This window comes from Lichenostomus cassidix, chromosome 2, assembly GCF_008360975.1.
Source record: "Lichenostomus cassidix isolate B80296 chromosome 2, HeHo_3.0, whole genome shotgun sequence".
NCBI lineage: Eukaryota > Metazoa > Chordata > Aves > Passeriformes > Meliphagidae > Lichenostomus > Lichenostomus cassidix.
The window spans coordinates 73,272,381-73,344,469 of record NC_139482.1 but is presented as its reverse complement, the minus strand read 5'-3'; the positions used below and the strand labels follow the sequence as shown (position 1 = coordinate 73,344,469).

Below are 72,089 nucleotides of genomic sequence, written 5' to 3'. Positions count from 1 at the left end.
CACAGTTATTTTTTAAGATATAAGCCTACATGTTACATTAGCTACATTGTAAAGATTTTATTAACTTTTAACTTGTTACCCCAGCTTCACAGAAAGGTGAAGGGTTTCAAGCAGGAAAATAAAATACAAAAATTAGAAGGATCATATAACAGAGAAACTAAAACAAACTGAACATTTTGGAGGATGGCAGAATGAAGGTCTTAAAAAACTTGGTTGGATATGAAGGAAAACTTTTAGGAAAAACACCTTAGAAAAATGGAATATATTACATAAATGCGTATGTGAGAATTTATTTTTATTTTTCTGGGTCATACAGGAAAGAAACTACAACTGTATAAAAGCAGACGTGGGGACAAAAAGGGATTCTGATGATGGCTTTTAAAGTGATTGATGACCCAGATTTCAGATTATGTTATACATGATCCAAAGCTGAGGCCTGACTTTTCTGTGCTCCTCTCAACAAATGTACGTTAGATTCAAGTTCAAGGAGCATTTTTCTAAGGGCATATGCTACTTTTTGCTAAAGATGAGTATTACAGACCTGTGCACAGTGTAAGGTGGGATGAGTTCACATTCTTCAACCCATCAGAAAACCTTCTATGCTCTCTTCATGAGTCTGTAGTTGCTCTGTACTAGTCTAAATTTTGAATTTGAGCTCTATTATATGTAATTGCAGTCACTGTGTGTGATAGCCTAAATTAACTTCTGCTTTAGTCCCTCAAATTTTATTTAGAAGTTTGTAACAGTAAAAGGCTGGTAATTTAGAGGACATTTTCTATGGGAGTTCAAGGTACATGGCAAAATTATGTTGGGATAGGATAATTGCATATATACTTACAGATGCTTAATTTGTTTCACAGTTAAATATTTGGAACAGAAAAATATGAGTTGTGCTATGTCCTATTTGATTTGGGGAAGTTGAGATATGACACTTTTCTGATAGGCAGTGCAGATGTTTAACTTGTATAAGATATGCCCGGCAATAGAGCTTGAATTATGTGCAAGACCTTGGAAAATAAACTAATAATATTTCTGCATGTCCAGAGTGTAATTTTGCCTGCCTGCTATAGCTGGAGAGTGAGAGGCAGTGACAGTTCTGTGCCTCTTTCTGACACTACAAAAGTCACTGGTTCCTGGGAACTAACTTACACTTCAGCTGCAACGTAACACTAGTCTTTGAAACACTTTGTGACTGACTCCAGATTGCCCAAGGAATTTTGCTCTGGAATCCCTTCCTAGTCACATAAAAAGGAAGGTGTTAAGTGGGTGATCTGAGCTTTATACTGCATGTGAGATTTCTCTCACAGCATCTGACCTACAATGGGTACACAGAGCCTTTCATCAAATTATCTGTCAGAGGAGCTTAATGCACCTTATTATGCTTATCTTATTGGTGGCTGTGTTAATGGAAAAAGGAAGCCAAGGAAACCTATCTGACAAAATTCAGAAGCAGAAAGTGAAGTAGAATTTAAGACACTTCTGTTCTGTATTAAACTCTAGACTCTGCTAAAATATAATGCATTTGGGCTTTGAGAATACTGTTATAACTACACACTAGAGACTAAATTCTTTTGTCCTTGTTCAAGCAAATCCTGCCCTCAGACTGAACTGGGAATTTAGATTGAGTGAAGACTGCAGAATTGAGCCCTAAAGGAATATGGCTTACTGCAATAAAAGACACAAGAGAGTTGGAATAAAAATACTGCTAGCAACATGTAGCAATGGAACAACATTACTTAGGGAAACATTCAAATGGGATGAATTAATTAGAAACAAGACTTTGATCTAATGCTTATGACAGTGTTTATGTTCAGTGTAACCTATTATTTGTATTACCTCAACTCTGTCATATATTTTTTCTATTTGCTAAGTAGTGTTTGCCTATCTCTTACTGCTCGTGAAAGAAAATGTTTTGCGCTGTCAACACATTTGTTTGTTGTTAATAAAAGATTATAACTAAAAATAAAATGATGTGTCAAACAGAACTAACCCTCCAGAGAAGCTAAGCAGATGAAAATAGTGCTGTGAAAAAGAATGCATTTAATTCAAATAATTTGCTTTTTCACAACAAATTATCTGTAAGTCCCACCCACAATATAGTCATGATGAAGCAGAACTAGAGCAAGCTTATGGATTGATTCTTCTATGCTTAATGTTAGTATGAAACCTAGATAATATCATATGGCATCAAGAGTGTTGAATCAGATTTATAATAACACAAATTAGGGTTCAACAAGCAGAAAACTGGTGAAGCTAATTGTTTTAAATACATTTTAAAGTCAGTGAAAGGTTTATTATCTCACTGAGGTAGACTATCTGGGTCCAGTTTAAAATCTGCTAGCTCCCAGAGAAATATATGGACTATGACTGCTTTGAAAACAAATCCATATTCATTGATGAGATATTTTTGGTTAATTTTCTTTAATGCATATTTTCATATTTACATTTTTGTATAGTTTATTCTCAGGCAAATATTCAAATAAGGAAATATTTGTGCTCTGTAGCTTTTTTTTTTAAATATTACCTAAAGATTAAGTTGATTTTACAAGAATGACTACACAATTTTCAGTATTAACCTAAAATGAAATGTTTTATATGAAAACTAAATATATTCCCATTATTGTATTTCTTCAGAAAATTAAGAAATCAGTCATGCTAAGTATAATTCCTGAATTAATACAGAAAATCCAACTTCACTTATACCTTTCCTAACCTAAGAAACCTTCATAAATGAAGGCTACTTACTTTGTGTTGTTACTTTTTTTTTTGTCCTGGAAATATAATTCCACCTTTCTTTCCAAAGTCATTTAAAATCCATTTCTGTGTAAGGGTTTTTAAACATTATAAACATTTATGAACTGGTGTTCCTACAGAATTCTAGTGCATAAGGCTCAGGGAATTATACTGGGCACAATTTCTTTCAGGAGCTAGTGAATTCCAGTTTTATTGTTTGATATGTCCCCATTTCTGCTGAAATTTTGCAGTGTTGCAAAGCCAAATATAAATTGTTTTCAAAACTGCTTTTTTTTCCTCTTTCTTCCAGAAACATTTAGCTCTCTCTCCCCATTTTCTGCTCCTCTCCTCTTTCTTTCAATGACTTTTAGTGAAACCCCTGTCCAGGGCGGTGGGGTTGGAACCAGATATCTTGGAGATCCCTCCTAACTCAAAGCATTCTATGTTTCTGTGATTCTATGAAATTTTTAAAAAAGGATTCTGATACTTTCCTCATTAATTTCAAGCAGATGTAGCTACAAGACTTTTTAGGGGAAACTTCAGTGCTTATGATATTACCAAGGGGTGAAGCTTGTCTAAAAGCAATGCTCATGTGAGACCTGTACTGCACCTGCCCCCTATAAAGATTCCTCTAGTTTGCAGAGGAGAGAAACAAAGGAAAAGAAGGAAAGGAGAAGGGCTGTTAGGATCTTTACCTCCCACAGCATCACAGGATTGAGAGGCCAAAGAGTGAGATTAACCCAAGTAGGAACTGCTTATTGGCCTTAGAGATGAGGAAAGACAAAGAAAGAGCTCTGGGGCTTCATGGATAATGCTTATGGCTTATGCTGACAATCTATTTGTGGGGGGAAAAAAAATACAAGAAGCCATAAATGGTTGAAAAATAAGCCTCTTAGGGAAGGTAGAGGCTGGTGGAGAAATGTCCTGAGCCGCCAGAGAGAACTTTGAAATACTAACTGGTCTAAACTAGGTGAGAAGTCCTGGGCTTTTTGTTGATGTTTTGTCCAAGTTTTGATTTTAGAAATGTATAATGCTGCAGAATAAAAATCTTTAAATAAAAATTGCTATCCATTTTTTCAATCTACTCTGCTTAATAAATGAAATTTAGATTAAATGTCATGGAGTGAATTGGTTCTTCTCTTATACCTGCTCCATTCATATTTCCCTGTGTGAGACATTCTGGAGAATTATTAATTAATATGACTTTTCTGATTGGGAATGGATCCTTAGTGAGTGAGTCAGGTTCATACTTGAGAAAGAATCTTTTCCTATTGCCAGCCTACAGGAATAGACTTTTGAAAAATTTAGGTTCTCCAGAGACCTACTAGGATGAAAAGCAAAGTCTACAAATAAGGACTATAACATTAAATGACCTCTATCTTGTTCCAATATGCAGTCACTATGGAAGCAAAATAAGATGAAGTCTTTGTTTACTGGTAAATAAAATCAGACTTGGATAAGGGCTTCTCTGATAAACTAGAGATATTTTTTTCTTTCTCTATCAACATGATAAAGAGAACTAATTTTTTTTTTTAAAATTAAAGATTCTGAGTAGAGTCATAGCAGCTAATTTATCCATTTGGACTAATTAGTTGGTAGACTGCAAGAGCTTTATTTATTTTAATATTTTACAATAAAACTTACTAAAAATTCAAAGTACATGCTTTATTAGCAAAACCAAGTAACTCTGAGTATTTCTTCTGCTTTGCAAGTATTGACATGCAAAAATAAATATTTTTATTTGGTGATTCAGTCATGAAACAACACAAAAGAAAACCTAACCAAACCAAAAAAATAAAAAAATCCACACAATGTTTTTAAGGCTTAAATCACCTTCACTGAGCAAGAAACTACTGCACTTTAAAGCAGTTCCCAAGCATTTGCAAATTCCCTTATTTCAGATGTTACTGTTGTAGTAGTAGAGTCAGCAGAATGGAGTGTGTGTGATTTAGCTTTTCAAGTTTAGTTCAGCAAATTAGCTTCTTTTTTTGGCAGGGGGACTCAGGCCAAGAGTCTGAGCTGAGAACAGGAGTTGCTTCAGGGTTAGCATATGTTGCGTTCTTCTAAAAGATGATAGTTTGTTACAAAGATTCCACAATGTCTTAAACTACTGCAAAAAATCACCAATCTCTTCTGTCAAAGATCTTACATATTGGAGAACAGTGGTTCTATCAAAATAAGCTTTATCAGTTAGGGGTTAGTTACTTTTCATGTTAGCACAGCTCTTTTTGTGCTCCAGCTGTGGTCTGCTGCAAAAATATCGAAAAAGATATTTTTATATATTTTTAGATATAAAAATATCTATTTTTAGATATTTTACTAATAAATATCTAAAAGAGATATTTATTAGTAATAATAAATTACTAATTTATTAGTAATTTATTAATTACTAAATAAATTACTAAAAGAGTCATCTAAAAGAACTCTTGCCTCGTCTGCTGATGCTGCTGCCCACCAAATTTCCTTTAGCCATATGTCCTACCTTCTACAAATGTGGTTATCTTACCATGCTTCAGATGACAAATCAGCAGAAAGAGTGTAAAAAATCATTTTCTGGAGCACTCGGAAATTTTTTAAGTATTGTTATCAATGCCTCATCTCTACTTTGCATTTCAGTATCAGAAGAAAGCAATTTATGGTTGATTTTAGAAGTATGCAAACAATATTTTGCATTGATTTGTATGTCTTCTTTGAGAATTTGGGAACATATTAATGCAGTGGCCATTTAATTCAAAAATTTACAGTTGTTTAACACTGCAATAAAATGGAGGAAATTAGAGCAACCCCAACATGATCTACTCAGGACCTAAAAGTGTATGGCAGCAATTTCAGCCCAGTGTAGGAGAGAGACTGAACCAGCAATAAATGGACAGTGCAAAAAGCTCATAGATTTTTCCACATGGTGTGATTATGGTGGGTCTGGAAATTCTGCTTAATTGCTTGTATAGGCAGCTGGAGCTTAACGGAAGGCTTGGTGGTAGTGGTGATATAGGTCACTATTGGAAATTTATTACAATTTTTCCTGCCCAGATTGCTCAGGTTTAATCATGACTTGAAAACAGCTCCTCATTACAGAGTAATCTGCAGTGAAGTGTATTTATTTTTATTCTAAAGCAATTTCACTAAAATTTTTAATATATATTTTAAAATAATAAATTATTTGGTAATACATTTGCAAATCCATACATGAAGTTTTGTAGGTGTATTTTCAAGAACAAAAGAGGAAGAAGGTGTTCAAAAAATCCTTCTGCCTGTACTGAAATAAACGAATTCAGATAGTATTTCTGGGCATTTCTTACTACAATAGATGCCCATCTCATAAATACTTAGTGAAGGAATTTTTATATAAGAGAATAATCACACTGAATAATTTTATGTATGCTGAAAATATTTTTAATGTATTTAACTTGTTGAAAATTTTAACATAAATTTATATTTTTTCCTTGTATCTGTACCTACCTCAGGCTGTCAAATACAAGTCTTAGCAACAAGCTCATTTTAACAAATTTAAAAGAATATTTGGTAATCACTGGGTTCCCAGTTGATTCCAGTTGGGAGAAAAAGGATCAGGAGATACTCAGTAAACTTTCTTGAAATGTAATTGTATACAGTCCTTAAGGAAAATTAAAAACCTTAATCCATTCATTCTTTATACAGTCATAAGTTACAGGCAGCTCTGGGTCACTTGTAGCTTTAACTATGATCATAGCATTCATAACTAAGCTTTAAATATGCAACTGAACTCTTAATCCATAGCATGGATATTACCATATAACTACCCACCCCCAAGACATGATTCTTACAGTTTGTGCTGATTGGGAAACTGTATCTACAACCTCCACTTTCCCTGACTTATACTTAAGCCAAGGACTTAGCAATAATTTGCAATTAAGTCTGTGAAGCCTCAAAAGGCTGCCTTTGTTACTTCTTTGTGTGTTCTAAAGGCAATATTAACTTGGTATTGCAAGCACGGGGTGCTTGTATTAGAACCATTAACTTGCTGTTTGTGTAGCAACAAGTATTGGGAATGCACTTTAATATCTTGGTTTGTGACTTGCAGCCAAATAGCAGGTGCAATAGTCATCTCAGGCTCTTCTCTCTTTACGCTGAAATAAGCTCCTTCTTGAATTCACTGTAATTTCCTTCTCAGCTTGATCTCTTAGTCTCCATTTGCAGACTGCCAGTGCTGTGGCTCCGCTGCAAGTTCCTAAATGTGTTTTACCAGATTAAGAAATTTGTCCTGCTTGACTCTGAACACAGTTTTTTCATAATGGGAATTTTAAGCTTTGGTACCAATCCAAAGGGCAAAATCTCTTTTATCCAAAGCTAAACTGATATTTCCATGATGTTGAAACTTGATGATACTTTCTGGTTTATAATGCCACTGATCTTTAATTAAATTCTCCAACATACAGTTTAACACCAACACATTTTCTTTGTCCTATTTTTCAAACCCCTCCCCTGCACTTGGTATTTTAAGGGATAGAGAGATGGTTTAGAGTTCTGTCTGGATCTCAGTAAGCAAGGGTGGACAATAAATGGCTTAACAAAGTACCTGCTTAAACGAGGTTGGATAAAAAGAGGACTACAGACAGCAATGAAATCTTACAGCAGTTCAGATGCTGGGCACTCTGCATATATGCATCATCTGACAGATCACTGATGCCTCTCCCAGTAATGTGCTGCACAGATCCTGTCTGGTGAATTGTCTTCCATTTTGGCCACTTGAGCTGTTATATGCAGTTTTCTGAAAGAAACTGAGTCTGTTCAGCAGTGGTACTGTCACACAGAATGGATGTTTGCATCCAAGAAATTTCTTGCTTCATACCTTGGAAAGAGACAAGACTGCACATCATGTACTTGTGTGTACTGAGTGGGTGGGAACTGCCTGCAAGCTCCTCATCTACAACCAACTGGCTGAGTTCTTCCTGTGGCCAAGAATTTCTGCAGCACTATGCAGCCTGTTGCCACACGGCACAGGTGGCCCAGCCCAGCACAGGTCTGCCTGTGCTCAGGTCAGCTGCAGTGTGCATCACCAACACCTTGAGGAACAGCAGCCCCTGGTCAGAACCACCTTGTTGCACCCTTTGATCCAACTTGGCTGTTCCCAAACTTATTCCAAGTTTCCATTAGGAAGCTGTTCAGCTAATTGAGGGTTTCCTGACATGCTGGGGTTTTCCTACTGTTGTACCACTCACCAGAAGCTGGCATGGGGTGCACCATCAGGCTCCCCTGCAGCAGCTGCTCATTCTGTGTGCAGGTTTCTGAAGCCTGGAGTGTGAGCCCCAGGACAGAAATCATGGACTGTTCAAGGTCACCAGCTCCTCAATACAATCTCTTCTGCAAGGCTCCCAGCACAGTTACTGAGAAAGAATCTCTTCTGTAGCATTTCCTCCCACACTGTAGTCTCTGGTAAGTAGATTTGTACTCAAAATATGAGGATTGAAGTCATCCAGTCAGGAAAATATGCCTTTATAAGGGAACAATTATTGCAATATCCCCAACCATATAAAGGAAGAAACAGCAGGGTTAACTGACAAAACAGAATTAGGAAGAACCAGTAAAATATTTCTGTGAAATGTATTTCTGTTGGAAAATGTTACTTCAATGAAATAAATACAGGAACATTTGCAGGAATGTGGGAACGTGTCAACTGCAGTGACATTATTTCTATGGCAGGGAAAAAAAGCAAAACAGGAAATTCAAAGCAGACTGTTTCTACTTGTTTTGCTTGAAGTATATAGATTTCTCAAGGTTGAGAACACTTTTAAAATACTCCTTTGAATATCTAAGGATGAATCCTTTCTATTGTCAAAATTGAAGGGTAACTGTATATGAATTGCTCTTAAATTGTCATTTCAAAGTAGTTTCAAATTTTTTATGTTATGTTGTATTTTGTTTAAGGACAGTTGAGTAGGCATAGATGTTGGTGAGACATGGAACTATGTTAAGTGATGAACACTGTCAGAAGTCAGCACTTTTGATTAAGTTCATATGCCTTATCCAAGACTTGTCATACTTCCTCCCAGACCTGTAAAATAGGCCAAAAAATCCTGGAAGAGCTGGCTCAGAAGAGTAATTCAAAACAAAAAAAACAAATTTTACTTATGGAAAGTAAATAACAAGTGAAGCAGTGACTCAGCAGGAAATAAAAGGGGAAGAAAATAGATAAGTCCAATACTTGATGTACTGAGTATGTCTGTAGAGATCGGCTGATATATACCAAATTAGGTAAGGATCTCAAGAAGCTGGGAAATTTTTAGCCTTAATAAGGAGCATTAATATTAGTGGATTGTTTGCTTGATAGGATAAATGCATGGGTGTTGTAGTCATGTGATTTACATACAGAGAACCTGTAAAATCCGAATTAAACTGTCATGAAAATTCCATAGAAGTCTTCATACACTTGAAGAGAAAATGAAAAGAAATATCTGTAAAAGATATATCTTTGTATTATCCTCTAAAAGAAAGACCTTCTCAAGTTAGGCAAAGGACTGCTTGAGAGGAAAGAAAGTTGCTGTGAAGGAATGTGACAAAGCTATTAAGATGTAGTGTCTCTCACAGAAGTGTAATACTGATGGAAACTTCAACTTTCTGTATGCTAAGGAAGGCACTCAGCAGTTGTCACAGAAAGTCAAGAGTGTAGATATTTCCAGCGGGATGATAGACTTGACACACATGCCTAATACTAAAAAGAGTAGCCATCATCTATAGAGATTGTTAACACCAATAGACTTAACACTGTTGGAGTAATTTTTGTTATCCCTTACAGAATTGAAGCACACATTTCAAAATTTCTGCAAAAGAAGGCTATTATTTTTTTCATAAGTCAACAAGAATCCTGTAGTGGAATATTATGAAAATGACATTCTAAAGGAAGTTCAGAGAAAAGTGTCAATAAGCCGGAGGCCAAACAAAATGGAAGAAAAGATTAAAAGAGGAAACTATAAATGTAATCAGGCATCCCCAAGATACTCTTTGCACTTGCATCCTTATAAAACAATTTTATCTAAAAGCTACTGTTACAATCATGTGTAAAGGAAAGGATTAGCGTACACCTGATCAATGACCCTTTCAAGTGCTTATTTTTGTATCTTGATTTTCTTTTAACCACTTTGATTTGTCTATGGATTTGTGAAACCCAAAAGGAGCCTTTTGTATGATTTCTTCTTTCTTGATATCTTTTATAGGGCCTTAAATGGAAAACATTCTGAGGACAACTCTGAGATGTATGTCCAGCAAATAATGGTAATGTGGCAAATCTTCTTGAAAAGCTGACCTTTCCTTCTTCACTCCATCAGCTACAATATTTTCAATAATGTTCAACATTCATTTAAAGACTGGAGTTATACATAGGTATAGAAATCTTCTACTAAGTATTTCTAGATCAAATATTGATGCTGCATATGTATGTACAAAAAAAAGAGAGGCAAAATGAAGCTTTAAAACTCTATCTGCATTTCTGCAGTACAAGCAGCATGGGAAAAAAAATTACTTATCAGCTTTCTAACATCCCACTAAGTAGCCTCAACATGAGTATCAAGGGTTTTGGAAGGAATGTACAGTCATAAAGGATTCTCAATGGAGAGTCCAAGTAATGTTTCACACCACTTAGAGCCTTGAAAAATCCTGCATAGCATGGATGAACTTTCCGGATTGCTGAAGATATGTTGTCAAGTGAGAAGCAGAGTAGACTGATTAAAAGGTATAAATGTGTCTTCAAATTTTGCTAGTTCTTATTTCCTTATGCATCTTCAGTTCCAATCAAGCCAGTAGAGAGCCTTCCTCACATGTATTTAGAATTTAACATGCATTCAGTATTACATTTGAGGAAACTATTCACAGAATATCTCTGTGGCCTTGCATTGCAAGACCCAATGTCAGACATTGCCTTTCTTAAAAATAATATTATTAGAAAGGGTCATAAATGTTTAGTTACAGATTCTATTAATAATATTATGCATATAACATATAATTGTATAAAAAGTTTCATTAGTAGTTTTATGGTTCTTTCTTTTTCTCCGTGCAAATGAAAGATAGTAGCATCTTTCTTCTTTATTTCATATCCACTTTCCCTTCTTCACTCCAGATCAGGATGTTAATTTCTTTACCAGAGTGAGGACAAAATATCTAGAAAAATGAAGGACATTCAGTCCTTTCTTTTTTTCTTTTCTTTTGCTTTTTTTAATTAAACATGAACATCCATTAGCTGTCTAAAAGTATAATGATTTTTCAAGCAGATAAAGCTTTCAGAATACCACTCCTCCATAGCAGACTTTTACTAATTGTTTGTAACAATTAGTAAAATTGTTACAAAAAATCCACCATGATTTTTATTTTAAGACCTACACAGTTTGTAAGTTATGTATGTTTCTTACCTTTGAAAAATCGATGTAAACACATCAGCTCTGGCAGGTTGTTATCAATGTTTCACAGAACATAAAGTGAACCTAAAAGATAACCTTCCAAAACTCAGAGGAAAAGACACACTTTCAAATTTGCCTGTCAGTCTATCTCAAAGGAGACAAAGCCAGGAAAAATGTCTTTAAATGTGATGGTCTCCTATGATCTGTTTCTAAAATTGTGTTTCCCATTGGATAGATCTTTTATCAGAACAAGAGAAAGCTTTATGCTGTCTTTCCTGACAGTGAAGCACATACTTTATACAACTTGCTGCGAGGGTTATCTCATTTAAGCTACTCTGTGATCAGCAACCTGTTTCTCCCATGGGGCTCTTCAAATGTGGTTAGTACTCAAACATAAGAGGGGAAAATAAATCATTTGAAGCCACTTTTTTTGACACTTTTCTGCATCGCTTCCATCTCTCTTATCTATCTTGTATGTGAAGATCATAATTCCAAAATCACACAGACGGTAGAAGAGGCCAGTCTGTGGTTCAGCACGTTCATGTCTGTGGTACATTTTGTACATAGATATCTTCAGTGTGCATCCAAGGTGAAGCAAGAGAAAGATGCTTTGGGATTACGTTATTCAGAATGTTGGATACTAAAGGAAGTCAAGCTGTAAAGAATCTTTCAAAATGTGTAGGCAATAGGTCCCTGTTCTGTCCCCAGGGAAGCTTCCCTTATATAATATTGAATAATAAGGTTGTTTGTAATTTTAACCATCAGAAGACAGTTGGAAATTAATTGAGAAAAAAAAAGCCAAAAAAAGAAGCAAGATTTTCCTTTGTTCTTAGACCACTTTTGGAGGAGTAGATTTGGCTTATTTAATCTGGAGATGGAGGTACAAGAAAAGGGGCAGAAAGGTTTGTTATACTTCTTGGTGGGAATAATACCAACAGGGTTATGCCACATTTATCTCCGTAACATTAGTGACACAGAAAGCACAGCCTTCTGATCCTTCTGAGGACTCTGACCTAGAGGTGTTACATAGTAACTTCAAAAATCTCAGGGTATTTGTATTAGCAATCACAGGTTTTCTTGGCTGCACTGAAATAAAAATTACATCCACCAGCAACATGCAAGAGAATTCAGAGAATTTCTTTTGCAAAGGATGATACTTTATTGATTTCATCCTCTTTTCAGTCACAGTGTCAGTTGTGGATATTTTCCTTTCTGTATGTCTCTGACTTCTTGGCACCTAGTCATCTGTGCATAGCACCAGGAAAATTTGGAGTCTCTGCAAGAACCCTTTTGCATTCAAAGAGAATCTCTTCCAAGACTTTAGAGGGGGAGCTGATGCAGAGACTATTCTGAGGAGCAATATAGTGAGGAATGATGTGGGAAATCAATGCTTGAGAGCCAAGCTGAGTTGAATGCATTTAGGTAATATACCCTCATGGAACTGAATCTGAAACTAATGTTGACAGAAATAACAAGCTTTAACCGACGATGATCAATCCTGAATAATGGCTGCATAATGAGAAGTCTGTGGAGTCCCAAATAATAGGAGATAATTTACAATGTTCTGGAAGCTTGGGAGAGTCTAAAATGAGTGAGAAATACTCATGTGTTAACATCAGCTTGAAGCTTTCATTCATACTGACTTGCCTTTAGTTCTTTAAAGCCACCTGTGCTATACATTACAGGGATGCATTGTAGGACCTTTTCGCCTTGTTTGGTATTCAATGCACTTTTCAGAGTCTAGACAGAGGGTATGGGAATTTTGCAGTGTACCAGTTGATGCACTGGATAAATATCTCCACAGTTCTTGTTATTGTGAGTACGAAATTTGTTTCTTTACCACAAAAAAAAAAAAAAAAAAGACAAAAATAAGCTTAACTCAGGGGAATCGGAGAATTCTGCCAAAATAAAACTATCTCATTGGCATCATTTTTACAGTACACAAATACATTAATCTCTCCTCTCCTCTCCTCTCCTCTCCTCTCCTCTCCTCTCCTCTCCTCTCCTCTCCTCTCCTCTCCTCTCCTCTCCTCTCCTCTCCTCTCCTCTCCCTCTCCTCTCCTCTCCTCTCCTCTCCTCTCCTCTCCTCTCCTCTCCTCTCCTCTCCTCTCCTCTCTCTCCCCAGTATCTTCAGTTTTCTGCTAATTTTATTTTTTATCGATGTAGCACAAAGTTATCAGATTTAAGTACCCATTAACTCCTAGAATTTGAAGCCAGCTATGGCACAAAGTAAAATAAGGTATTGTCATCGCGGCAAGAGGGAACTCATGGCAGTCTCAATATGAGATATAAAGTAAGCTCCATTTTATTTCACCAAACGAGAAACTTATATACTGTTACAGAAGTTACTATTCATAGATACACACACACCTGCAGTCTGTTCTCACACATGCAGGGATCCTCCCGGTGACTCCCTTTTTCTTTCTCATAACACTTCTGACTCCCTAATCTTTCTCATGACATTCTTCCCACAGAACATTCTCAGGTAAACAAGCCACTGTAGCTTGTTGGAATTTTACTGAGGCCTGAGAATTCAGTTAGCATAAGTTTTGCTGGAAAACTGCGTTTTCCAACAAGGTATCAGAGTCTCAATTTTCTCCTCAGTGCTTGTGCTTCTGGCCCTCCCATGTGAGCTGTTAGTATGATGAATAAACATGCGCTGAATCGGTTCATTAGGGTGGAACCATAGATCTCTCCTGAAGTTTCCTTTATTCTTTGCAGAAGAGTCTTCATTGTTTCTATATATTTGGTTGTTACAGCTGTGATGTTGCAAAGCAAAACAAAGTGCCATACAATAAAATGCTTCTGCATATATAAGATGCATAAATGGGAAGCAGAAAAGATAAATGTGATGCAAATTGAAGGTTTATCTTGCTGATTGTGAGGCATATTTATGTGGAGCGAAATTCTTCCATAAATTGTGGAGTTACAATGACTTGTTGGAAATACGATCTCATCAAAACCACAACTTAATATTTAAAGATTAAACGCTGCTACAGTTTAATACTTGTTCTACCCTGGAATCAGATCTGCAGTATTACTACTCTGTTACATCTATCACTTCTTATATGATTCTGTCTTAAACATTTTAGTTAATTAGGCAATCAACTTTAACAACAAATAAATTGCCAGAAAGAATCCTAATGTTCGGTCTAGTGCCTTATACTGGTTTGTCCTTTTCACCACTATTTTTATAACTTTTACAAACTTTTCCACAGATTGAAATTATGTGCCTGTGATTTTGGCTTATTACTGATTGCTGTTGAGTGTTGGAAACAAGAACAATGTAGAATCCAGTATTTCTGGATATATTAGTATCTATAGTTTCAGTTCTTAAATGCCTCATTCAGTCTTGGATGCTATTCATCTCGGGTCAAGTGACACAGCTTGATTACAGTATTTCAACAATAGATTTATTCAGATGTAGTTGGACATTGTAAGAAACACAAGCATTTTAAAAATACAGATTACAGTTTACTAAACAGCATGCAAAAATGAGCATCATTAATAGCAACAGTGAGGAAAAAGATTTCCAAAAAGTTAAGTACAATCATACTAAGTAAACTTAGTTTACAGCTAACAAAGTAATTTACCATTACCTGCAAACAAAAAATCCTGAGAATCGGAATGTAAAAGCAAAAATATTACTGCTATGACTACTTAATCAGTGCATAGCTTGTGTTCCAATTAAACATGACATTACTGGGCAAAACTTTATGATCATAAATAATAGCATCCCAAGAATATCTAATAAGCACTAAAATAACAACTGAAAAAAATTCCTAACTTCTGCACCTTCTTGATAAAATTCTTTCCTTCCAGGACTTAGGCTTATTTCTGTTTTCCTGACTTTTTAATTTTACTTTGAACACAAAGTAATTCTTGAAACACAGGTAAGGCAATACACTAGGGAACAGAGAATAATCTAATACTTCTTTTTAACTTGCTTTACAAAGTTGCAGCTAGAATGGAATTTATCCCTGTGCCAGAAAATCAAACATTACGCATGTGCCACTTAAGTCTCAATTATCCTGACAAGAGGTACATGGTACATAAGTCTTACTCAGGGCTCATTTTCACTTTGAGTCTGCAGCTTTGGAAAAATTGTTTTCACTTTGCAGATACCATGTCCTCTCATTATCTTCAGGCTAAACAACTATCAGGAAGGAAAGGTCTTGATCTCTGTGTGAATGGAAGGGAATGTGCTGTGAAGAGAGATGCTGGCTGCAATCTTATTCCATAACATAGAAACACCATTCCTGGACAGTGATATATTTCCTGCAAGCAGACAGAGACAACATGGTCCTGCATTGGGACCCACAACACTGGGGAGTGTATGGTTTGAGTGACAGCTAGCAAAAAAGCCTTACACTTTGTTTCACATACCTCGTGGCAGCTTTCCATGTTTGTTGTGGGATTGAGCTGGAGGGAGAAGGGCTAATGGGCAGGGCCTGGAAACATAGTCTTAGTGTTGCAAAATACACCAATGTAAATTTTTTTATGTAACTTTAGTCAGGGCTTGTGTTCACCCTTGTCCCAGTGGAAAGCAGTTTTCTTTCCAGGGCATTGTTCTACCAGGTGAGGTCTGATGAACTCAACATCTCAACAGACTGTGAGAAGCACAGAATATAAGGACCATCAATGGCCATTAATGGAACATCAGCTCCAAACCTTGCCCCTGGCTGGTTGGAGACACCTGATCTGGGAAAAGAGAGATAAGAATGAGGACCTAATTAGCATCAGCAGCAAAGAAATCTGGATCTTATAGGAAACCAGATTCGAAGAACTATGAAACTTGGGACCAATTACCATTGAATCAATGAATTTCTATGGGTTTTGACTGTTTAAATTTTGGGGAAAATCTAGTAAACTTCATGTTTCATGTAATTATTTTCTCTGCGTACCTAGGCTATCTGTGGATGATATGATTTCTGTTGAACATCCTGGCCAGAATAAAGTAATGCCTGATTCTCTATCACTAAAATGTTGTTGGAGGGTTTTTGTTTTTCCTGTAGTTTCAGTGGCATTAGGAGAGAACAATAGAGCATGAAAGAGTATTCCCACTTTATGAATACATAACAATCAGTGTATGTCGCTGTTGAGCCACTAGCAGAGTAAGAAAACCCGGGTTCAAAAGGTGGCATCCAGAAGAAGACTTTATTATTTAATTCCATCTTATATAGACTTTTCACAGGTCACCCGGGTTGGTCAGTTCGAAGCCTCCCCCTAGGCCTGATTGGCCAGGCCTGAACTGTCCATGTCCGAGAAACTGTTTTTAAAAACATCCAAACTTTATCTTTGATTATAAAACACAGAAAGAAGAGAGAAAAAGTTCCCATGGGAAAGGTCTGTGCCAGCCACAAGTGTATAGTTTGGAAGTGTTCATATAGAGAGTTAAATATTGTGTGCTTGTATGCTATCCTGTCCTTGCCATGTTTGTTTTAAATTTAATATGGTATTGTGTTTTAGGAATGCTATTCTCCAGTTCAATAGTTCCACTAAAAATCCACATCACCACTCACTTCCCCTCCCCTTCAGGTGCAAGCTCAAAAGGCAAAGCTCACACCTTGTGATAAGAGCAACTTACCTGAAACAGCAATTAGAGAAGACAATGAACAGTGACAGCAACGATTTTAATAACAAAAGTGCACAAAAGAGAGAGTGCAGAGGCTGACCTGACCAAAGCCACACCACCCAATCCTCTCCCTCTGGTCAGGACCATCAATATTCCATTGCTCCATCCCACACCCCCCCGCCCCTCCCCCGCAGAAATGAGGTCAGATGTCATTGTCTAATATTAGTAAAATAATGCCCACACAACCACAGGCTCCACCCCCTCACAGTGACAGCAAGAAATTAACCCTGCTCTTGACCAAAACAAGGATATATTTTACGGAGTTTCCTTAGGGAAGGCAGAGGGCTGTCTGTTCCTAATAATATAATTTTGGCATTGGCCATAGCCAATTTCTTAAACAAATATCCTACACAAGCCAGGATATGTGGAAATCTCATTATATTTTCACTTACTTCCACGCAGAAACTCTTACTGAAACACCTTTTACTCTTTATTAATGTTGCCAAGCTTTCAGAAAAATTGCAAGAGATCTGCTTTAAAGATTTCTTGTCCTATATTATTGTGCTGTTCTTTCTTTTACACAAATTAGTAGGAAAACATGAGTAAAATTTCAAAGAGAAAAAGTAGTTTAACTTATTTCTAAGCCCTTAGAACATGTTTGAAATGCAGAAAAATCTTCTTGAGGTGTACTAAAACCACTGTTGAATTGTAATGTTTTTTTCCAGGTGTATAGAACTCAGTCATGTCAATAGAAAGGCCATGGCTATTTCAAGTTATTTAATAACAACAAGAAGTACAATATTCCCTCTGCACCCTTCTGTCTGTAGTGCTTTTGTTAAAAGCTAGCCCAGGTAACTACTTTTTGCTTGCAGACGTAAGAGAATAGAAGAGATCATAAGGAAAAGAATCAATAAATGAGAGCAAAAATGACCACAAAAATATGGTAATAATAGTCAGAAAAAATAAATGGGGCATCACTGAGATATAAAGCATTAATAAGTACAAATGAGCACGGATAAGATGTCTTCCTTTCAAAGAAGGGAGGATTTTTTTTTTTATTGTTCTGATGCTGGTTGTGCTGCGGGAGAAATAAGGACAGGGAATCCAAAGAGTTTCATCTTAGCTGCTGCTGTCTAATTCTGGAGCATATATGATTTCAAGACTGCCTTACTGGTAGCTTACATAGCCTTAACTATGTCAGATTTGTCCTTTCTTCTTGAAAACTGCCTGTCTTCTAAAAGGCAGAAAAGGAACTTATCCTGCCTCAAATAATCAAGCCAGAATAAAGGAAAAGAGAAAGGCTGTAATACTGCCTGCACTGCAATGTCATCCTGTGTGCAAATGAAATGATGAAGCACTAGGAAGGCTCTCTTGAAAACAGCAACCACGGTTTTACATGCACCTTTTTGGGAAAACACCTGCCAAAGGACAGGTGAACATCCACATATCCTGCTAGCCTCACTATTCCTGACACAGGCCAGGATGCCATCGGCCTTCTTGGCCACCTGGGCAGAGCTGGCTAGTGTTCAGTAGCTGTTGATCAACAGTCCTTCTCTGCCAGGCAGCTTTCCAGCTGCTCTGCCCCCAACCTGTAGCTCTGCATGGGGTGGTTGTAACTCAAATGCAGGACCCAGCACTTGTCCCTGTAGAACTTCATACAGTTGGTCTTGGTCCATAGATCCAGCCTGCCCAGATGGCTCTGCAGAGACTTCCTGCACCACAGAAGATCAATACCCACACCCAATTTGGTGTTGTCCATGAATTTACTGAGGGTGGACTTGCTCCCCTCATCCAGACCATCAACATAAATATCAATCAATTAGCACCACTCAATAAGCTCAATGCTATTAGGGATATACATGCAACAGATGAGGTAATATGACTCATAATTTTAATACTACTCAAATGACTAGTCCTTGCTGCTCTGCTGTTTGGTGTTTTGTTTTTTTTTTTGATATGTTAACCTTGTCTGAGAGTCATCTACTGATGACTCAAGTGGCCATTGTTAATTTTTTCCCCTTTCATTGTAATACTTGTGCTATTTTAAATAAATTGAGCCATTAAGTAACAGAATATGTGAAACTATTATGTTCACAAAATTAGACTGTCTCAATTTTAGTTTTAGAAAACTAAAATATGGATCTTGAAAAACACTTCAAAAATACACTTTGAGATGTTCTCATTTTGCCAAGAAAGGTTGGATCAGATGATCTTTGAGGTCCCCTCACAAATTTTTATTCTATCATTCCATCATGAAGTAAAGGATTACTAACCCTAACTGTTTATTTGTAAACAATATTGAATTTTACTCATAAATGTTAATTGAGTAATCTGTCAGACTAAAACTCTACCAGTTATTTCAAACACAATGTGCTTCATGCTGTTTGCTCCATAAATCTAAGATTTGGCTTATATTTCAAGCAAAAAACTTTATCCAGATTATGGATTCTTTTCCCTTCAGGAAAAAATCTTTGAATATATATTCGTTGGCAAATTACACACTGCCAACACAATTTTCTCTGGAATCTGTCTATTAGCTCAAAAGGAAGAATTAGCATTGTCCTCCTCTTTGGCAAAAGAAATTAATTAGGAACAGAAACTGTGTTGTCTCAATTATTACAGAGCTTCCACAATTATAGCATAAAAAATCACACACACACACACACACACACAAAGATAAAACCAGAATCCATGCAATTTTTAGGTCTCAAACCCATTGTTTTGCTCAGCCTACTCAGAAAAGAACAGTATGGATGCATTCCATTCCTTTATTAGCTTGTGTTTGACATCTAGATATTTTGGTCAAAAAGGACAGCAAAGCAGAGTGCTGATGATGTAGCTCCCTTCAGACTCCCCACAGGGTGAACATTCAGTCTCAACACATGTAGATGCCCAAAAGAGCAGTGAATAGATTGTGATGCCCACTGTTATCACCCAAAGGTGAAGATTCTTTATTTCACCCAACAGAAGTGGTAAACTGCTGCCCTCTTAAGCAAAGGGCATGAAGGGAATAAATCATGAGCCAGCTGAGCATCCTCTTTGAGTAACCTGCAACAAGTGCTGTCCTTTACTTCAGGCGGTGTATGATCTCCAGCTCTGTGCATTCCTGCAGTTCCTATAATGATGAGCAGAAACTAGCACCTCTGCTAAGGAGAAAACACCTCTGTTTCTGAAAGGTTCTGGCACTCATTGCTTAGCTATATTTAAATTAGACAGGCAGTAAAATATTCGTGGGGATTTCTTTCAAAAAATAAAGTTATGCATTTAGAAAGAAAATATTTGCTGGAATGTCAGTTAAAAATGAGGATGATGATTGCAAACATTATAGAAGGAATAAAAAAAATATACAGTTTATTGAAGAAGTAAAATACATCCTGACAGAGAAATGAAATACAGTATCTGACAGACATTTAAGTATGGGGTGAAAGAGCACAGTAAAATGGGCTGCAATGTCATCAACTTTGAACCGCTGAAAGCAATTAATGTGATACCAGTGTCAGCTGGGTTTATGACAAAATTTAACCTGTCTGACCCAGAGAGATGAAAATAATGACCAGAATTTCTGAGGTCATGGAATAAATCAAGTCCTTAATACTCTGTGAGGAACTGTGAAGGTTCAATTCATATCAAAGTCAGAGAAAACTGAGGTCATTTAGGGCCAGGAACTCAAAGGTACATAAGAGCTTAACTTTCCCTCCCCTCCATCCTCCAGTAGTGCTCATGTTTTTCTGTATCTGATCACCAAAACCCTGTGAGATTAGGTTCTCTACCATTGGTAAGATTTTATTAGCAAGCAGTAAGCAACAGCTTGACTACTGCTGAATAGGTAATGAGAGAACTGTACTTGATTGTTGTTTCATGTATTCATCGAAAAATGAAATGTAAAAAATGACCTGTTGGCCAATGCACTATTGAAACGTCTTATATTTTTTTGACTGTGAAGATTCTGTTACAGATACAACCCCAGTAATGACTAAACTATATCAAGTCCCTGCTCTGGAAATAACTTAGGTTGGGTTTATAATTTGAAAATAACTGGATATATTCTTTAAGATAATGTGTTCATACAGGGACAGCATTTGCTGTTCTACCATTGCAGTGCAGTGTCTTTCCTTTTCTTTCTCTGTCCTTCAACAAAGTCTGTCAAAGCAGAGAGTTGGAAAAAAAGTCTGATCTAAGGAAACCACTGTGTGCTTAGCACCAAGTGCACGACTAGTGGCACTGTGGAGCATCTGTTTCTCTTAAGAAACACAATGCACTTCAGACGCCCTCTAGCTGAACTTTGGTTTGACAGCTTGGTGAAGTGTCTCACTCATTTACAAGAACTTTCTGAATATATTCTGCTTCCAGATTTTTCACTGATAATTTTAAGTCATTATGTCCCTTTGCCTTTTTGTTTCATTCTGTTTTAAAAGAGTAAAAATAGATGCCACAAGGAAGCTTGCAGAGATGATAACATATTTCCAGTTTATTTTGAGACCTTTGTAAATAGAATTTGTTTCTCACATTAATTCACATTCTTTCTCTTTGTGTACTTTCTACTTGAAATATTCACCCACTTCCATACTTTCATTGGAAAAATCCTCATTTAGGTCAATGGAGCAAGAGTTCTTATGAGGCCAAAATTTAAAGGTAATGCCTCAAACCTGGTGGTTTGGGTTCTGCAGTATATTTAATAATCTGGCAAAAAATTGTGTCTGTGGGCAACCTCAGCAAGAAAACCTGACAAAGTTCTAACCTCCTCATTCTTAACCACACACACAAATAAGGTGAAGAGAAAGTGAATGAGAAAGACTAGTCTAATTATTTTTCTTGTGAAATCAGATCCCTGCTGTACAACATCTGAGATTTCAAGTGTTAAAATATCGCTTTCTACTGAGGATAGTCTGATGTCACCAAATTAATTTAAATTCATTTTTTAGCAGAGCTTATGTATAAAACCAAACCAAACAAAAAATCATCTGAAATGTTTTTACATACACACATGCACAATTCTTTCTGTGATAAAAGAGAAATAAACATGCTCACATTAGTGTGTTAATCTTTGAATGAAGCAGGGTAATCACAAATCTGATTTTCTCTAGGCCTCCAGGTCAAAGTTTCTCCCAACAGCTAACTGAGCTTTGGCACACAAATCACTTCTTTGTGGATGTCTGAAGATGGACATGCATGCCACAGTTCTTTTGTTTTAAAAAAGATCTTTTTATTTGTTCCTTTTAGCACTAGAAACATGTTCACCAGTACTTCTCAGTCCAGGAAAGAATTTCTCAGAGCATCAAGAATTCCACCATGGAACTTTTTCATTCTTTGCCTAGACAGCTAGTTCACTTTTCCCTTAACTAGTCTTATAGTTTGGAAAACTAAAGTCAGACAGCAGGTAGTCATGTTTCTCAATATTTATTTTCTGCTGAAAGATAGAAGAATCTATATTCACAAAATAATCAGTGAGAGACCCTTTCCATTGCATTTAATGTTTCTGGCAGGCAATTTTTGAACACTCTCACCACCTCATTGCAACTTCTCTTCACAAAACCAGTTTGAAAGTAGCAGTTTGTTGTAGTAGTTACAGTAGTCATCTCTGAAATTATAGTAGTCATCTCTGAAATATGTTCTGTTTACACACATATACTTCAAAGGTGTCATTCTTAAATTTCTCGTAATCCTCCTCTCCATTCAGTATGGAGTCAAAAGTCAGGAAAGAGGGCAGGGACTGTTGTAGAGTTCACAGGAGCCTACAAGAGTGTCAACACAGAAAACTTAGAGGTAACACAGTAAGAGCTGTTTGAAGAATATCTATGATAACGTACAGAAGTTGGTTATGTTTTGTAAGCAGTCTAAAGTAGAAGCAACTAGTCTAACAACGTTGTTAAAGACTCTTCAGAATGAATATTCTGACTGGTGCAATAAAAATTGTTATCATCATCAAAAGCTATATTTGTGTGACTGTATATATCAAGGTTTAAATTAAATAAAGCCGCACTCGAGTAATTTGTTATATTTTTTTCAATGTAAATGGATAAACATGTGATATATTTTGCTTCTTTTAATGCCACATTAGCCTAGCATAGCTCAGTAACAAGTAAAAACTTTTTTTCTTTTTTTTTTTTTCTAGAAAAAATAGGTGGCATGTCTCATCAGTACACAATACACAATCAGTATTCATCACAATGCACAGATTAGTTTGGACAAAATAAAGTAGTTATTCAGCTGGCAGTAAAGCAAGTATGCTTAGAGAAAAGCAGAAATTAGGAAGATGGTGGGATGTTGATAGTTACAAATATAAGAAATTAGTGTAGTGGAGAAATACAAGAGGTACTTTCTGTTATAAAATAATTTTGACATGGTGTTTTAACCACTTGTGTAAAGCAGCATAAGCCAAAATTCCAGATTTAACTTTTCTTGATTCTGAGTTTTCATTTCTTCCTTTTTTTATTTTTTGCCCATATATTTCAGTGGCAATGATTCAGAGTAAACACAAGAACCTGAAGTTGCATTTCCAGACAGATTACACAACTGACATTAATGTCCATAACTAACTTTATCATCAAAAAGACTCTATAAAGTCATTAAAGAGGATCTATGCACTGGTTCAATATACATTCTTAAAGCTAATCACATTTTACACTTCAAGACTTGTTTCTCTCATTTATTCTTGAAAGTACATTTCTCCTTCAAAATACTTAATCTGACAAACAAGAGGAATGTCCAGTTTTGGACACTATTTAAGGTGCTCATAACTAGACCCAAGGCCACACCCAAAAAGAGGATCAAGAATCAGTTATTAAATTTATTTTCTTTGACTGCTTTTTCTTTTTCTTTATTATATATTGCAATTAGTTTAATTTGGGAGCAGAAGCGTGGCTCAGAATTTAACAGCCTTTCTAAATGGCACAAGATATTTTTAGATTTTCATTCTCAACAAAGGGCTAATCCAAGATTATGTGATGAACTATTGACAAGAATAAATCCTGTCAAAGAGTATTTTTTCTATCTTCAGCTTTCTCATAACTTATCAAGGTCCCATTGCTCTTAGCAGTAGTGCTGTTTACTGATATATTAACGAGTAAGCAAAGTGAAGAAATAATACTGTAAGAAGAGTATGCAGACTTTATATAAAATCTGTTGCATCTATATCATTGAAATTGAGTAATTCTTCCTTTTCATATGGAAGTTTATTATTCTGCTAAATACATGTCTATCTTCAAATGGGAAACAATGGAAATTGCTGGTTCTGTTAAAATATTGACAAAATGAGGTGATGATACAATACTGTAATTGTACTGCCACAACAAAGATCAGCACTATGTGTACTATAAAAGCAGAGGTAATTCTTTACATCCTCTCCTTGAAAGCTCTTTTCATAGCTCTAATTCTCTCATTGAGAAAGCAGAGGTCTGACTTCTGTCAGGAAATTCAGCTGTAATGTTTCCCTTTTTACATGGTATTTTTTCTGTATTTTGTGCTCAGAGGAGATAACTGCCATCCTTTTCAGAATAGGATAGTAGGTAGCAATCAATATTTCCAAAAAAGCTTAGGGAACACACGGCTTTTGTGTGTCTTATGGTGTCTTTTGATACTGCTAAGGAGTTTTTGTTCTCTTCAGTAATCTAGCCAGAGACTTGACCCCATCATTCCTTTAAAATGAATAACTTCTTTAATTCTTCTTTTCTAAGCACTGCTGTGCTTGAGAGCAAACATTTTGGGTCTATGTGTTGACTGAAAATGTTTCTGAAACTCTTAGCAAAGGAACTTCTTATTGTTTGCTTTGTGACATGTTCAAGAAAAAGAACTTTAAATTCTTTGCAAATACATAGAATTGGGTAAAAAATAATGGACAAAAAGAGTTCACAAAACACCTAACTCCTCTTTTGAATTCTTTCTTAATAGAAGTAAACTGCAACCTAATCACAGGTATTTTCAAGAATTCTTCTTCCTCTACTATTGTGCATAGATCCAACTGTGAGATGCTGAAGAAGGGTAAATAAGCACAAGTAAAAAACTGCTGAAGTATAGATATGCTTCTTCTAGCATCAGTTCATCCTGTTTAGAGTTAGCCAACATACTTTCTATTTCTCTGTGTTATGCCTATTAAGAAATCAATTTTTATATTGAAATGTAAAAAAAAAAAAAAAAAAGAAAAGCAAAACAAAACAAAATAAACCCCACCACCTGTATTCTTATGTCAGAACCTTATCTAAATGTGATTTTTATGTTAAAGTTTAAGGTCAAGGGTATCTAGAATATGTTTCTAAAACACCATTTCTCAAAATTGTCTTCCTGAGCTAAGTGGGTGAGGCAAATATTCTGTAACATGGTAGCAGTGTGTCTCTGCACTCTCCTCCCCCTTCTCCCTAGGTGGTTTGAGTTCCAGAGGTTTCTCCTTTGTTCTCCTTAGCTCTGTGTTATTGGTTCTTTTGAATTGTGCATCCTTCCCTATCAGAAGTCTATTGGTGTGTACCCCTGCCCTTCTCCCCTCAGACTTTCCTGGGTTGGCTCTTCAGAGCTAACCCCCTCCCCTTTTCCCTTCCCATATAAACCCCTGCCACAGTGTGCTCGGGGTCGCAGTCTCTGGGCTTCCAGACCCTTCGCCCTTTCCCTGCTTCCCGTCCCCATTCGTCTTCCCCCGTCCCTCACCCGAAGATCCTAATAAATTCCCTGGAAGACCGCAGACTGTGTCCGTACGTTTCTCCATCCCACCTTGTTTCCCGCCGGGCTTCTATCCCCCGAGCTCCGCGCCGCTCCTGCGTGCTCCCCAGACCCGCCGCAGCCCCGCCCGCCGCACGTCTGGTGCAGCCGTTTGCCTTTCCGTGTGGCGTTGGGGCTGCGGCTGCTTATCGAGGACTCAACGCCACATAACATTACAGAATCTGTAGAATCTACAGAATCTACAATAAATCTATCTAAACTTACCTGCGTGTAAATATGCACAGCACATGATCTTCTTCAATTGGTAAAAGGTAGAATTTCTATTAGTTCAGTGTTACAACATTATAAAAAAACTCTCTTCCCTAACATATTGCTTTTAAATATGACAGAAAAAACCAACTATAGATTGAAAATGACTAGATGTTAACTCTTGCTTTTCTTTTCTCTGGGTGGTGTCTTCCTCACTACCAAAACTTCCTAATGCTTAAATGTGATTCTGAAAATCTTCATAAAGGTGGTCAGGTTAACACACATCGTTTTTAGAATTCAACATGGGATTTTTTTCTGTTTGTCAATATGTATAGATTTATTCTGTTATAATGTGTTTAGCAATATAAACCCCAAACAATTTTTTTTTTTTATGCATGTCTTATATTGGTTCAGGGAAAAGTTTATGAGTTTCCACTTTTCATAAATATTGTCTAAGAAAGTCCTATCCTGTATGTAAAGCAGTTCTAAAAATCCATAAAGGCTGCAAAAACAATGTCTTATAAGGTAAAACGGCTTTGAAATGCATCTGCTTTGGATGAAGAAAAGTTTTTACAGAAGAATGCTTTTTCAACAAATATGCCTTTGAGAGATTTTGAACAAATCTTGTCCAACTTTCTGTTGAACCCTCCTGAGGGTAGGGTTGATGAACCATGAGTTCTGGACCCAAAGCTGTGTCTTTTTTCCCCCGGGGGCAAATGTCCTCAATGGATCCTGTAGGGTGCCTGCAGCCACTCACTAGAGTGGGTGCACCTGGTAGATGCTATCAAATGGTGTTTGCTCATACAGAACTTCTGCAGTTCTGCGGTGGCCACGTGCCGTCAGCTTGATGACTGTTATTGCTATCAGAATTCTCATGATCCTAAATTTCACCCAGAACTTACAGTATCCAAGGGCTTTTTAGTTCACTGAAAAATGACTTTTGTCCAACTTAAACTGAAACAGAATCAAAAACTAGGACAAAATAGCGCACACTCTAAACAATGACATTTCTATCCAAGTAAAAAAAAAGAGTTAGATTGGCTATTCATAAGAAACAGTGTTCATACGATTACTTTTTTTTAGGAGAGTACACATGCCTTACTCAGCAGGTAAGTGTTGCTTTGATGTTCTTATTTTTTTTATGTCTCCCTTCAATATGTCATATCAAACTTCACTTAAAGCACACTAATGAATATTTAAACTGAGTGAAAATAGATAATTTTTTTTCCCGGGAGATTCTCTGGTGGCATAATTTTAAATTTTAGTTTTCCAAACATTTATGACTGTTTTATTTCAATGTCCATGTAATAGAGATTGTTATTATTATAATTTCTAATCCTTTACTAAAAAACTGGAGATTCAGGGAGCTGATGTTTCCTAATACAAACTATCCAGATGTAATCTGATTTCTTAAAAGTTCCTAGCGTTGGCAGTGCACAGAAACAACACCAAAGATATTAGGGTATAGAAGATCGTGTGCCATATAGTCAAGTCGTTTTGATTGTCAGCTGATTTTTTTGTGTATTTTCATAGAGTCATAGAAAAAATTCAATGGTAAAAGTTCCTGAAGAATCACTGAGTCCAGCTCTCTGCCTCTCACAGGAAAACCTAAAATTAAACTTTATGACTTTGTCCAGATGCTGCTTGAACTCTTAAAGGCTTGGTGGAATGACCACTTCCTTGGGGTGCCTGTTCCAGTGACTGACCACCCTCTCAATGAAGAACCTTTTCCTAATATTCAATCTGAATTTCCCCCTCAGATGGCTTCATTCAATTTCCTTGTGTCCTGTCACTGGTCACAAGAGAGAGATCAGCAGCTCCCCTTCCGCAGCCTCTCTTGAGGAAATTGTAGACTGTGAAGAGGACACCTGTTGTCAATAGAGACCAAGTAGACCCTTGGCTGAACATGACTGTTTTCTTTTTCTCCACAGTTATTCAAAAAAATTTGGTTTCATACCATGTTAACTTTCCCTGATAAGACCTTGTGACTGGCATTCAGAGAAGTCCATCTGCTTCTGTGCAACATGTAAGTCAAGCTGAGAGTCCAGAAAATAAAAACTGAGGTCCTGTACCATTGGGTTCTTCTTCTTTCAGTCACAGTTCTTTATTAATTCTTTTTCCATTGGTTTAATCTGTTCTTTCATGGTAATTTGAGTTATTTTTCTGTTGCTGAGGTCCCAGCAAAGCGCAAAACTAGTATGAACTTCATGACTTGCTAATCTCAATATATGAAGAATTCAAGTTCCTTTGCATTTGAAACCAGTTTCTTTCTTGATATATTCTAGAAATGATTGCAAAGAGGACATTATTTTCCACAGAAGAACAAGACTGATTTATTTTTTCCCAGTGTTTTCCTCATTATTGCAATCTCAATAAAAATCACTGTATCTTAAAATAGATGCAATCTATGTGATCTGAACAGAAGCCTTTTAAAATTTTTGCTTCCGAACCTGCAAGCATTGTTTTTGTGTATAAAAAACATGATAACACTGATTATAATAGAGGGAATTGTTTAGATTTATTGCTGTTGAAGCAGTTTTGTGAACTATAAGGGCTATCAAATATGTGTACAGCTGCACATGATTTAGTAATTACCAGTGTCCAAAGCATCTATCTCTGGCAGATGTTTCAGAAGCTGCTAATTTTAAATTCCATCAAAAAGAATCTTGCATGTCAGAGAACACTTGGGTCTTGTGAAATATAAAATTATTATCTTAACTTCTACAGTGTTTTAGAAGTTTCGGGGTTTTTTTTCAATAAAAAATGTTTGAAGAAGCAAAACTGTTTTATGTTAATAGAAAAATTAAGTAAGATGGTATGCATATGCCAATCTGCATTTGAATAATGGTTTCCTTAAATAAATGAGAGAAATTCTATGCTTTGAAGTGTTATGTACTTAGTTGATGTGTCTATCCTTAAACACTATCAAGCATCTGTGTGATTCTAAGTTTTAATCTCTCTAAAGTGTACAAAAATTTTTGAACAATTCAGGCAAACTCCAGGCCCAAAAAATAATTTACAACTATCTCTAAGAAGCTGTACAAGTCTCATGCACTGTGGCATTTATACAAAAAACATATATTAAAACCAAAATATTTCTATTACAACTTGAATTTGACAATGGTACTAAGGCAAAGCTTTCCATGGCAATAAGGTGTTAAAAGACCAGATTAGGATGATTTGGCATTCTGAGATGGACAATTTGCCTCTTGTTTCAGAGTATCGTGTTAATTATACTGATGTAACTTTTCATCGCTGTCATTTATGGACCAAGGTGAAAATCTGTAATAATACTGTTTGAGCTGGGAGTGGGATGTGTCAGGTGGTTTATTGGTTTGTTTGGTAGGGGTTTTTTTGTTTACTTGCTTGTGGGTTTTTTGGCTGTGAATCACTGATGATTTTCCTAAAGGTGTCACAAAGGAGAGAAAAATTCTCTTAATTGCATTTTATTCCTGTGTCATGTGGTAACTTCCATCCATCATGTGTTCTTATCTACAAATTTTGTCATTGAAGTTTTCTGGGTTAAATACAGCTAAATTAACAATTTACAAGGAAATTATAAAGTACTAATTAACAAGGAAAATATACAGTACTACATCCAGAAAAGAACTTTATAAAAGTTTTTTTAATTCCAGTAAGTCTTTGGAGCTGTTTGTAATTTGTGCTAAGGCAACTACAACACAATGTAACATTCTAATGTATTTTAGGGCAGCAGAAAATTTTAAAGGTGACCATGAACAGTAAAATAATTTCCTTTATTTTTAGATTTTTTTGACATTTGTAGTATTTTATGTCTCCAGGTACATAATTACAATTCAGTACAGTAGATGTGAGTGTAGAAGTCAACTATTTTCAATAGAAAAAATGGAAGAAAATTACATCAATTTTTTTCTCCAATCTAATTTTCAAATTTTTGGCCTGGCTTCCATCTGGATATTAGTTTCTGAGTAATAGAAAGACAAGAACAGCAGAGAATAATTAATTTTAAAAGGATTTAAGAGTCCCTTTTCCTTACTATTCACTAGTATTGGAAAAGTATTTCCTTAGTTCTAGATTGCATCTTTTTTTCAGGACAACATTTAAATCAAAGAAATGAAGTAAAGTTTATGACTAGTTATCCTAACAATGCCATACCGATTCTTTATTTCAAAACCTGGCAATTTATTAGTCTTCTTATGCACATGGCATGTTTAATACAAACATTACAATTAAGATATAACACATTTAATTTACATGTTAATAAATCAGAAATAATGTAATTAAAAATAGATGAATTACGCTGGTATTAACCGAGTCCTGTACACAATTCAGAAAAGGTAATTTTATTAAATATATGTTGTGGTTTAGATATGGTATTCTTCAACTTAGTGCTCCCAATTTAACACTCCAAACCACAAACCCACCCTCTCACTGCCTTACTTCCCTGCTCCCCATCCCCTGTGGTAAGATAGAGAGGGAAATTGGAGGCACAAAAGATAAAGGCTGAGATAAGAACAATTTACTGGAACAGCAAATGAAATAAGGAAGCGAATGGCAACGGCAACGGTATTAATAATGGAGTGTACAAGAAAAGAGGCAAATGATTCCCATGATTGCTCATCACACGGAGTCTGACATTACTCCCCAGCAGAAGAGACCTCTTCTGTGAGGTGTGAGGTGGTATAAATAATCTCCAGGTCCTGGTCATGCCCCTCCTGACTACTGGAAAAATTAACACTGTCCAGGCTGGAACCAGGACAACATATGAAGTCAAAACAACTCATACCTTTAGCAGACTGTGCACAGCCTGCCTATGAAAATGTTCTCTTTTACTTCTGCCTCCTTAGCTTTCATCCTGAGTTAGCACTTCCATTGTGCCTTACTGTGTGCTATCTTTCACTCTGGGGAGTGAACATGAAAGAGAAAAATTTAATGGACTATATGCACAACTAGCACAAGCCTTCAGCTCCAGAGTGGATAACATAAATCGCAATCCCTTGGCTTCAGAAAGAGCTATGTGCAGAGCCACAGAAACCCTAAGCTAAACTTACTACAGAATATCTCCTTCATCTTTATTTTCTCACATGAGTTGCAGAGCTTCTTTAAGGACCATGGTGTCCTTGGTTATGACCTTTATAGTTTACCCAGCTTCTCCAGAGAAAAGGTGGTAAATAGAATTCTCTAAAATGTCAACCAGCAATCTATAGATCTTGCTTAAAAAATAGAGAATATAGAGAAAGCAATATTACATGTAAAATCCTAAAAGAATGATACAATTTTCTGTTAAAATATGTAAATAAGAAAAAATATTTAGGCAGGTATATTAAGATATTTAAATAAAGATATCAGCTAAGATTTCAAGGCTAATTTGAAGAAAATATTTTGCATAGACTCTCTCATAGGTCTTTGAAATTCTAGAAATCATATAATTTAAATTCCGCTTTCAAACTCAATTTTTACAAAAGCTTATGTTTCTCTTGCATTTTTTTTGGTGTGCATTAGAGGGAATTTATTATTCTCTCTTATGCTTTACAGCTTTCATTCTGCCTTAGATCCAGCAAATTTTTTTGCTTTCATTTGAAGTCTACCTATCTACATATTCTACTCTAATTTGAAGGTTAGACTTCAGAATGTTCACCATCTCAAAGGAAAAAAAATAAAGAAAAAATACAAACCACAACAACATCCAGCCAGCCTCCCCAACAAAATTCCTGAGTGTTATATGTTTTTATATAAAATTGCTATATCTGTAAGAGATGGACATGTTGTCAAACATTCCTTATATCATATTTCTGCAAACATTTTATCTAGTCTGAAAGGTTGTGACTGCAGCTTGGTTAAGGAATGACAGTATATCAAGCGCTGTACAAGACATATTGCATGTATGTACTCTGTCCTACAAACTCACAGAGATATTTTGCTGAACTCCTGAGTTATAAGAACACCTTAGAAGCATTCTGAATTTACTATGAAAATTGAACATACCTCTTGCTAAAATCAATTATAACAGGGGCATCAGACAGGCTGCAGTACAGATAACACCAACTAGTTACAGCAGCTACAGTGGTGTGAACTTTATAGCACTCATGCAATTGTATGAACATCTGCTTTTATTGCTCTCCTACTTCCCTGCTTTTCAAAATGTGAATAGTATTTTCCTATTATGTTCTGTACTAAGCAAAGCCATCAATTTTAAGCATCTTTTTCACAAGTGTTGCAGAATGAAATAATTTTCTTTTCTCATCAAACAATCTGTTTAATTAGAGTACTTTTAGCTATCTGCATCAGACAATTAGTGTATTAATTGCTGAGGGTTGGACTATACTAGTGAGCATGTAAGCAAAATTTTATAAATGTGATTACGTTGTTGCAAGAGTAATGAACAGGAATGGCATTTCTATAGACAATGAATCTTTTTCTCTGGAACTCAGCGACAAAGATTTTCATTATAGATAGTCAGTTGTTTATCCTCAGGGGATATTTCTCTTTCTTATATCTCGGCTTCCTTTTTAGATTTGGAAGGCCTAATTCTGACCTGGCTTATTTTGGTTTTATGCTAAAGAAAATAAATCAATTTTAAAAAAAGTTGAGCTGAGAAGCCAAAACTGGTAACTTACTGTGACCTGGAGTCTTTTGTGCAACCTTTGAGAGTCCACTGAAAGTTAGTCCCTTGCCTTCCAGATTCTTAACAAATAAGTATGGAATTCACAGCAGCAATTTTCCTAAGTTTGTTGACAAGTACTTAGCATATTATTCTAGTCACTAGGAACACATCTCAAGTGTGCATGGTTTTGTATATTTATGGCCTGTTAGTTAAAGTAAGAGGTCTGTATTTTGCTTCAAGACAGCCATTCTAGGCTTCCCTTGCAAGCTTAACTACTCCACCATCATCCAAAAGTATCAATTGTGCAGTCTGCGGTAGGTCAGGCACACAAGCAAATATTCTTCAGATCACCATGCTGATATTCAGAATGGAATAGAATGGCCTGGTTTTGGAGGAACCACAAGGATGATCTAGTTCAAATCTCCCTGCCATGGGCAGGGACACCTTTCACTAGTTTGGGTTCCTCAGAGCTTTGTCCAGCCTGGCCTTGAACACTTCCAGGGCTGGGACACCCACACCTTGTCTGAACAACCCGTTCCAGTGCCTCACCACCCTCACAGCAAATAATTTCTTCCTAATCTAAAATAAACCTGGTCTCTTTCAGCTTGAAGCCTTTCTAGCTTCTCCTGTCATTAAATGCCCAGTAATGAGTCTCTCTCCATCTTTCTTGGGTGCACCCTTCAGGCATTGGAAGGTCACAGTTAGGTGACCCCAAAGCCTTCTCTTTTCCAGGCTAAACAATCCCAACACTCAGGCTTTCCTCATCTGAGAGGTACTTCATCCCTCTAATAGCCTTGGTGGCCTCCTCTGGATTTGCTCCAACAGGTCCATGTCCATCCTGTGCTGGGACCCGAAAGCTGGATGTAGCACTCCAGGTGGGTCTCACCAGAGCAGAGCAGAGCAGAGCAGAGAGGCAGAATCCCCTCTCTCGCCCTGCTGGCCATGCTGCTTTGGATGCAGACCAGGATACAGTTGGTTATCGGGCTGTGAGTGCACATGGCTGGGTTATGTCCAGCCTCTCACCCACCTTCACCCCCAAGTCCTTCTCAGCAGGGCTGCTCTGGTCTGTTCATCCCTAGCCTGTGTTGATACCAGGGGTTGCCCCAAATCAGGTGCAGCACCTTGCACTTGGTCTTGTTAAACTTCATGAGATTCCCATGCTTCCATTTCTTGATATTGCCCAGGTCCTGCTGGCATCCTGTCCTTCAGGATGGCATCCTGATCCTCAGGTGTGTCAACCGCAGCACTCAGCTTGGTGTCACCTACAAATTTGTTGAGGATGCACTCGGTGCCTTCCTCATTAATGAAGATATTAAATTACACTGCTCCCAATACAGACCTCTGAGGGCCACCACTTGTTACTGATGTGCATTATGACTCTGAACCATTTACTGCTATAATAATTTGGGTGTCTTTTAAGAAGAAATGCCCAACTACTCTACAGTAATACCATGACTGCCTCATGAAAAGGAGCGAGTATATCTGTCTGTCTTTATAGTTTCTGTTTTCTCTGTATATACATTTTATTTCTTAAAAGATTAAATTATCTATTTCAATTTTAAATCTGGAATGCATTAAGCATGCTAATATTTATATATGTGTTCCTGAGTGAAGGACTGCCAAAATGGAGCTCTTTGCCCAGTGGAGCAGAGCTCTGCAAAAGCCAGCATCAGGAAAGAGAACTTAAAGAGTACTGTACTTTTACATGCCCAAAGAAAAGCATCCAATAATACACAGTGATATTTTAAAAAATAGTGCCTTAGCTACATTTAAAAAGAGACTGATAAACAACTCTTCAGGAAACTCAGCAAAATTCTTTAGAGATCAATGCCTGTTATACATGATTTAAATGTTTTGATGAAATACTAAAAATTACTGTCCGTAGAACAGTCAAGGCAAACCTGTTCCTTATCTATTCTGTACAGCAGAATTAAGTAGTCAAACAAGGTAATTTTTGACTACAGAAGACTTCTTTTAATAGAAGGAAAAATGTTTATGAAAATTCATGCTTGTTTTTAATTTGCTTTGAAATTGGCTATTGAACAGAACAGAGTAGGAGGGCACAATCACATGGTTAGATATTTTCTTGAAGAGTCATGATGAAAAGTATTGTAATTCTGTAGGAAATAATAACAATTGAAAGTGATAAAAAGACCATTAATATTCTGGGGAAACTTACATCACTTTTACATTTTTTAAACCTCTGTAATTTTTAATCTCATTTTTAATATTTTATAGGGAAATTAAGAGCTTGGGGTTTTCTAAGAGTGGGAGAAAAAAATAAAAATCAAATTTTCAGGGCTACCAGCCATTAAAATATTTCCCTGAGGTACTTTAATTGGATGTGGTTCACATGATTAATTATCAGTAAAGGATATTACTTAACATTTTTTGTATTATTCAATCATTGCAAACAAGATAGAAATTTATGTACATAGTGGTTGTATATGTGAAGTTTATATTTTTCTGTGTATATGTACTTCATTCTTCTATAGGAGGATCTATATAATAAGGTCTTGTAAAACACGCTAAGAATCATTTGTGGGTTCTTCCATGAAGCTTTGGGAAGAGCAAGCTGGCATTATCTGTCATATCTACTCTATGGTTAAAAATATTCTCACCAACCCTAATACAGACAGAATTGTGTGCTTTTTAAAAAACACCTTTAGTTGAAATTAAAACAAGTTAGATTTTAAAATCTGCATTAGAACCATGATATTTAGAAGTTTTAAGTTAATTGTGCAGTTAGTGATAGCATTTTATAGTCATTATGACTATAAAAGTTTAATAGTTGAGACAGAGTCAACAGCTTTTTAAAGTATTTTTTGTATACTTTAAGGGTTTTTTTGTGTACTGATCTGAGTTAGATTTTAAGATAAATCCTTTATTCTATAGCTAAGGGATTTTTAAAAATTAATTACATAGCATAACTTTTTGGTTTACTATTATATTTCAAATTAATCTCTTAATGGTAATGATTCCAGAATGTTTAATATTTTTGCCGCACTGGCTTTTTTCTTTAGAATTCTATTGGAGATTAAGTTGAGATGCCTTATACTTAGGGAAATGTTTCCTCCAGTGAAAATCTATTTTTCTTCAAAGGATACAAAATTTGTGGGCTGTGCTTGGTTTTGTTTTGTTTTTCAACAGGATTTACTATGCACAAACCACAGCCATAAAAGCACATAAGGGCTTAGTAAAAGCACTGCAATTTATCACAATAGAATTCTGTGTCCTATGCAAGCAAAATTTAATTTCTGCTGAGTTCAGAAATGAGTACTCTACTGTATTTCATCATTACCTCTGATTCTGTTTAAGGAAAGCTAAATTGCTGTTATGAAAAGCAGGAGTTGGTAAGTCTCATGATGGTAAAAGAAGGTTAATGCTACATTGATTCTAAATCTTCTTCTCTCCACTACTTCTTCACAAGCAATGTTTCTAGGCTGTTGGCTTTGCATTGTGTCACAGAAGCTTCCCAATGTAATTCTGTACCCCTAGACACTGCAAGAGACTGTAATAAAGCAGGTAGTTAAAAGTAAATACCTGCCTAAACTGTTTGCAGACAAAGCACACAGTATAAATAGCCTTTTTATGGAGAAAAGATGGATGCAATCAGGGAATATATGTTTAGGCCAACAATATTTAGATGTCTGCAGTTAAATTTGGATACAGGTTGTCAAATATTTCAGTCTAGTTCCATCACACAAAAGAATTTTCTTTGTCCTTGCCGAGCTAGACTTAGTGTAATTTTATTTTACTGTCCTAATTGCATGAGATCTCCAGACCTCTTGATGGAATTCATACATGTCCTTGTTAATAATTTAAATTCTAGGCAATAATTTAAGGACAAGAAAAAAAAATTAAAAAGTAAAATCAATGGAGTAAGGGATTCCCATTCTAAATCCCAAAAAAGCAACCGGATTTTAAGGGAGACTAGGAGAGCTCACGGAAAAGAATTCTATTAGGATTTTATATATAATAGCTGGTTAGATTATTTTCCAGTTAATTTAGAAGCTGGAGGAAAAAAAAGGATTGTTAGGAGCTGTTTTTCAAAGGTAAGCCAATAAACTTAGAGGTCTCTCAGAAATGTCTGTAACATACTTATTTAATGAACAAAGAAATCAAGTAATTTCATTAACATTTTTTTTTTACTAACTTAATTTCTCCCTTCTTTCAATTGGCATGCTTAGAAGGCCAACAATTGGCAATGAAAACAGAAAACATCTTAGTGACTACAAGAATAGATGAAACTGTGTATACGTGGTTCCTCAAATGTGTAGGCAAAGCCATTTCTAGTGCTTTTTCAATACTCCTCTGGTAGAAAAAAAAGAGAAGAAATTCCCCAAATAAAAGAATTTTATGAAGCAGGAAGAGTTTGGATTTTTAAACTCCTTCAAGATGCAATCAGTGAATTCAGTGAAATGGAATAACTTAATTCTGCAGTTTGGAAGTAAGAGGACAGAGGTTAGGATAGAGAATTATATATAAAACATTCAAAAGGGTTGTGGTTTTTTTTCAAGTTTGCAAGAAATAGTGCAAGCAGAAAGTAACAAAGAAAAATATATTTATTTCTCTGGAACTTTGTTAATAAATATTTATATTTTGTTTTTTTACACTTCACAAGTGTACTCTTCTACAAATAGTCAACCCAAAGGAAACATGTGGAGACCTTACTAAGAAAAATGTACTACAAGTGTATACATGCTAGAGGTTCATTTGTGAAGGTTCTCTGGACAAAATCAAGGCAAACTTTTCAAGACAAACTAAATAAAATCTTAGTTAAAGCCCTTATTTAAGGTCCCTAAAAAAGTAATTCAGTCCTTTTTCAATATATGTAGATGCTTCCGAGATTTGTTTCCAACTGCTCCGAGAATTATTTTTCCACTGATCTTTATCTCAGATGCAGCAATTCCTAACTGCTTTTAATACAACATTTAATTTTATTTTTGCAATGCATCACAATACTTGGAGATTAATGGAACTAATTGTATTTCTACAAAATGAAAGTTGGAAGAGACTTCTGGAAGGCATACTATCCAATCCCTGACTTACCATCACCTTTCCTTCACTGAAGATCTTTTAGTATAGTCTGGTCAAGTTTGGTCTTCAACCCTCTTTCTGGGCATCTGTTTGGGTGTCTGATCACCCTCACTCCACACATTTTTTTACCTAATATCTAGACAGAATTCTTGTTGTTGCAACTGGTGCCTGTCAGCTTTTGCCTTGCCACAAAGGGTCAAGCTGAAAGAACTGCATATTACAGTTACCCTATTAAATCTGCAGTTTTCTCTCACACAAGTAAATATGGAACAGGTATTATTGGTCTAAAGTTTTCCTCATTATAATAGCTGACAGCTGCCCTAATTAAAATCACAGCTCTGATGGTATTTAAATCACATTAAAATGAATAGTAGACAATTTCATCACTTCCTGGAGGTGCACATCTTTCTAATGTCTTTGTCTTCAATAGCTACAGATAACAAGAGGTGCTTTCATATTGTTTTCTTCTTGAATCTGGACAAATCCAGCTCTCTCACCCTCTCCTCCCATGTCATAGGCATGTGCATGTGCCCTAATCATGTTTGTCAGCCTTTGCTGATCTTGCACCTGTATGTCAATGTGTCTCTTGTAAATGGAAACTTCCATTTGTGCCTGAACTTGACAAGTACCCAGTGCAGCTATTTTCTCTTCCCCAGTGGAAGAGAAAAGAAAATAGCCTAGTTGTCAGAGATTCAAAGACAGGCATAGGAAGAAAACAAAACAAAAGTTAATTCAGTGTGCCAAACACAGAGGCTCCAAAAGGATTCTGGCAGTGACTGTATGCCTTTAATCACAGGTTCTTTTCAGTGACTTAGTCCACAGAACAAAATTTTGTAATCCAGTTTGATCTTAATGGTAGTTTCACTAATATGGGTGTGCAATTTTCTGTTTGCTGTTATTTATTCACTGACTTATATTTAGTGTGCTTTATTCTCTCAGTATTAATTTTAATGTGAATTGAACACCAGCAGAGCTGTCACTATAATTAGGAGAGTTAGCTACAACAGTAAATAGAGCTTTATACCAACATAAAGTTGTAGGTTTGATTGTGTGATGGATAACTGAAGGTTTAATGCTGTGAGTGCAATTTGCAGTTCTTCCAGTTTTTATTCTTTGCAGTGTGCTTAAAGAATTTTTTTCTTTTTGCATTTCATATATTCCAAAATAAACTGGAAATTGAAATTCATATTTTTTTGACATATCTTTTTGACAGCACACTTCCATGTCAGACATCCTTGCAGGAGCTTGTAGCAGGCTGCAACAGCTGCATCGTGAGAGACTTCAGCTGTGACATGAGTGACCATAGGGTCAAGTCCCTGTTTTGAGTCAAATGAGGGGTTGGACCTACAGGATGAATTTTGGTAGGAGAGTAGCAATTTTCAGTCTCTGCACAGCAGCATAGCTTTATTTTTTCATATCTAGCTTGTAGTTCTGAAGTCTCAGGAACAAAAGTCATATCAAACCTTCCTAGTAAATCTGCCCTATGTGCTATGTCTGGGCAGCCTGAGCAAAGGTGTAGTGACACCATTTAGTGTGTCTCTTAGGCAGATGTGTTGCCATAAATGTAGACAAAAATGGCAATGTTTGCACTGCACTATATCACTGCAGATATGTTTTTCCTGCCACCTGAGAATGTTCTCTTAATTTCATTGCTGTTTCCTAACCTACTGTCACTAAATGAAAAGTCAACTTAAAGATCAGAATTTTGGGAGATGATAAATGGCTTGAAGATTCTGTCTTTGAAAAAGCCTAATAAGACCTGATTTTCAGATGGAGCATGCCTTTCATTAGGTATATTCAAAACCATTAAGAACTTAAAAGGTCATTTTTTTTTCTCAGAAGTCCTGTCACTGAAAATTGAGTGTCCCCTCATATGTAAGGTTTATATTGCTCATATTTGTCATATTTGTTCATTCCTTCAATAATTGCTAACCTGGTTTATATTTTTAATCTACTTACTGTAAGAAAGTAAAAGTTTATCTGAAATATGGTGTTCCTTAGACTGTTTCTGAAAAAGGGACCCTTTGATGAGATATTGAAAGAGACTCCCCATGAATTCCTCATTTCTTTTATTCACAAATACAAGTACAGTTAGGAACAGAAACAATTGGTTTTATCAGTCCCAGCTCAGGAAAATAAGCTATGAGGACACTGAAAATGTCTGCAAGATCATAAAAGAGGAAGAGGAAATGGGAAGTATGTGAACAATGCCTTGCAAGTACAGACTTACAGAAAGTCATAAGCAGCGTCTGTTTTTAAATTGGCACTGAGTAGGGCAGTTCCTTTCCAGCAGAGGAGCAGAACTCTGCAGATCTTAGCATTATTTTCATTTGGATGAACAAGTGAGATATGGATAAGAAATATATTAACCCCCTATTTTGAGAAATTGATTTCAGAAGAACTTAATAAGTATTTTTGATTCTTCTTTGTTTTCTCTTAATATTTTCTCTGCAATTTTCATTTCCATTGATTTACCTTATACCACTTCTGTTAGTTGTTCTATTTAGTGCAAACTGTTTTATCAAGCTGTGAGAGACCATGTAACTAACCTACTGAAACAACAACAAAAGATAATAGCAAGAGAGGAGTAAAGCTTACTTGGCTTTTAGTAGGCATGTTTTAAATGAAATTGAACTGTAGAACACTAGAATGAAAAGTTTAAGATAAGTTTGACTCAGTTTCTTATCTTTTGATGAAATAAAATATGTTCAAAATATTTTAGCACCAGCAAAATATCTGAAGTATTTAACTAAGTTTTTAATGAAGTAAATTGTGCATTTTAAGTCCATTAATCTTCTGCAATATGACAGCTTTGAGATTACAAAGATCATTACTAAGGGGAAATAACTGCTTTAAATCAAAATCAAGATAAATACTTGTGTTTAGGAAGAGTTACATTAATATCATAATGGAACCTGTTACCATAGTTTTTATACTTCAGTGATCTCTGCAGAGAACCAACATTTATGACAATCATCACATTAGAATAAAAAGTTAATACAACCCTACATATATGCGGCATATTCTTATGTCACAATGGGGTACATAATTGAAATGTTTACTTTATATTTTAGCACTTTTATTGTGATAATACTTTATATCCATATAAAGGATCCTTGTGACTTCATACAAAATCTTATTTCATCCTTCTGGAAAAAAATATTACAACAAATTATGGCCTCTTATACTAAATTTTTTCTTGTAATCACAGAATGTGATTTGTGATAACTTTTTTTTTAGAAGGAATGATTTATTTTAGTTTCCACACAACTGCTTGGAAAATAAATTTTCTCTAGCTTTGTTTAGAAATGGATATCCTATTAATCCTTCTGCCTATGGTTTTAGAGAGAAGACAGCTATTATTTCAGGAAATCATACTTATCCTTAATGAAAATTACAATGAAGTTAGAGAGGTAGCTGTCATGAATCTCACAACATAAAAAGAGAGTTTTCCTTGAACTGAAATTTTCTGGAATATAGGGTATAAACTGATATTTCAAAGTAATTTTTACAGGAAAACATGCTTTCAACATCAGAACACAGTTTTCATTTGGTTTGCCTTTGGTAGAAAATCATCTTTAATTGATGAATTGCTTGTTAGAGAATCAATGTACCCATTCTTCATATTTAGGCTTATCTAATTCAAGTGAGTGTTCTCTGTAGAGATTAGCTTAGCTCTTCTTGTGTGTAAAAGAAGATATGTGTGCATTTAGAGACAGCAGGCCAACATAGCATTTAAATTTATGCTTTAAAAATTTGAGCTTTAAATATGTACTCCAGACCAGAGCTTGTGTGGGTAAATGCAGTCTGCTTTATTACTGCTATGACATACTTATAGCCACCTGGAGTCCCAGCTGGGAAAGCTGTCACACAGCATAATCCAGAATGCCCCTGGTGGAAGGATTATTATTTTCTGTTCTATTCCATAGACTTTTAGGCTCTTTTATTAAATCTAACATAATAGGAGAATATGTTTCTGAAGTAGATGTCGCTGGTAGGTATGAAAACAAGTCCTAAATGTATTCAAAACTTGACAAAATCTATTAACTTTGATTCTGTGTAAAGGTTTACAACATTTTTATTTGTTTAAGTGCTTCGAAATTGAAATTTCCATTAAAAAAACCTCACCTTATGGTGTGTCTGGTATGTTTAGTGTTGTCTTGGTGACTCCTTCTACAGGCATGTCTTCATTTTTCTGAGAAGATATTGATCAAATAAATAGTATTACAAAGAAATGACTGAAAGAAAATGTCACCTTAAATTTTTTCACCTCCTTCAGTTTAAATATTCCAAAAATTTTATATGTATTAAAACCAGTTGAATTCTGTAGGCATAATTTTTTTAAAAGCAACAGTTCAGTGTTATTTCTAAACAAAATCATATCATCCTACCAGAGGATTTCATTCCTTTTGCTAATGCTGTGGATTGACAGCCGATTTTAACCTCTCTGTAAAACTCTCTATGATAATCCATTAGAATCACTGCTGTGATGCTTTTAAAGGTGCATTTCTAGCCAACCAATCACTCTGTATCTTCAGATGGAAATCATCAGAATGACTTGATTTGAACCTGGACTGTCCCCAGCTGATGTTAGACCTGTTAGACCTGCTGAACAAGCCAGTAATTTCAGCTTGATGACTGCAGCCATGGTCCACCTCAACAGCTGACAGCTGGCAGCAAATGCTTAAGATGGTGTCTGCATTGTACTTAGGAAGAGAATGAACACTCAGTAAGTAAATAAATTCTGAAACCAACTGGTAACATTTTTATTATTGCAACCAGCTTGTGCTGTTCCATTTCTTTCATATAGTCTTCTATGAAAATGAAGCATCGTGGTGACTTGGGAAAGGTCCTGACATCTGAAAGAAAGGAAAAATCACTTATCTTCAAGGGCAAGAAGGAAGATGCAGAGAACTACGTGCTGACCAATTTCACTGTTATGCCTGGGAAGGTGGCAGAGCAGGGCTGCAGATGGGACCAAGGATTCTGCCTCCTGGGGACATCCAGGGTGGAAGCAGCCCCAGATCACCTGGCACCAAGCTTTCAGCCTTGACAGAGTCCATAGCTGCACTGCATTGCAATTGCCCTGTGGGCCCAGATGATGACTCCCCTCCCTGAGAATTGCTCTCTCCCATTTTCCTTCCCAAGCCCAGTCTTCCCTGCAGGCTCCACACCATCTGCCTCTGTGTGGACAAGTTTGCCAACCTCATCTTCCACCTCATCCTTTCCATCCTGCTGCCAAGGGAAGCAGTTGGAGTGTGAGCTCAGAACAGCCTTTCTCCTATTTCCCTAAGGGCATGCCAGGAAACTGTGCCCTGCTCTGAGCACTCACAGAGCAGCAGGAGCCCCAGGCAGCAACCTCATGTCAAAAAAGGCCATGTTTGATATCCCACCCGAAAGAAAGAGTGAAGTCCTTGGAAAGATCACAAAACCCAGCAGAGGAGAGGCCTCACCAGTAAGTTTGATCTGGTCTCCTGGTCACAAAGTGGTCAATTAGGGCTCTTGTCTCTTTCCTAGCCCCTTATGGCACTCAGTACTTCTGCAGCATCCTGACTGTACCAGCCCAGCCCTCAGAGCTCCCAGACAGCACAGAGCACAGGAGCAGCAAGGGTGGTTGTCAACCCCACTGATTTTAAACTGATGCTAAAAGATTTTTTGTCTCAGAGCAATGGATTGAATGGTGGTTATAGATACTGTCTGCCAACCAATCAATAAACTCTTGCGTCTCAACAGTGTATTAAAAATTTGCTTTCTGCAACCTCTTTCGAGAACTAAAGTTTTTTTAGAGGGACTAACACACAAATTATAGGGGTAACTTCCTTTCAACTTAATATCTTAAAATTCAACAAAAACAAAAGGGAAGCACCTTAAGGGTATACTATGGTAAATATGTAGCAAACAGCCTTGGATTCTTTTAATAATGCCTTTAATGCTGCAACTATCTATAAGTAACTTCAGTCAAAAATCATAGAGATATTTTATTGACAATGAAAGAGGCATTTAGGTGAAAACAAATGAAACTTCAAGAAATATACAAACCTCAAGAGACAACAGCATCACTTTCAACTTCTCATGAAATTTGTTCTAAATTCTGCTTCCCTACCTGATCATCTCTGATTCTGTAAGCAGAGATCCAATGACACAATGGTTAGTAGCTTTTCATCTTCACAGAGGTAGGTTAAAAATACAAAAAATGTGTAGTAACTGTAACAGCTCAAGGGTGTCACTCTGCCCTTGTACATTCACACAATTTATGTTCCATATTACTTTTAAAGGACAGATGGTACTATAAGTGAGCTGCATTCTTGTGTTTATACCCTTCAATGCTGGTGTCCTGGTTCAGAAGAAGACTTTTGTGGTGTATACCACTCAGTTGTGACAGCCCCTAAGTAGCACTCATAACTAAGCTGTCATGCACTATTTAGGATGAGGGTGGGAGAGAAAATGACTTGGTGGGAGGGTTGGTTCCAAGCACTTTGTTGAAGAACATTGCTGCAGTCCATTAGCTGCAAGCAGCTGAGCAGATGAAGAAAACCATGCACAGTCACATATTAACTGCATGTAGCCATATATATTACATAGCATTTCTATAGTTGTATTACTGAAAAGAGATTATAGGCTAAGTGGAAATTAAAGAGCAAATCTTTTTTAATTCACAGATGATTTTATCTGCTTTATATTTATGGAGCTCTAGTATTTGATGCACTTCTATATTAAGATGACTAAGGATGCATTTTTAAAAGTGATTTTGCATCTAAAGTTAGGTGACATTTCAGCACCAATGGCCAGAATTTCTGAAAATATTTCTTACTTTTACTTTCCATTCTTACCAGCCTGAGAGATCCAGGAACAGCAAGAGAAGTGTAAATTTCAATGAGTAAACACAGCATGAGTAATAGTTAGCCAAAAGCCATAAGAAAGTAATTGCAAACAGCCTGCAGGTCACAGTTAACTTATCAAATAGGTTAGCATTTATTTAAAGTTAGGGAAAAAGGGTGCTGATTAATTGGAATTCATTTGCAAAAAGTGAGATGGATTAGTTGGTTTATTTTGTAGTCAACCGCAGGACTACCAGGTGAAAGTCTGTAACATGATTTTTGCTCTTTCTCTTGTACAGGGTATACCTCCTACCTTTTCCTTTGCTTCATTACTAGCAGAAGTGAGCAGATAAGTAAGCCTGACTGTATGTAATAATGGGATGTCCTTTCATTTAAAAAAATTACATAGTTAATTATCTGAGGTAAAATCATTTTACAATATTAGTCACTATGTTTCACAATTGTTAAAGTCTGTAAGGTGAGAACAAGATGTGTTTTTATTTTCTGCTAACCACATATCATGGGCAGAAATGGAATTTTCCTTCATGTTAATCAAATTAGCCCAAAAGTACATTTCCACTCATTTTATATATGAACATTTGAAGAAATTTGGATGAAAGTGATTTTTGGCTTGTCTCATTTTTAGCTCTGTCTTCTACAAGTTTGATGCTAACCTCATGTATCGCCTTGACTAGGTATGTGTCCTTCTAGCAATCTTTCAAGATCACATAGTCTTTAATATATACAATGAAGAATGAAATTCTGAAATGTTGAAGAGGTATAGATCATTATATATTTCTAATCAGAATGTTTACTCGTTAAATTTAAAACATTATTAAACTATAGATGCAGGAAAAAAATGGCTAGCTGGCAAATTAACATAATTCTAAAAATACCTACAAGGTGTGGGTTTTCATCCCAAGGCACTGAATATTTCTGCCTTAGAACTGAAGTCACTTTTATGTTATTGTCTTTATAACAAACATCTCTAATTTTTTCACTTGTTTAATCAGTTCTAAATATGCACTAATACTAATTCCAATCACAAGTGCTTAGTACTGAATAGATATGAATACATATTTATAAGGTCAGTGATAGGAGAAAGGGGCAAAAAAATGCAGCACTCTCACATGTGCAATACATTATGGTCTCCTAGGAGCAAAGTGAACCACATGCATTTTAGAAAGTATTTTTTTACTTCATATTATTAACTACTGATTTAAAAGGATTGGGTTAAACACATTGAAAATACAGTCAATTTTGCATGGACTTATTTCAGTCAAAGCTGGTGTAGATGTATCCTCTCTATTGTTAATGGAATTAGATATTAAGTCTCTTCTTAGGATAGGCATCTTCAAAAATTGAAAGTCAGTTGCCAGGTCTCAAAATTCCTGAGTTGCTGGGGCTATGAAAAGAGGAGAGGATGAACAGGACAGTAAATCCTGGCTCAGTGAGGCTAAGGTAAAACTATGTTTTATTTTTGTCTTAAGTATTGCTTAAATTACTGTAATGTAAATATGAGAAAAAAGTGGTCTTTACTTCTTCGGGAATACATGCCTTGTAATACAATACCTATATTGTTGACTTCCAAGTTTTTCCTTTTTTAGGCAAGAATATAATTGGTGATTTCCAACCAATAAGTATAGTGCCTGGTAAAATTTGTGCTATCTTTAATTATCCTGTATTTACACTTTAAAATGTGATAATTGTTCCATGTGATTTACTCTACTGCCAATTTGTCCCACCTTCTTCTTCTGTTTCCACATTATGAGGCCAATGAATGAACTCTTTTAAAAGCAAGAATTAAAACTGGTAAATCTTCCTTCACAGCCTCCATGAAACAGCAAAATGTGATAAATGATATTGCACTCTTATTTCATCCTCATTCTAAGAATCTTACAGCACTTCATAACATATAATAGTATTTCACATGGAGCTTCTACAGTGAAATTTCTACCCTAAAGTCACACAGGAGGTGTACGGTAGAATTTCTATCTGACTGCAAGTCTCATACTTTTGAAATGTCACCCAAGCTGCAACCTTTTGAAAAGCTCATTTGTTGAAACATGAGAAAGTTGTAAGAAAGCCTTAATGAAAACAGGGCAATAGTTGGTCTTCCTTACAAAGACCATATTTTTTCACTCATGTTGCCCAGAGTTAGTGAAGTTCCTTCATCTCGTTCTATTTACTTGAATTTATTTCACTTTCTCCCCCACCATTCAGCCTTCTCCTCTCTTTAAAAGTTCTGTATTAATCCTTTTCCTCCTTCAATTAACTCTCTGCTTTATGTTGACACTCTCTCATTCATTTTCTTATTCTTTACTCAACCTGACATGCAATCAGTTTACCATCTCTCTTGTAGCATCATAAATTGTGTACTTACTTTTGTCTTCTTTTAGCTTTTCTACAGTCCAACAGGAGTGTATACTTGACTTCATCTTCCTTAAACACTGCTTGGTCTTTCTTTCTGCATTAATACAAATTCTGTCTGCATTACACACTGAGTTATCTTTTGAATCACTTTTTTGTTGTTGTTTTGCCAGGGATATTTTTTAAAAGCATTTCCTAAGGAAAGCAAAAATCACATTGTCATAAAATATTTCCATCCAAGCTTAAAAAGCTACATAATTTATTTTATAGCCTTTCCTTTTACTAAAAGCTGCCAATGTGGCACTTGTGAAAATAGAAACACTACCCTGAAACCCAGTCACCTACACATTTAAAGGATGGTTTTAGACAGGTTTTCATTGCATTTGGTTTCTCAATGGTTTTTGGGCTTAATACAGTGGTAGTGGTGACTTCTTTTCATAGAATCATAGAATTTTAAGGCTGGAAAAGACCTTCAAAATCATTGCATGCAACCTTTGACCCAAAGCCACCACATCAACTAAACCAGAGCACTAAGTGCTGCATCCAGCCATTTTTTGAACAGTTCCAGGGATGGTGACTCCACCGCTTCCCTGGGCAACCTGTTCCAACATTCAAGCACCTTTTCAGTGAAGAAATTCTTCCTGATGCCCAACCTGAACCTCTCCTGGCATAGCTTGAGTTTCCTCTTGTCCTGTCACCAGTTGCTGGGAGAAAAGGCTGACCCCTTCTTGGCCTCAGCTTCCTTTCAGGGAGTTGTAAAGAGCAATAAAATCTCCTCTGAACCTCCTCTTCTTCAGACTAAGCAACCCCAGCTCCCTCAGCTGCTCCTCGCACAACTTAATGTCTAGACCCTTCCCCAGCTTCACTGCCCTTTCTGTTTTCTTTCAATTCACTCCTGTCTTTGACTAATTCTCTTTATAATTCATTATTTATTATGTCTTGACTTTTCAATTATTTTTTTCCCTTTGTAAGCTTGTTATGACAAACATAATTTTCAATATTCCATTTCCTTGCACTTATAGAACTACTTCACGTCAAACACCAGAAAACTGTGGAAACCTCACTTGATCTCTTTGTTCATATCTTCAGTTTTCCTGCTTCGATAATCTGATAACTTAATTGAACATCGTATTTTTGTCCCTTGCTATTTTCCGTATCCTTTACTCCCTTCTTATAACTCATTCCCTCATCTTTATGGCTCTGCATGTAATTTGTTTTTTCATGATAGAGTACAATTCCCTTTTTTTCCTTTCTTTCTCCTTTTTGCACCAGTGAAAGTCTGATCTACTTTCTCCATTTTCTGCTCTTTACTATCAAAACTCTTTCTGCCAGAACAACCTGACCCCATAAATATTTTATCAAAAATTTCTCCAAGTAGAAACAACATTGTGTACCAACAAATTAACCCATACCAAGACTCTATCATCTTTTTATTCAGTTGAGAAAGTATTCAATATCTCCTTTTATGCAAAGAAGCAGCATAATTTTCCTGTTCCCCACAGGACAAACCTCTAAAGAATCTATTTTCTTTTTCCTTGCACTTTGAGACTTGCTAAAATCTTAAAGTGGTCAATGCTGTCTTTCTCTTTCAAACTTTTGTTTCCTCTCCCCTAAATAAAAATATAATGAAAAAAATGTAAAAACCAATGGTCTTAATACCAATTTTTAAGGAGTTGTGAAATAATTACAGGAATATAATAAAACAGCTGAGCATATCTCAGTGTTTTTTTAAAAAAAAGAATAAGTGAGAAATTGCCATTTCTTGAAGGGAAAGATACCATGTAATAGAAACACTCATAAATAGAGAACTTAACATCAAAGTCTGAAAAAAACCCTACTCATTTATATTTATAGTTCTGATTAAATTGTGCTGGATATTAAAAGCAATTTGTGACAATGGACAGCAAGGAAATTTTCAAAAGTGCAGGAACCTAATGAAAAGCCAGAATACCATGTGTAGCTTGCACCATTTTCACTGCTGGGTGACTGGTTTCGAGTGACTGTGTGAATGAGAGAACAAGCACAAGCACAGATATACCCACACACAGGGAAGAACTCTACCTCCCCAATAGTGTTATTGTAATGTCCTGAACCACTGGTGCATCATGAAGAATCTGAATGAGAGAAAAAATTATAGCTCAGTTTTTGATGTTCTGCATAACCCTGGTAGCAGTTATGATGGTTCAATCTATACATGACTATGTGTTTGTTGAATTGGTTTTTATTAGTCATTGCCTTGGGTATATGTCACCCATTATATTCTTAATTTAATTTTTCTTATGCTTAATGATCAGCCATACCATCATAAATCAGATAAGATTTTAGGCAACATTTGTTGTCTGAATGCAAAGTGAATATGTTTTAGACTGTCCTAACTCACATTTTAATTCTCAGCAGCTACAAATTTGTTAGGAACTGACCTACTCTCATTCCATCAGAATCAAAATATTTTACCACCCTTAATCAGACCATATAAGCAGGTTAACAGCTGTCTTTGACCACTTTTTCACAACTAAGGAAATTCACTGGTAAGCAGCCTAAAGCTAAAATACATATTGGAATAAGTACTGTAAGATCAACTTCAGAAGGCTTGGAAACAAATAAAATTAGATATTGTTCTTAAATTGTCTAAACCCCAAATTTGTTCTCTAATATAATATATTAATCTTATATTAATCTTAAAATGTGTTCAGTACAAGCACTTCAGAATCTTAAAATTTGTTCATGCCTATAGGAAAAAAGGCAAAGGACGTGGGTGAAAATGTACCATTTAACATGTGCTTAGCTATTTAATGTAATTGTTAACAGTTAGATGCATCCCCTGGGCCACATTGCTTTAACCTGAGAGGTTCTATGCATTGTGTTAAGAAAATGACATTAGAAATGGTCACTTGCCTGTTCATACCTCAGTGCTGTGATATAAGCAGAGAAGAAATAAGTCTGTTTTATACATCCTCTTTCAGAGTAACAGAGTAAGAGACCGGGAACAATAAGTAAGATATAAATAAAAGACATGACTCAAATTATGATATCCTCAGAATACTCTCTCTACACAATTTTACAGTTTACATTTCTAACTTGCTATGAAAGAGGTAAGTTACTTTAGAAGCAAAGTAAATTTGCCTAGGCAGTGATCAGTGCTTTACAGCTAGGCTGCTCCTAGTCCCGAGAAGGTAAATTTAGAGTTGACAGGCACACACCACTCCTTCCGTCTTTGCAGAGTTCATTGTAGAAATAGTCTTTGTCTAAACATTTGTGACTCTATGAATTCAGTCCTTTCAAAAGATTTACAGGTAAACAATAATTACAAATGATGTGCTTACCTTCTGCTCCTGTCTTGTGGGTCTTATTTTGGCTGATAGGCAGGACATTTAGAGACTGTGCAGTGGAGCTGTCATTAATGTGTCATCACGCTTTTCTGTTCTCTCTTCCCTCCTGCAAACCACAACAATGTAAGATCAAGCCCTCCATTATTTTTTTGTTGTTGTTTCTGTACATTTCCTAGTTATCTGCTTAAAGCCTTAAGAACTGGAGTTGTTTTGCTGAAAAAAAAAAAGAATAAAATTGGCTGAGCTGCCATAATTGTAACAAGTCAGAGTTTTAACTCGCTAAATCAAGTAAGCTACATACCCACTGAGTTGTAGCTAGATGCTTGAAATGTGATTTTAAATTAATTTAAATAATTAATATATATCAAATGACAGTTTCATATTTTATTTTCACACAACATTTTTGCCATGCTACTTCACAGTCTCTCTAGCTTTAGACCCCCTAATTCCACCAAGACAGATGACATTCATAATGTAAATAGTGTAACAGGAACATGAATGGTACAACCAAAACTGAGTTTTAGAGCAACATAGATAAAACTCAGGGTTTCTTTTTTGTAGCTTTTTTGAAGTTTAAGGCAAGTTGGCAAGGGATCTTTCAAAATATGTTACCATTTTCTCAATCCCATTAAAAAAGACAGAACAGTCTAGTAAGATGGAGAAGCAGTCAAGGCATGATGAGTATTTGTGAAAGGTGAAGCACTGAGGGCAAATGATGGAGACACTCATGAAGTCCTCTCATTCTGCAGCTTCATGTCTCAACAATAATTAAATAAAGCAACAAATTCCTCAGGTTATGTGCCATTTGGGTTTTTTTCTGATTTAGTGAAGACCTGAATTAATCTCTCTTCACTCCCCAAAGTTTCCATAAGTTGGTAATGGATTTTCAGATGCTGTAATGATTTATTGCAAACAGGCCAGCTTCTGAGATGACCTGGGACAGGCTTGGGTGACCAGGTTCAGAATCTTTTCATTGTAAGGGCTCTTACCCTGGGAAATGCAGGACAAAACAGTAAATTGGCAATGACTCTTTTGTACAAAAAACAGTCAGTAGCAGTGGCAGCTGCACAAAAGCTGGTAATGGCTTATTACAGAGTTGGGAGAAAATAGTATTGCTTGAGAACTGTGTTGCTGTACAACAATAAGGGCGGACAGAAAACATTTAATAGGATTATTTTGTTTTCTTCAGTAGCAGACTCGAAAGACTTGGAAATATTTTGTCAGATGTTTTGTATATTCATGAATGTGTTTTGGGGGATGTGATCACAAAATATTGTCAGGCAGCTTGGCACAAATCTGGGAAATGAGTTTGAAAGCTTTGCCAGGCTTAAACTAAAGAGTTCTCCAAGCCTCCCTTTTCTCTAACCAGCTATACTTAGAAGTAGGGATATGGCCACTTCAATACTGAAGATAAAAAGGTATTACCGGTAGTATTGCTCCCTTGCATGCCTGAGTTACAGAAATGTCATCTCTGAATTGTGATATCCTGATGGGTTTCCTTTAACTTTTTTTCCATATGAACTATTAATGTGTGTGAGGCAGCATTCCCCTATGACAGCAGGAATACTGCTTTAGTAACACTCAGGGAAAACACCTCCAATCACTTTGCCCACCTTTCTTCCTCTTGTTCCCATCATATTGCATTCATTCCTAGTCTTCACTGCCTCAGACTACCTACTCACCTTTCAGTCATCATTTTTTTCCTTGGCTATATTCTCCCCAGAATGCTCCCCCATTCTGCCTACTAAGAACTCTCTTGCTCTCCATGGCTGGCCACAACCCAAACAAAATAAAGTTTTCTGCATCCTCAGAACTGATGTACACAATACTTCAGTGAAACAGAAATCATAACCAGGGCACAGAAATTACAGCTGATTTCCCAGAATATGATTAGTCACAAATTTTTCTTTTTCTTTTTTTTTTTTTTTTACATATTTGTTATTGTCTTTCAACATTTCCATGAATCCTGGTATGTGCTAGTCTTGGAGGTTCTAACGTTGTTTCAGTGATATTAAAGGAGTTTGGTAAGAAATTTGCAGCAACATTCCATGTTGCTAACAGGCTGTATATTCTCAGTCTGGTAGGCATACACAGTCTGGGCTAAATGTTGATATGGACATTTCTGTTGATATGGATGTGTTGATATGGATATTTCAGAAGCTTTATGGGTAAGGTTTATGGCAGTAGCCATCCATAGAAGAGCTTCTTTTCTTGATTATCAACATTTAATTATTTTCGTGGGAGTGCTTGCCTATCTGTTTAGGTTCTGCAGCAACATTTCTGTGTACATAGGACAAGGAAAGGAACTATTATGTTGTTGAGATGTTCCACTTCACAAATGAAAGTGAAGAAAATAATTTTTATTCCCCCTCCACTAGGAACTTACCTGTCAGAAACTTGTTCCTTTGACTTCCCATTACGAGCAGCTATTTTTTTCTCTTTCAAGTAATCACCAGATGACACTTGCATTTCAAAAGCTGCTCTCCAGTGCACGTGGCTACGTTGCAATTAAACACATGTCACTTGCTATGTTAATGATACTGATGGACATTTCTGCTTTAAGGGACACATCAGCAGTAGTAGTTGCAAGTCACTTCCTTTCAAGTACAGATCAGTCCTAAGTTATTCAGTGAAGAAAGGACAAATATCCCATACTGCTTGGCAGGAATTGGGGAAGGCATACTCTCAGTGGTGCATGGGAGAAACAGCAGAGATCTGAGAAGGTTCAGTAAAAAGCAACTTTTACTTGCAAACTTTAGAACATCCAGAAAGAATAAGGCACCTGGCAAGGCTTGACTGGATTTTTTGGTCAGGCTTAAAATATATGTTCAGAAGATAGAAGGGGAATGGAGAGGGGTGGACGGGCAGAGCTAGGGAGAAGGAGAAAGGGAGAGGAAAAGGGGGAGGAAGAGGGAGAAGGTCAATTGCTCACATTACAGTGCTGTCTAGCAGCTGACTTTTTCACATATGGATGTGCTGTGAGCGGAGTGCAAGAAGGTTCAAAGGGGGGGGAGAAGTGCATAGTTCCATCTAGACAGAGCTTGCCCTCTTCCCCCACAGATTTCCCACCTCTTTTTAACCCAGTCAACCATTCCACTGGTTTCCTACAACACCAGGAATGTATCATCCAGACCAGCAGGTCTCCAGCTGCTGGAGGCACAGCTGTACCATAAGGGCAAAGGGAGGGTAGGCATAGGAGGGACAATTCTGGCTCATTTTCCTGACCTTTGATTTCTCATCCTTCACTTCAAGTAAATGTCACTGGAATGACGATGAGAATAGGATGATATGAGGCACATAAAGGGGAAAAAAGGTGGCTTGGAGGTCTTGCCTCTGTGCTGGGGTGAAAAGCAAGTGGAGTTTTCTTTTCCTTGTTGCCTGCTTTGTGCACTGGTGAGGGCTTGACTGAACTTCCTTCACACAACCTAAAATGTAAATCCAAGGACAGCCCTTCAGTTGATCTTTTCAGAGTATTTTGAATTGTCCCTTAATTATGTCTTTTATTTATCTACTTATGGAGCTCTGTGTGCATGGATGAAAATGGTGGAAGCTTAACGACACCTTCTTTCTCAGGATTGTCATATACTAAGTAACCATGATCCATAATTAAGCTGATAAATTCTACCGAACTTTTCTTATTGAGTTTCTGAGACTATAATGTTGTCTTGAATGGAATTTGGAAAAGAATCATGAATTTAGGGGAAGCTTATACCACAGTTTTGAACAAAGTCTTAAGTTAAATAGTTAAGCAACAATGGAAAATGGAATTAAATGAGAAAATCCTACAATTAAAAAAGAAATACTGATCAATTCACAAATTTTCTTTATTTTTTTGTCACTTAAATTCTGAGACTTTGGGTAAAATTTGATGCTTGAACAAGTTTATAGTGTATTATGGATAACACAAAATTATGCACTGTATATTTTTATTATAACTGGATTGCTATACATATTTATTCTGCAACATATTTATTATAGAGTCTACACCCAATAGTCGTTAAAACACAGTCCAAACTCAGTTTGACTTAGAATTTATTGTGAATCAATTTTCTTGTTTATTATTTATATACTTATCAGTTTTCAGGGTGTGTGGAATCTGCATGCCCATGTGAATGACACACTCATCAGCTTTAATAAGGTTAATAAAATTAACCTACCCCCTTTTAAACAGAGAAGGGTGGCAGCCCAAATGAAATAACCAAGGTAATTGTGATTCACAGTTCTAGAAGTTAATCAGCTAAATATTTTGCATAAAGATGGGATTTTAGATTTGGATTTTCCTTTGCTGGATATATTTTGAAAAAAGGAGATGCACAATATTGGAATTTCATATTCCTCATTACAATTTCCTGCTCCTCTTACAATAAAAAAAATCTCAATTTCTCTTTAAATTCTTCTTTAGTAGGGCTTTTGAGCTGAGTACTTGAGAATTTGTATTAGCAGCAAAAAAGAAGTGTAGTGTTAGTAACCCTTCATTTTATTGTTCAGGGCCAACTCTAAGTGTGAAGATAATAAATGGTAAATTGATATTACTGTATGAATGCTTTTATTACGAATTGTGAATCATGTCTGAAAGAATTTGCCTCGTAATATTCCCTCAATTACCAGTGACATTCCTAAAGGGAAGATTCAAATTTCAGATACCTACACACATACCCATTTTTCTTAACTGCACTTATGCTGTGACATTCAGGTTAAGCTTCTGTGGTGCGGAAATAGTTTAGAAATCAGTGTGCTTCAAAGCTAACGTTCTTCTGTTATTATTTGATTTGGAAGGACAGAATAAAGTCAGAAAGGATTAAGGCATGAAGGACGTTAATATAAAACATAGGGTGGGGTAGAAAGGCAAAGTCTAACATACATGCTGTGAAATCTTGACGGCCAGAAGGAGAGATTCAGATCAGAAATGGTTAGTGCCAAGTGTCCTTACCAAGCTTTCATTCTGATCTGCAAGTTGGTCGACAGCAATCAACTTCAAAACACATGTGCAGATAACTAAAAGAACAGTAACACTACTTACAATCTCTCCTTTAATTTTGCACAAAAGTCAACTGATATTTTTCCCTCAATTTACCTGTAGAGTAAGTATTTCATAGAACTGCTGTTGATAAGGGGTCTTGGAGGACATCTTGCCTGACCTTGGTCTCAAAATGAGCCAATGTCCAGCACTAGGTCATGTCAGGCAAGGCTTTGTCTAGCCAAATCCTGGAAAACTTCAAGGACAATGATCCTGCAGCTTCTGTGCACAGCTTGTTACAACTCTGCACTACTTTCCCAGTATACATGGGAGAGCTTTTCTCCTAATGTCCAAGACAAAGCTCCTGAGCCAGAATAGACATTACCCTTTGTAACACTGTGCAATACCACTGACAGTTGTTTTGTTATTTCTTTTTTCAAACCCTCCTTCAGTCAGCTTATCATTAAATTGCCTTCTTCACCAGAAAAAGAAAAAACTGCAAAGAAGCCCATCTCTTTCAGGTCAGGTGCACAAAGGCCAGTTGGGTGAAGGAGTGCTAGATAATTCGTGCACACAGAGTATATGTGATACTTTTCCAAATGGCTCTTTTAAGCTATATCAGATTTTGATAAATTGTGGCAACTCTAAATACTCTTTCCCTTTTTGCTTCCCCAACTTAGGCTGATGTATGATCATTACACCACTTCCTGTCCAAGTCACTTTGTGCAGAAGACATTCAACATGAGCAAAGTCACTCTGCAAGGATATACACAGCTTAATTCCAAAGAAATTATTTAATGATTAAATCACAGAATGGGTAGTTAGAGCTTATGAGCTATTATAGTAACCATTAATATTAAAGGTGAATCTTTGCTGTCCAAGCAATCATCAGACTGTTAAGAAAGGGTCAGCTTCCTTTCCTCCTTGGAAAGGGCTCATCCTCAGTGTTTCTAAGTTGCCATCTTATGGCTCCCTGTTTTTTGTTTGGATTTGTTTACCTTTTCCTCTCTGTGATTTTTCTCTTGGATCCTTGTGCAGCTAACTATTGTTGTCTCAACAGTATTACCTCTTTATGCAGTCTTACCTTTCTCATTTGGGTCTCTCTGAGCTCTAGACTCCACAGCTCTTTCTCACAATTTAGCATTTCCTCAAAGGATTGAGCCCAAGTTACCTTGCTATCCTGTATCAAACCAAGAACTTAGCTCAAATGCAGTTGAAACTCTGGAAGGAGTTAACCCACTGTTTCTTGAAGAACCTGTTGACAGTCCCATTGTACTTCCCCAGGAAGGAGGAATGTTGTTTTATGTGTGCAAATGCCTTTTAACATGTGGTCTCAGCTACCCATTCTCTGGTGTTACACAGAAAATGGCACCAAAACTCCTGCAGGTTTTCAGTCGCAAACTGAAATTGCTCTATTCTGCCTTCCATTTGCTCCTCAGGCTCTTGCTTCTACCCACTTTCTCTAAGAGGTCAGTGAGCAAACAGTATAATTTAATACAGCTCAAAGCATCAGTAACATATGAAACAAACACCAGAACAGTCTCATATAACAGGGAAAATAATTTTACTTGCCTTAGGTCATACTCAGGTCCTCCTTCCAGGTCCTGCTCTCCCCACGCATAAGTGCTCTGTGAAATAGAGGGGTTAATGGGGGCTGTGCTGTGGCAGGGGATCTTTTCTGAGTGCAAAAAATGAAGCTGGCTTTTAAAACCATAAAGGAATGTATACTGTCTGTCCCAGGGAGTCATTTTTTTCTTGATAGCATAGCACAGTTCTGCATGAATTCTACTTATCTTTCTCTCTCTGCACAGAGCAAGGAAGCAGAGCAAATGAGCCAGAGAAATTCAGCCAGTCTGGGGAATTTTAAAAATTCTTTTTGAGATAAAGATTTCAGTGCCCACAGTTTCATGTGTGCTAAGAAGCTTTACTAACAACTGAGTGCTGAAGCCTGACCCGCATGTGCCTTTTAGGTCATCAGAGGCAGAATGATCTCAACCCATTTAGCTTTCAGGTTATGCCTTGGTCAAGTGAATGCTTTGAAGTAATTTCAGCTGAGAAGGTTAAAGGTTGACATTTGCAGTTATGACTTTTGTGTGCCAGCTTTACACTCCTATCAGTATCATAAAGTCAGTTTCCAAGTTTTCACTATAAGCAACTGAACACATTTCTAAAACTTCTGAAATAATTTTAATGTATTTTTACTCTTCTATTTCCCCCACACACTTCCTTTGCTTTTGTGCTTTCAAACTAATTATGAATAATTTCTGTAAATAAATAATTATTGGTATTCATTTTAATTTCACCTATTTTAGGGTGATACAACTAATTTCAGGTAAAATATGCATATTATTTTCATTTTATAATTTATGCATGGAAATACTATTCTATTGAGGCCTTACAGTATATAATATGCAATAGTTAGAAAACCACTTCAGAAAACAAATAAAAAACAAAATCCTTCTTACAATACCCTTTATCAATTTTTTGTTCACACTAAGATCATTCAGACTATTTGGGGCCAGTCCAGTGATAAATGACAAATTATATTCTATTGCAGACTTTCACTGGTATGTGTTAAACAGGGTAACACAGATGCTGTAATATTCTCTGTTATATTGCACTGACAACTCTTTTAGTAAGCTTTTTGTCTTTTTTTTATTATTCAGACAAGATAAATTGCTCACTCTTTACTGAAGGAATAAAAATCATTAAAAGAATGACAAACTATGATACTCTTTTGTGCTTGTTCCTTCCTTTCTAAGTCATAATAATGTAATTTAATTTACTTTTCAAATTAGGAAAGTATTTTTTTAGAGCTGATATGTGGGTAATTCTGTAGTATCAGACCCATGCAACATTTTCTTACCTACATATTTATTTCAGGACATTTATAATCACCTTAAATCAAGCACTAAAAAAAGCTCTATTCATGTACACTAGAATGCATAATAAGAACTGATTACAAAAGGTAGAAGTATAGTAAGTTATGTTTGGCAAGAAATAGAAAATACTTTAATATAATGAAAACTCTTTAGCAGGTTTTTATATATCACTTGTCACTCAAGACAAAGCCAAGGCTGGAAAAGCCTTCTAGATTCCCCCCATCTGTGTTTTAAACTCATAAACAAAAAAACAGTCAGAGAGATCCTGAGTGCTGACTTAAGTCCTTAGGCTGCTCATTGAGGTGCATTTGTGTATTTGTATACATTTACCTCCGTGTGTACATATAAACCATGGAGGAACACTTTGACTTCACTGACTTTTTGGAATACTGGAAGGGGTATTTACTGGAAAATGGTCTAGTCGTTTATTATTGCTATAGATTTTGCAATTGTCTTACAGATTCTGACAGTCAAAAGAGGAAAGCCAGGAAGCCAGTTTGCCAGATCTCTCTCTGCTGCTGAAGACTGTGATGAGAGATCACCACTAGGTCAGGAAGTTTGAACATACATCATAGTGGTGGTGACCTATGCCATGCTGCTGGTGCTTTTCATTAGCCAGCCTGAAAGTAGTCTCTTTCAATCAAGAAACTATACAGGTGAGTATATGCTTAAAGCTAAAATGGATACGAGTGCAGCTATTCTTTAATTTTAAAAACTTTGTCCTTCCAAGTTAGGTTTTGAAGTACATTGACCTTGAGAACACAGTTTTACATTAATTCCTACTTGTGTTTGCCATTTCTTTTTTATTTTTCCTGTCTTTTTTTTGTCCCACCAGTTAAAAAGAAAGGGGAAAAAAAGGAACAAAAAGGGCAGCTAAATTTTTGTTGTTTTCCTCTGTCTTCTTCACTTTCTTTTCCTACTCTGCTCAATATAGCAGCAAAACCCACTAAATACACAATGAGTTGTGTTCAAGCATAAAGACCAGTTTATCTACTTAATAAAATTGGCATTCTTCCTTATAATATTACCTCTGGCTTGTTGAGTGGAGCTGTTGTAAAGAAACTGGCTTGGTTTTCTGACTGTGCTTTCACTCAACAGCTAAGGACCACAACAGAGCAGTATAAGGGGGCGTGCACTATAAATAATCACACAGTGTTCATGTTTTGCTAACTTTACAGAAACCAGAAGCAATCAAGTGAAAAAAAAATGCTGTCTGGGCTTCCAGAAAAGTCTAAGAGCCACGGGGTTTATGTTCCCTGGCTAATTTCAGTCAGTTCTTGTGTGACCTTTGTTGCATTCTGTCAAATATTTCTGTGACTTAGAACTGAAATATAAGTTGATTATGCCCCCTCCTTTATAGTAAACTACAGAAAAAGTTCAGGAATTTGAGTCAGATGGTAATAATACATAAGCTTTATCTGACACATACAAATGATAATTCAACTAGCCACATGTCATTCCAAAACAAGACTGTATGACTGTATACAGAAGTCATAAAATCGTGTCTTAAAGGTATAAAAAAAAAAAAAAAAAGATCCTTGGCTGTACACCAAAGTCTGATGCTTTCTGCAACATAATATGAACACTGATAAATCTGGTGTATCTATGCTCGTGATTAAGACTGTTCTGTGAGGATGGGTAGTCCCAAATGACTTTCCGTAGTGGAGCAAGATTAATTCTTAGCAGACAGTATTAGGTCACATATAGTAAATGGGATGGTGATGAGGCACTGTAAGAAAACAGGAGTATCATCTTTATCTTCAGTGCTGACAGCCCACCCATGTGCATTTTACCTGATCTGAAGTTAAAATCACCACATAGGTGACAGAAGATTTTACCTCAGTGATATTTTTGTGTTCTGAAACAGTTACAATGCCTGCTTTGGTGTGTTGGTTTTGGTTTTTGCTGCATCTTCATTTCATATTCATGAACACATATTAGCGCTGGGCTTTATCTTATTCAGGGCTGAGCATTGGTAGCTTCAGAAAACTGGCCATTTAAAGCTAGAGTGGAAAGAATTTTTTTGATCTTAGATATGTAACTCGTGTAGAGCTTAATTTTGAAATAGAGTTTGCCGAGAAAGCAAGCAAAAAATTTGTCAAACTTCTTGGAGCCCTGCACAAAAGTCAGTAATGATTTATATGAGAGTCTACTGTTAAAATTACTTAGTATAATATTGAAGACAGATCCCTTATTGTGGATAATTGCTTATAGAAAAATGGCACTAAAAGTATAAGGGATGCCATCTGTTTCAATAACACTATTTCTAATTTAGTATTACTGAAAACATACCTTTCTTATGAAAACGTTAAAAGGTAAAATCCTTGTGCCTTATAACTCAAAGTCTGAGGTTTTAGTTTCCAAAATTTTAGATATGCAGCACGAGGCAATCGTCCTGGGTGCCTTTTGTCACTTGAGAATTGATTTTCCCTGCCATCTTTTAAGGAGTGGCTTTGGAAACTTTGGAAATTTAAATTATTTTCTTTTCCTAACCCCAGTACAAAGGAGCAGAACTAGGCAGCTCACCACCAGCCAAAAGTCATACATCAGTTAATGCCACCGGGAAGCTCAAACCCAGCAACTTTAGATTGTTACATATTTGAGTACACTGGTTTTAATGTTACTTGCAGAGGTACTCATAGAAAATTACTTTTTATTTTTTTACTGTTTAAAACTAGGTCAGTTCTGTAAAACAGAGATTGAATTAGGAATCAGGATAAAATTGTACCAGTCTAAGCTTGTGAGGGTGAAACAATATTTCAAGGAAATTCAAGTTCAAGTAAATCTTCAGTAGCAGGCATTTTACCTCAGCAGTCACCTCTGAAGAAATTCTCAGGGGTATGATGTTTACCTATGTGCTCCACAGGGAGAATTTCTTTAATCAGATAATTTATACTTCCATTCTCATCTCTATGGCTTTCAGACCACTAGGAGAGCAATGTGACTCTGTTCAGAAGACATTCTTGATTTCCAGATATATCTTATAGAAAATGGTCTCTGAGGAGACAGAGAAATGCAAATTTCTTCCTAAAATGCCCTGAAATGAAAAAAGTTTTCTCTTAAAAATATTCTTTTTTCTCCCTGGAGATAATGTCTGATGTCCAGCACACAAGAATTCAAACACTGCAGTGGTAAATATCAAAACAATAGAATCAGAACTCCATTCTACAGTTTACTAAATTCCCAGATGTCACCATGAAAACATACATACCCAGAAAGTATAATTTGCATTTTTTTGCAGGTAAATAAAGTATAAAGTGTTCAGGACATGATATCCAGCCAGAAGTTTGCATACATGCCATCATAGCAGCTCATAATTTTAGTATACCTACTACATCTCTGTGAAGTTGGTACAGACTAAAACCTTATGTATACAACATTTATGTGGGGGTTTTGGCAGAAAAGGAAATAAATAAAATCAAAAATCCAGGTCCCTCTGTCTTGTCTTTCTGCCTGTAAGTGCTGGGTTTCAATTTACAACAGAAACTGAATGACTTTTTTGTACAGTTCACAGTTCTGGAGTTTAACTTAGGCCTCCCTTCTTTTGTCAGCAGCATGACATTTTTTGTACCCCAAATAAGATTGGATAATGAGAGCATATACACACAATCTGGAAAATAATAATAATAATAAATTTGTCTTTTAGCCTCAAACTGAGCAAAAAAATGTAGCTGGCATTTCTACCTATATCTATCATACCTGTAATGTAAGAAAATATATGTGTAAGACAGAAGATATATATGTTGTTGTCTAAAGGAGATTTTAAGCAGGGGTTTCTAACCACCTGAGGACAACACAACTGAGAAATCTCAGCCAAAAACCTGATTGTCTGAAGGAATTTTTTACTGTTAGAGAATGGCATGGATTGCTTAGATAAAGGTCACAGTTTCCTAACTTGAAAGGGTTTCTCTAAACGCTTTACAGTCTTTGTTGTTTTTCTTCAAATTGAAAAAGACTTCATGATTTCATGACTGAAGACAGTCTGCAGAACAGCCCAATAGAGAACGTTAATACTTTTAAAAAACAGTACTGCTGTCAATAAAATCTGAATCAACATGCTTATGTCATTGATAGGTAGCATAATTCAAAGACAAATGCAAGTAAGGGAGAAAGAGGAATATGAATTTGGTTTATTTTAAAGAGAAAATCTATTGATAGACAAAAAGTAATACAGTAGTAATAGTAAACAAGAACTATTCAAAGAAGTTTCCAAGACAAAAATTGAGCTGGAATGGGGAAAAAAATAAGAAACTTTTGCATAGATTTTAAGATATTCTGAAGGCTTGTGAAATGCTGTTGGCATTCCAGCTTGTGGTCATAACAAAAATTGAGATCTTACTCAGCCTTAGGAACACTGAACATCCCACACATAAAGTCCTTTAGCTATTTATTTAGAGAATGCATTGTGTGGAGAGAAGATAATGGAAATTTTCCTTGTACTTTTTTAATTCTCCACTGAATTCCCCTTGGGATATGTCATGGTTTAACCCCAACTTGCTCACTAAGCATGACACAGCTACTTGGTTACTCCCACCTGGTGAGACTGGGAAGAGAACTCTACGAACAAAATTAGAAAACTCATGGGTTGGGATAAAGACAAGCAAACAAATAATTAGAAGAGTGAAATTAAATGTGTCTATGTTCAATATTAGTTTGCCTATTTTTAAATGCAGAAAAATATCTATTATGAATAATAATTTTGAAAAACAGTAGTTCTTTATCTCTGTTTACTTTTGTATATTTCTCTGTCTTCTGTTGCCATCTGCCTCACATGCTGCCAGAAGATTTCTCTATATAATGCATTTTGCTGTTAAATACACATACCTACTTACATTCTTCCTTCAGGGTGATTCATAATCTCTGTCAGAGGTGTCAGTGTGTAAGAATAGGCATTGACTCCTTCATTGTTCCTGAAATCTACCTAAACCACTTCTTACTGAGCTTAGAATCTGATGTGTGAAATACCAACTCCTTTTATCTATGATTCATATTCTTTTGTAATTTTGTATTTTGCTTTTTGTGTGGAAATAGTGGTTTGTTATAAAGTTATGTGGAGAAATGTATGATACTAATAAAAGAGGACCATGAATGTATCTTTTACACTGTTCCACCTTGTAGTCCTGAAGGCCCTCTTGAAAGTCATTATAATGGGAATATAAACCATTTTAAGAGCCAGATAACCTATTCCATTATAAGTTGCTCTAAAATAAATGCTGAAGTTCTTCAGGTGAAATAATATTCTGACAGAAAATGGAAACTGTCAGACATTTCAGGTGATGACCACTAATTCATAAGCTTCAGTAGATAACCAGAAAGAGGACATTATCCTTCATCCTTTAGACAAAAGGTTTCCAACATTATGGTTTTGATTAAGTCTCTAAAAACCATCAGATGAAATAAATAAAAAGACTTGTCATCTACTGGTATGCATAGAATTCAAAATACCAAACACAGGATAAACTGAATTTGACATTAGAAAAAATTGAGTGTGACAGCTGCAGCAGTTACACCTTGTGGAAGGATGTGTGTGCTTGCAAAGACTTTACATCAGGTCCTGGTTGGGAGCTGGCATTTTCAAAGGTCATGGAGCTCCTTAGCACCATTCAATTACTGCACAAAGGGTACCACTGACAGTTTTAGCACTGTGGTTAAATTAGCTGAGTATTAGCTGAGACAATCAAACTTTTGACAGGAATGGTAGAATAATATCTGTATATTAAAAAATACCTCGAATATAATACCATCTTACCTCCCTTTATTTTTGAATAACAAGGAAAATATGAGAGAATTATTTTGTTTTCCTGTAGCTTGTGACAATATCAACACTCTCAGCCTGACAATTGTACAACTATAGAGAAGGCAAAAACCTTTGAAATTTAGACACTTTTGATTTTGTTTTTTATTTTAGGTTCTAAATGAACAGTCTGAACCATTAACATACTGTTCAGACTGTATTGACATGGTTGTACTGCTTAAAACTCATCTAAACTGCAGGACACAACAAAACAAAGCAGATGCAGTTATAAACAAAACAGCAATGTTGGTCCTTTTTTGTTTTAAGCATCTGCTTTGTTTTGTTGTGTCCTGCAGTTTAGATCAAACTGGAATCATAGGATCATTACGCTGGAAAAGTTCAAGGTCAGGTCCAGCTGTTAGCCCAACACTGCCAAGCTCACCATTTAAGTGCCATATCCACACTCCTGTTAAATACCCACAGGGATGGTCATTCAATCACTTCTCTGGGGATCCAGTTCCAAGGTTGACATCCCTTTCAGTGAAGAAATTTTTTCTAATATCCAATCTAAACCTCACCTGCTGCAACTTAAGGCCCCTTACTGTAGTCTTAGTTGCCCTTTACTCAGAAAAAAGAGACTGACTCCCACCTCACTACAACCTCTTCTCAGGTAGCTGTACACAACAGTAAGTTCCCTCCAAGTCTCCTTTTCTCCAGGCTCAACTTCGGCTCCATCAGTTGTCCCCATTGGATTCGTGCTGGTGACACTTTTCCGGCAGAGCATCAGCATCCTTTTTGTATACTCTTCCATGGGAACTCCTGTGGAAAACTGCTGCCCCACAGCCCTGGCTGACATGCCAGCACTGGTACTGCTCATGCCATCACTTTTTTGTGATTGTTTACCTGTGTGCACATTCCTGCGCCATGCATTGAAGTGGCATAGGGAGCCGAGATAAATCTTTTAAAGTAGATGGTAAACATAACACCATAATGAAACTACTACTTCTGGGTATTTACACAGCCACACTTGCTTCCTTTAATTAAGTATCTACATGAGTTTCTAAGGTATATGCATGCACACTTACAAGTTCCTACACAATACAAATTATAATCAACACCTTGAAATTGAGGAGAGCATTTTGTCAGCTATTCTGCAAAGTGCACAAGTATTATGTTAATCCTCTATCTTAGCAATTTTTCTCCTTATTTCTGATGTTTTCTGTTCTCAGTAAAGATGGTTTTTATGTGTTCCTAAGGTTTTTAAAACTCTCTCATTAATTTCAATATAACAGTACAGAATACAACCCAAATATATGCACAGATTGAGGGTAGGATAGAGCATTATCATAGGGTTTATAGAAATGAGCCTAGCCATTACAAACGTTTGACTAGATGTTTTTAAATATTTTATATTCTTGAATAAAAAAAAAATCCCATACCATTGGACTGGACTCCCTGCAGTTTAAATTAATTGAAATTATATTACAATGTAGCATCTCCATCCATTATAAATTCATTTCCTTTCACATATACTCTCCTGTATTCTCAAAAAGTCTTGATGACCCAAATCTTCTCTTTTGTAGCAGTAGTTTCTATTCAGTTATGAATTCATTCCCTTTTTTTTTTTCTACCTCCTTTCCACGTTTTGCCCTCCCTATCCACATTTTAGATATCTGGAAATCATGAAATGATGAATATGTGTCTAATCTCACTATTCAGAGTTTGGGTTTTGCTGCACATAGAAATGTGTCAGCACCATCCATGAACAATGACCTGGAGCTGCTGAAGAATCTGAGACTTTCACCAAGACTTTCATGAAGATAAAATGTAGTGATTTAGCATCTGTGTGAATTCTACTTTTTGTTGTGTTTAAACAAATTAAGATTCAAATTTATTAAGAGTCACAGACATCATCATTGGCTTTTTGGAAGCTCCGCCTTGAATCTGAATCCTTTTATCAGAAGTGATGGAGTAAACCTATATTGTCTGTAGAGATTCTGATGTTTCAGAATATCCTTGCTGAGGATAAAATTTGTAGGTTTTGCTAAGAAATCAAGGCAGAAGTATGAAAAAGATTGTAACTATTAAAACCATCAAAGTATTAAAAATTATATCAAGGTATGTGAGGTAAAGCTTTGCTTAAAATTAAAGACTATTGACATGATTTTTGCTAAAAATTTCAAACTCCTATTTTCATACTACTGCTCTCTTAGTCAATGAAAGTATGAAACAGGTAAGTTTTTACATTTACCTAAAACATAAGTCATTAGTAGCACTACAGCACTTTTTGGGTTATGGACTCTTCCACTGCTGTTAGTATGCAACTTGACAGTGAAATAAATACATATATTCCTTTTTCCTAAACTTTGTGCCAATTTTATGTTACACTGTGACAAATCTCAATATCCAAATCTCAATAGTTCCTGACCAATACAGCTGTGCATTAATGTCCCAGGGAACACACAAACAATTCCTCACTCAGTAATATTTCTAAGCATAATAAAGATCTACAGTATCTATGGCAGAGAAAAGATTTGTGAAGCTCCAGACAGTGATTATTTAGATAAATTACTTTGTTTCTTGCTAGGTGTCTTATAATTATGTCCTGAAGCTCATCACATCCAGAAACTGAATATTCAGAGTTTAACATCATGTATTTTCAAGCAGTCAGCTTAAATATGGCATTCAACATCAACCAAAGCTCTATATTTTTAAAGTCAAAGCTAAGTGTTAAATAAACAGTAAAAAAATCAATTTTGAAGGAAAAGTAAATCTGAGAAAAACTGCCATGTGTCTTACTGGTCCCAGAACGAGGGAGACAGGTACAATTGCAGTAGAGATGTACATACAACATGTTTGGTCTAAAATGGTCTAGCTCTTGGAATGTGTTGTTCTGACACACCTTTCTGAAATGCATTCTGTTCTGGAAGACAGAAGATATTACTGTGACAGGCTACAGCATAGTAGCAGTGTGTGAACAAGAAATGCTGGAGTTGAAAGGAAATAAACCGTCCAGAAACAACAATGCTAATGCATTGTCCCAGGATAAGATGCTTGTTATGCTCAGTCAAATTTGATAGCTTTCTCCACCCACCTTTCTAATAATAAATGGTGAGAATTTTAATAAATGGCAGGATCAGAGGAACAGGGTTTGGAACAGTAATGTTGCTGATAAGGTCAATTGGCAGTCAATCACAGTACACTGAGGTTGTCATGCACAAGTACTCAAAAGATAACACAAATTCATGTTCCATATTTCTTAACATTGATCTCAAACCCCAATGTATGTACATAACTCTAGACAATTTGTTCAGGCCAGAGTTAAATTTTCTGAGAAATACCTCACGTTTTTATGAGAATCCTAGAAGTTCTGAGTTTGTAGAGATATGACCATTCTCAATTAAATTAACCATGCTTCATTTTGAGTTCCAGGATGAATCATCGTTCTTAATTGTTGAAAACCAAACAAATGTAGCTTAAGAATTTTGATTGTCCTGGGCACCACATTGGGACTTCTGTTCTCATTACACGATGGATGAACTACATGTTATGTGAAAATTAAGAAAGTATAGCCAGTTTAATTACATGTTCAGCACATGCTCAGGACTATTAGGAAAATATGCTCAGTAGCTGTTTTCCTGAAAGTCTGAGAACCCACTCTGTTAGATATTTGGAAAAAAGCCCAGTTACAGAAAAAGACAATCCCATAAGACTGTCTTAAGGGATATGGAGTTTAGTGATATGAAAGAAATCTCATTATATGGGAAAACTAGTAATGCTAACTGGACAAGGACTCTTGAAGGACTTTTCAAGTGGTAGGGGATTTGGGCTGGTTGCTTAAAAGCCAGATTGTGGGGAGTACCTAAAGAATTAAGGTTTTTATACTGAGTATCAGACATCTTAGTTGTCAAAGCATGATTTTCTAACAAAATCTAGTTTACCTGAGAAAAAACACATGTAGAGAAAAAAAAAAAAATCTAATTTCAGAGATATTTTACTGAATGTTGCCATAAACAATGTGACCATTTTATTGACTTTGTGTTACAGGATTTTGGTAGTAGTGGGGTTATAGGGGTGGCTTCTGTGACAAGCTGCTACACAAACTTCCAACTTGTTTGATAAGGCCAACGCCAGCCAGCTCCAAGACGGACTTGCTGGCCAAAGCTGAGCTCATCAGCAATAGTGCCTCTGTTAGTACCTCTGGGATAACACAAATAAGAAGAGAAGCAATTGCAGCCAGAGAAAAGAGTGTGAAGAGTCATCTCCCTGGGGAGGAAGGAGCATCAGACACAAAGTGATGAACTGACCATAATTGCCATTCCTTGACCCCTGCACCACTGAGGAGAAGAGGTAGAGAATTTGGGACTAATCTTATCTCAAGAAGAAGGGAGGGGGGGGAAGGCATTTTAAAATTTCATTTTATCTCTCATTGTTCTACCTTGGTTTGACTTGTAATAAATTAAACAGATTTCCCTAAGTCAAGTCTGTTTTGGCTGTGACCAGGAGCGATCTCTCCCTGCCCTTACCTTGACCCAGGAGTGTTTTTTTACATTTTCTCTCCCCTGTCCAGCTGAGGAGGAAGGTGATGGAATAGCTTTGGTAGGCACCTGGCATCCAGCCAGGGTCAACCCACCTGTCCTAGTTTCCACTGGGACAGAGTCAATTTTCTTCCTCATAGCTGGTATAGTGCTGTTTTGCATTTAGTATGAGATAAATGTTGATAACACACTGACATTTAGTTCGTTGCTAAGCAGTGCTTACCCTAAATCAAGGACTTTTCAGTTCCCCATGGTCTGCCAGTGCACAAGAAGGTGGGGGAAACATAAGTGGGACAGCTGTCCTGAATGGGTCAAAGAGATATTCTGTACCACAGAATGTCATGCCTAGTATGTGAACTGAAGTAATTTGACTGGAAGGGCCAGCTGCTGCCTGGGGATTGGCTAAGTATCAGTCAGCAGGTGGTGAGCAATATTAAGTGTGCATATTTTGTTTTGTTTTGTTTTTGTTTTTTTAATTACTACTAATAATTGTTGTAGCAGCATAATAGTAGTTAGTAGTAGTAGTATTATTACATTTTACTTTGTTTCAGTTACTAACAGTGGCTTCCTCTCTGCGTCAGGCGGCAAGCCCTGAAGCCACACCGAAGCGGGCGAGCCGCCGCGACCACCATGTGCCGGCTGGGCACAGCAGTGAAGCTAGTGGGAGAAAGCGCGGAGTTCCTCCGGGGACAGAGACCAGCAGGAGACAAGGCGATAATGAAAGAAATGCAGTCTCTTGGGTTCAGAATCCCAGGGTTTATTGGGAGGACCAGCAGCGCGGTGAAGGCAGGTGGAACCGGGGAGGGACGCGGGGGATGGATACAGTCAGGATTCCGAGCTCGAGAGCCCAGAATGTGACCACGCCAGGGGTTAAGAGGGGCTGCAGCATGGGAGGGGTTTACATGGAAGGACCAACAGGAGCACGAGAGGTACAGGATTGACAGAGATGCCAAGGAATGGGGACACGAGGAGGGAAGGAACAAGATTTTGAAACCCGATGGGGAAACTCAGCTAGAGGGAACAAAGAAGAGCTTTCTAGTCCTTAACTCAATATGGGATAGGGGAGAGGAGATATGCAGTACCAATGCATTCGTTGTCTGATGCAGATTGAGGACGCCAGCTGCAAGGTGTCCTGGGTGTGCACTGCTTTGTCGCCCTACTCAAAAGGTCTCCTCACACCCAGGACCCTCCCTCGGTGTAATTTGCTCCCAATCTCATCTGAGCAAGGGCCACTGCTACAATTAAGCTTTTCTTATCTCAATCCACAAGTTTGCTGTATTTTTGTGATTTGCCTCACCATGTCACCAGGGAGTGGCTGCATAGGGTTAGACCAGGACACCACCATACCATCTAAGTGATAAAAGGGCATTAGCTTTCAGTACATCTCAGATCACCACAAATCCCCAGAGAATCATCTGGCCACAAAGGTATTGATAACAATTAAGAAAACAGCTATAACCTTGAAATCTCTGAGGAGATTAGTTAGTCTAAACAACATGAAAGTTGAAAAGGTACATAGTATTTACCTTCCTATCAGTTATGAACAAGTATGAAACAGGTCTCAGCAGAAAAAACTGACATATGTTTTCATTTTTAGTGATTTTCTTTTCTATCATTTGAAATCGTTACTTTGAAAACTTATTTGGTGTCAAAATAGTGGTATGATGTTTTTCTTGTCATGAAATAACCAGATAAAATATTCTTCATAGATTAAACAGGCACTGCTAACAGTGTGCCTATTTGTAAAGAGACATTTAATAAATATTTTAAGGACTAAGCATAAAACCAGCAGTTCTGAGAAATTCTCATCTTGCATTCTGAACCTCTGGAAATGGTGCCACTGCAGCCTTGATCCCAGGGTGCAGAGATTTATTGCAAAGAATTCCACAAATGGTGGTTGGGGAACAAAAAGTATCAGAGTGCCTCACAGTAGGGTGCCTCCTCCATTGGGATAATATCTTGGGATTGCATTTGTTGTTTAAATCTTCTGGAGAACAAAATCATTAAATATAGCATAACATTATCATTGTTAACAAATTTTTCCCTCCCTTCAAATGTGTAATCTGAAGAAAAAAATCAAAAAGCTGCTACAATATGTAATAAAATAAAATCCCTATCATCTTGTTTTCCTTTTTTTTTCCTCAGTGTTTTTATAATATATGCAGTCAGTGAAGGGGGAAAAAGAATCCAGAAATGACTGACATCAAACATAACTCAGTGTTCAATCAGTGACATACTATGCATATTGTGTTAACATAGATTGTAATTACTTTCTCACCAAATGGTGTGCCAGATCTTTTCACTGAATAAATGTATGCAAGTGATGTGCCATCATTCTATCACTGCCAGTTTAATAGGCGTCTCTTTGGAGAGAAAAAGAAAAGTGAAGGTTCTCAACTCATTTCTTTGAACTTTCAATTCAGTATTGAACAGCTATGTTTACTAGGGAACACAGAGCTTTTTATTAAAAAGTTGTATGGAATTAACATCTAAAATGATGATGAACACAAAGGAAAAACAAGTGATCTGAACCCTAAGGACCTCTGACAGTACTGGGACGTGAAATTCCATACACAAGGAACACAGAAGAAAGAACAACACAGATGGGACGAGCTTATTAGGTCTCTACTCATCCTTTTCTTTAAAAACAAAAGTATAATTAACATTTTGTCTCAAATCAGTGTTGCAGATCCTTTTGGTCTGGAATCTCTCCTCAGAGGAGTATACTATTTTCCTTGTATGTTTTTTCTTATGAAACAATCATGTGAAAACTGTGAAGATACAATAGTATTCTATTGTAATCTTAGAACTGGCATAGCATTGGTAGGTACTACTGCACAAAAAACATCTTGTGTTCGCAGCGTGTGGATTGAACTGTGTGAGAAATCTGACACTGCAGCATGACAGGGCAGTAAGGGAGAGAGAACCAACAGCAGATACAGACAAAATGCTGAATATAACATGTTAAACCATGTTTGACATGCTATAGGCTAGCACAGAACAAAACCAAGTGAGCTTGGAGACAAAGCAGCAGCAAGCTGTAAAACAATTTCACTTTGACAGTTTCTGAGCAGCTACAAAACCACCCTCAGTTCTGGTGCCTCTCACTTGGATTATGGGATGGATGTCAGTTTTTTGTAAGTCTGTGGGCTGAGGAGAAGAATCTGAGGAGGAAGGGAGTGTCCCAGCTGAAACTGATGCATAAATAAATTCCCTTAAAAATGAAAATAGGTTTGATTTTACATGAAACAAGGCTTGGACATTTTGTTTCAGGCCCTTTCAGTAGAAGGAAAGACAATGGAAATAAGGAGTCTAGACTTCATTTACTCTAGACAAATTTATGGCTTTTATCTGTTAGTCTAGTATTTTGGTAACTCAGCCTGTGGAAGACATCTTTTAAAGCCATTCTCTGTCTGAACCCTACAAAGATTTTAATTAGAATGCTTTAGAATATTTTGGAACAGAAAAGGCTCTCCTTTTAGTTTTTCAAAATTGAAGGAATCCTCAACCATAATTGTAAGCTAGGGCATGCAATTCAGATGTCCAGTTGGGTAAATGGCTTATTCATTAGATTGCAGTTTGATGTCTCATGAAAATATTAGAGTATTCCATGAAAAGTGACACTGAGTTTAAGAAAGGGAATGTTATTGTCCCACAGAGCAAACCTCAATGCAGAAATACGACATTACTTTGGGAAGGTGCAATTTGTAATCTTATCTCAGAAATCTTCAATAATTCAGTGAACTAGCTGTATAATATTTATGACTGCTTATTTTGGAACACAGACTGTTTCCTAAAAATAATCTTAATGCCTCACATCCAGATTGTAATCCTTATCTCCAACTAATTCTGAAGGAGGGGGTTGAATCTCAAGGCTTGAACTACAGGAGATATATGAGATTCTTGGCTTTACAAAAAATATACCTCTGCATGAGTTTTTTAAGAAATTTAAATATTTTGCTTGAGCCTCTCTTTCTGAATGTTCAAGGAGAAGCTTTGTGAACTATATCTGCTGTTTTCCTTTTTAGAACATGGTGCTAATAATGCCAGAGTCATGGGTTTGATCCCTGTGAAGGCTATTCACTTAAGAGTTGGACTCAGTGATCCTTCTGTGTCTCTTCCAACTCAAAATATTCTGTGATTTCAGGGATTTGTTTTCAAAGACCAGGATACATGATGGGGAAAAAAATGAAATTAAGAATGCTTTCTGAAGTACGAAATCAGGAGAGAGTAGTTTCATTTCCTACAACAAATCACAAGATATTTCTA

General features: G+C 36.4%; 1 long non-coding RNA gene across 2 annotated transcripts; it reads left to right on the top strand.

Annotated features, from left to right (window-relative positions):
* Positions 1–41,527: 41,527 nt before the first annotated feature.
* On the top strand, positions 41,528–69,803 carry LOC146441636 (uncharacterized). Of its 2 annotated transcripts, none has more exons than XR_014850462.1 (5): positions 41,528–41,921; positions 44,657–44,705; positions 58,019–58,204; positions 67,330–67,632; positions 68,402–69,803. It is a non-coding gene; the product is annotated as an uncharacterized LOC146441636 (long non-coding RNA). The 2 variants fall into 2 exon arrangements; XR_014850461.1 differs by lacking the exon at positions 41,528–41,921 and adding an exon at positions 43,296–43,365.
* The last annotated feature ends 2,286 nt before the right edge of the window (positions 69,804–72,089 follow it).